This window comes from Drosophila suzukii, chromosome 2R (genome assembly GCF_043229965.1).
Source record: "Drosophila suzukii chromosome 2R, CBGP_Dsuzu_IsoJpt1.0, whole genome shotgun sequence".
Classification (NCBI taxonomy): domain Eukaryota; kingdom Metazoa; phylum Arthropoda; class Insecta; order Diptera; family Drosophilidae; genus Drosophila; species Drosophila suzukii.
The window spans coordinates 547599-619687 of NC_092081.1; the positions used below are offsets into that span (position 1 = coordinate 547599).

The 72089-nt window shown below is 42.1% G+C and overlaps 3 protein-coding genes and 1 long non-coding RNA gene across 4 annotated transcripts; all 4 read right to left on the reverse strand.

Moving 5' to 3' along the window:
- Window positions 1-7677: 7677 nt before the first annotated feature.
- Window positions 7678-8456, reverse strand: LOC139352587 (uncharacterized). Its single transcript, XM_070995256.1, has 2 exons — window positions 8208-8456; window positions 7678-8052 (listed from the first exon to the last, which is right to left on the reverse strand). The coding sequence occupies exons 1-2, from the start codon at window positions 8454-8456 to the stop codon at window positions 7678-7680; spliced, it is 624 nt and encodes a 207-aa protein (XP_070851357.1).
- Window positions 8457-13881: 5425 nt separating this feature from the next.
- Window positions 13882-16083, reverse strand: LOC139352588 (histone-lysine N-methyltransferase SETMAR-like). Its single transcript, XM_070995257.1, has 3 exons — window positions 15957-16083; window positions 14352-14834; window positions 13882-14285 (listed from the first exon to the last, which is right to left on the reverse strand). The coding sequence occupies exons 1-3, from the start codon at window positions 16081-16083 to the stop codon at window positions 13882-13884; spliced, it is 1014 nt and encodes a 337-aa protein (XP_070851358.1).
- Window positions 16084-16306: 223 nt separating this feature from the next.
- LOC139352505 (uncharacterized) lies at window positions 16307-19693 on the reverse strand. Its single transcript, XR_011603716.1, has 5 exons — window positions 17380-19693; window positions 17203-17298; window positions 16937-17149; window positions 16514-16854; window positions 16307-16458 (listed from the first exon to the last, which is right to left on the reverse strand). It is a non-coding gene; the product is annotated as an uncharacterized lncRNA (long non-coding RNA).
- A 2864-nt stretch (window positions 19694-22557) lies between these two features.
- LOC139352589 (S-antigen protein-like) lies at window positions 22558-44885 on the reverse strand. Its single transcript, XM_070995261.1, has 9 exons — window positions 44874-44885; window positions 44300-44455; window positions 43892-44023; window positions 40822-40977; window positions 40414-40545; window positions 33511-33666; window positions 29425-29580; window positions 25518-25673; window positions 22558-22680 (listed from the first exon to the last, which is right to left on the reverse strand). Exons 1-9 carry the CDS (start codon window positions 44883-44885, stop codon window positions 22558-22560), a joined length of 1179 nt encoding a protein of 392 aa, XP_070851362.1.
- Between the last annotated feature and the right edge of the window lie 27204 nt (window positions 44886-72089).

Here is a 72089-nt window from a genome sequence, read left to right on the forward strand (position 1 = left end):
TGGATCATTATTCTGGGTGTAGTGATCCTGATCAAGAATTTATATACTTTATGGGGTCGAAAACACTTCCTTCCACCTGTTACATACTTTCTGCTGAATCTAGTATACCCTTTTACTCTACGAATAACGGGTATAACAAAAGAAATCATGTTAATAAAATAAATTGCACTTTCAACTTGAGTTATTTAAAGAGAGGCAGGCTTTTTATATTGTGCGCAGCAAAACACATTTATTTTGTTAATAAAAGTGATATTTTTAGAATATAAAAAATTCAAGTTAGTGATATAAACCTAATACTTTACTTTCTTACTTAAGTTTCTCACTAGTGAATTAATTAAAAAAAATTATTTTCATTTTTAATAATTACTCATTCACTATTACAAAATAGGTCGAACTTATTTTATTCACTGCTCTTTTACTTTTACTCGATTTATTCAACTGCTCGATTTGGATCTCAAAAACGGACTGCCTGCTCTCTAGTTCAATGATCAATTATTAAACCTCGGCTGAAGAGACTTATCCCCAAAAATTGATAAAGAGAATGACCCAAGAGAGTGGGAAAATAGGATGATGCCTAAGGCCTTGCTTTGGTGATATTTTTTTACGTTAGCGGACTCGTGAAACTTATCTGGGTGGGAATGATTTGGAGGCGTAGTTGACAGAAATAGCTGACCACGGATTTTTCTCGGGTCTGTCAGAGTTATTTGGAAATTAGCTCTCGGCACAAAGTTGTTTATAATTTGGGTAAGAGCCCCTAAATAATGTGTAATATAACTTGCACATTAACTGCATTACGCTCCCGCATACTCTCTCTCTAAATTTGGTTTCTGTGATTTCTATTGTTTTATTTTGGGCGTTGTCCGTCGTAGCTACAATGCTGCTTGGCGTTGTTGTTTTTGCATGCGCATCAACTGCAATACGTTCCCGCTCTCTCGCACTCCCTCTTAACTTCTTTTCTGATTCCTTTAATCAAAATTTAAAGCTTACAGAGTTTGGGCTCTTGCCGCACTTTTAAGTTTTTGCTTAAAATGTTCGAACCTTATACGAGTATTCCTCTGGTACAGTGGTCCGAATAACACAAACTATGGATACTTTGCTTTATTAAAAAATGCCATCAATTAATCAGAGCTGACTAGTCAAAACTGACGTGTTTCCAAGTTCCAAGTGTGCCGAGTAAACCGGTCGAACTAGTGATGACCTGGCTAACGGTCATAACTTATTATATTGTTGTGACCATTGTCTAGAGTTGCGCACGAGATGAGATCCTTTATGCGTCAAACTAAAGATGGCTTAAAGAGTGTAATTAATAGCTTCGGCTTAGTTAGAACTAGATTTCGCCAAGCAGATGAGTAACTCTCAGCGCTGGAATCACAATTTAATGGCCTCAAGCTAACGGATGGGACTTCAAAGCGTAAAAAGCCACTGGTGGTAGGCAGCCTAGGGACGGCCAATTAACTCACCACTTCCTCCTTCACTCAATATCACGACACCGTCAGTTAATACTGACCCTATTCTACCGGCACAAGTTGGCTCTGCAGAAACACAATCTGCCGCACCAAAACCACTATCAGTGGTTCTGTCAAAAAACAAATATTTGTTTCTCGGCTTTCCCCTGACCAAACGGCCTCCGAGGTGTTGGACTATATACAACCTAAAACAAAGGCTAAAAATATTACCGTGGAAAAATTTAACTTTACTTATGCCAGGGACACCTCGTCTGTTCCAAACGAGCTCTTTTCAACCATATGTTCTGCAGATTTCTGACCTGAAACTAGAAATAGAATTCAAGTAAAAGAAAAAGACCTGTAGAAACAAGATTCCCCAGTAGTGTCGCACCTTCTAGCACCTTCAAATAAAAACTAGCTTAACTCTTTCCTATCAGAATACCAGAGGCTTGCCTATTAAGCTAACTAAATTGTTTTCGGATAGTCTTTCTTTCGCATCTCACATTATTGTCTTCAGTGAGATTTTTCCTGGTAAGAACACCATTTATAGGCTTGATCGACCGTCCAGGCGGGGTGGTTGAGTCATAATTTCCGAGCACTCCACCCTCAAGTCGGAAGCGATGCGTGTTGAGGAATTCAATAATACTGAATTCGTATGTGTAAAGCTGTCGATCCCTGGTAGTTTTATATAAATCACTTGCTCGTACGTTTCGCCTGCATCTGAGTTCCTGGAGTATTTAAATTATCTTATTGCTGAACAGGCAGTCTTAAATAAGCTGTCCAATAGAGATCTTGTAGTTCTGGGAGACTTTAATATACCTGGAATTATGTGGTCCACAGATGAAAGAACGAATGTCTAACTTCCTGGTGGTGAATAGATCACGCTAAAAGGTTTGTAAGACAACTTTCGAATTGGGATGAGCAATAATACAAAACTATTCCTCAATAAGATTTCCTTTTAATTCATGTCGACTGCTCGTGGTCAGGAGGAAAAGAGAGAGAGCTAGAAATTCGTGAGACCAGACTATCTCAAGAAGAAATATCTTACATGCTATTGAATGTATACCAAATTACTATAATATGTTATGAGGTTCCTCAACAGTGGTTACATAAAAAAAGGTTAGAAGAAAACCCACAGAAACAAATATAATGAAGTAAAAGAAAAGAATGAAGAGAAAATTGTAAGAGAAATTAAATGGACATAACCTTGAAGGACGAATTCGTGTGAAGTAAAAATTAAATATAAGAATAAAAATTCGAGTAAACTACAATGAAAATGATGTCGTGAGTGTATTAACAAATTAAATAATATATTAAATTAATGAAAAAATTAAAAACTAGCCAGTCAACAAAAGTTCAAAGAACAATTGATTTATCTATTTTTCCAGCAGATCGCCGCCAAAAATCTATCGCTGCCGAATCGCCTGTAAGATTTATATTAAACAAATGTATTTTCCCTAATTGTGTACCCCTAAATACTTACGACATGCGCCTTCCAAGGCCAGCATAAGTGATACATACATACGTATGCTTATCTCTTCTTTTCTATCCCTTTGCCTTATATTTTTGGCTGAGCTTACTTTCCAGTGGCATATCGATGAAATCGCAAACAGCGATCAGAAACACACAGAAAAAATATGGCTTCCCAACATAAAAATTGAAATGCGATATAATAATACGCCCACAACGACATCTTAAATAAGTTTTTTATACTCTTCCTTGCCTATATTATTTAATACGCATATTTACACCAAGAAAGAATACCTATATAATCTTACACCGTTTCGCTTCAGCTGCATTTAATTTCTCCCTGCCTTAAATTGAATATATACTAAAAACGAAATTAATATACAATTTTCTTTATTTTACCAATACCTAATATAACAAATACAGAAAAAAGACAAGGAAGAACGCTAAAGTCGAGTACCTCGACTATCAGATACCCGTTACTCAGCAAGCAGCAAAGCGAGAATAAAATGCGCTAAAACACTGGGATTAGGCATGCAGATTCCTGATATTCCTGCGCAGCGCAAGTTTGTTTCAGCATTGTGCCACGCCCACTCTAACGCCACCAAACCGCCCAAAACTGTGGCTCATACAGTTTTAATGCTGGAATAAAATTTTAACTGAAATGTATTGGTTTTATCAATACCTATCGATTGACCCAGAAAAAAGTTTGCCACGCCCACTTTAACGTTTGTGGGCCGCCCACAAACTTCAAAAAATCGTAAGTATGAACGCGGATTTCTCGGGAACTATGAAGGATAGAGAAATGGTATCTCAGATTTAAATTCCGCAGCGCAAATTTGTTACGCGAATATGCCACGCCCATTCTAACGCCCACAAACCGCCCAAAACTGTGGCTCATACAGTTTTGATGCTGGAATAAAATTTTAACTGAAATGTATTGTTCTCATCAATACCTATCGATTGACCTAAAAAAAAGTTTGCCACGCCCACTTTAACGTTTTTGGGCCGCCCACAAACTTAAAAAATCGTAAGTATGAACGCGGATCAAAGATAGAGAAATGGGATCTCAGATTTCAATTCCGCAGCGCAAATTTGTTACGCGAATATGCCACGCCCACTCTAACGCCCACAAACCGCCCAAACCTGTGGCGCCCACAATTTTAACTGAAATGTATTAGTCTCGTCAATACCTATCGATTGATCCAAAAAAAAGTCTGCCCACTCTTACGCCCATAACGCTTAAATCTGTCTACCGCCCACATAACCATATATTGAGATCACGGGTAGGTGGCGCATTTTAATCTCGCTTGCATATCTCTATTTCCCTTTGGTCCCTTTAGCTGAGTAACGGGTATCTGATAGTCGAGGTACTCGACTATAGCGTTCTTCCTTGTTTATTCTAGCATTATAACGGTTGGAGCCTCATTTTTGTGCGGTTTGTGGGCGTTAGATTCGACAAACTTGCGCTGCGCAAGAAGCTCAGGAATCTACATACCAAATCCCAACTTTCTAGCTTTTGTAGTTTCCGAGATTTCAGCGTTCATCCGGACGGACAGACAGAAGGACAGACGGACATGGCAAGAATATATATACTTTATGGGGAAACGCTTCCTTCTACCAGTTACATACTTTCCGACGAATCTAGTAAACTCTTTTACTCTACGAGTAATGGGTATAATAAGGTTAACACGATTGGAAAGCACGACATGCAAAAAATTTATTACGTAAATAATCTGAATTTTTCTTGTTAAATTAATTCCTAACTATATACTTTTACTTTCAGACATAATTATGGAACAACAGCAAAAGAAATTAAATAAATGGAATGCGTCAGTTCAGGAAAAAAAATTTGTTTTAAATACGAAAATTATATATGAATACTAACAAATAAGTCTCCTTATCCGATGATTATGAAAGTTTGAGTGTCAGGGTAGGGCAGTAGTCACTCCCAGGGATCCTTAGAACGAGGACGAGGAAAGAGATCATGGTAGGTGGACACTTCTCAATTATTTTTGCTTGGTAAATGTAGGGAGGTAGGCAAATGTATGCCTCTTTTTAGTGTTGTTCATTTTATCTCTTTGCTTTTCTTTTCGCGAAATTCAAAGTATTGCGAATTTTAACTACTTTCGGAAAGCATTGGAGCAATTTTAACGTAGTGGTTCCCCATTTTTATGGACCCACCCCAAGCCCAAGATAGACGGAAAGACGAGGACATCGCATGCTCCGCTTACGCGTTATATTTCCACCAGCTCTCTTTTCCAAAAGGTCGGTATACGCTACAGAGGATTAAGTTAATCACGCGCCAGCGGCAAGCAATTACAATTCTCTGAAGACCCGATTGCTCGATAAGCTTTCAGAGTCAGCCGATTCTAAGCTATGCCGTCAACTTCAAGGGGGAGGAACTTTTCATCTGAAACTTTCACTAATTCTGGTTCATATGCGTCCTCTAACTCATGAGTCAAGCAGTGAGGCTATAATCCGCACACTATTCCTAGCCGAGATACCCCAAAACCTTTGCCATATTTTAAGTATATGGGAGGACAACGATCTCGAGAAACTAGCAAAAGTATCAGACAAAATGCTAGAAACCATGGGCTCTTTTAGCACCTTTGCCATCGACTCAATCAACGTAGCTGCTGGCACTACGGTGAATGGGGTGACTACGCCGGACTCGTTCAAGAGCATTACAGAATCTACGACAGCTCGCCAAAAGGTCGATTCGGGCATTGTGGTCTCAGTCATGCTACGCTTACTAGCTACGCAAAACATCAAACAAAGAGATCTCACATTGTATGCGGTAAATGGAACGGTCATGCACAATTTCGGTAGCGCGGTGGTTAACCTAAACCTTGGACCTCGCCGTTGGTGGACATGATCTCAAAATTACAAATTATGGTCAACACTTTACATTTTGCAATTCAGAAATGACGTCGGAAACGTGCGCCTGCCTTTTCTATGCAAATCGCCGGAATAAAGCCAGAAAATTAATTTCAATATATAATAAAACATGTTCGCAATACCAAAATAATTGAATAAATGTATTATTATGCTACAAAATACACTTCTGACTTTTTATTTCGAGTTAAAATTACAGGTACGGAGAATGGAAAATACTTCCTTGAGGGAGATATGTCGGCTACTTGCAAGTTGTTGCGCGGTCGTGATTTCAACCCCTATTATGGGACGTATTAGAGCTAGCAGTCAGCCGTGGGGTCGTCGACGTGAGGCCCATGTTCTTGTCATTGAGCGTGCGCCTTTAGGCTTGTGCATGTATCCCTTTTATTGCGATCAGGTAATGGACAGGTGCGCATGGTGCGCATATTCGTGTAGCTCTGGCTTGAATCCCTTTTATGATATGTTTATGACCCATTTGTGGAAAGGAGAGAATCTTAGACAATTTACTAGTTAAACGTTCTGGGGCGGACACAAAAATGTGTGTTTGAAAATATTCCACATCTGAGAATCATTAACTTGTGAGATTTGTTTTATTGGGGTCTTTTGATTTCTAAATTGTCCAACAAGATCTGACATGTTCCTCTAAGATAACCATCTTTGAATACTTTGGGTGTGCGACCTTTCTCACGTGCACAGCAACACCTGTGATAATGAGGCAACAGAGAACGTGATCATACCTTTCCCCAACATGATCGGATATGTTCCTCTAAGATAACAACCTTTGGATACTATGGTTGCGCGACCTTTCTCACGTGCACCTTTCTCACGTGACTATTAATTGCACATAATGAGGGGAAGGATACGTGATCAATATTGTCACATGGGGATATAACATATATACTCATTATGGACATGACATAATGACATTTGTATGACTTTAAACCCCTTAAAATCAGTTAATTTATTGGATTATGCTAATTGTCCTAGAACCCGCATATGTTATGTAAGTGCAAAAAAAATGTCGTAAAATTTTTTTTTAAAAAAATAACAATGTGGATAAAATGCTTGTTTCTAAACCTTTTTAAAAAATCATAAAAAATATTAGCAAATTGATTTTTGAAAAATTCTTTTTGTAGTTACTATTATTTTTGTTTGGAAAAGCATCATCATACATCAAAAAATTTAAGTTTTCATGACAAGGAAAAAAGTTTAAAAAGTAGATTATTACACAAATTCGTCCTTTTCAATAAGTACTGAATAGGTTTAAAAATGTATTATATCATTCAAACGGAATTTAAATTACCTCTTCATTGATGCCAAAGTTTACAAGAAGTAAGTTCAAATTATGAGTATATTTAACTTTTGTTTCGTCGAAACACTTATGCCGACCAGTGCATATACTTTATTGGAAACGCTTCCTTTTACGTGTTACATACTTTCCGACAAATCTAGTATACACTTTTGTCTACGAGAAACGGGTATAATTAGTGGACTGCATTTTTTATAATTCGATATATTTATTTTATTTGCTTTTAAATTATTTCTTAGACACCTTGCAACGGTCCGGCGAAAGCAATGGCTTGCAATTGTTGGCTTATAGAACATTTTCTTATGGCATATATTGCCATTATTATAACAATTATTAATCCGATTCTCAAAGAAACATGTCCTGAAATATGATGAAAATACAAGTCTTTTAATTTAAGATGATTTTCCTTTAAAAATTGTATGTCTTTATTCAGGCGTGCAATCTCAATAGTGAGAAGGGTAGCTTTTCGAGTGGTGTAGGTTTTATTTAGGATAGTTGTGTTGGATATAAGGTTACATATAGAAATTATAACTATAAGTGTTCTGCACACGTTCTGCTCTAGAGTCTATCTGACTTGTAGTGTCTCTGCTTTCGTTGTGCGTTAGGGATATCTTCTACAAGATATCTGTCGTTCGGCAGGACCTTTTTGATTATAAAAGGTCCTTTGTAGCGCGTCTCCAATTTGCGTGATGTGCCCGTGCTGAATGGCTCATTCCCGACCAGCACAAGGTCTCCAAGGCTGTAAAAAGTTTGCTTCGCATGTTTGGCATCGTAGCGTTTCTTGGCAGCAGCTCGGTGATCGTTGACAGTTCTCGCAGCATCTGCTCTAAGTTGATCTAATTCCACATCGGTTAGCATGTTTTGGTCTTGGCTTTGAATGATATTGGTTATCGCGTTCTTCAGGATATCTCGAGGTTCATACCCATACAGGAGCTGAAAGTAGTACTATTTACCATGGTATTAATGCTCCGCTGGATTGATCGGACATTGTCATCCCAACGCTTATCGATGTCATTGGAAGGCAACAACATTGACAAAATGATGCGATTTGTGCGCTTTGCGTGACCATTGGCTCTGGGTGTCCTTACAGCATTTAAAATGTGCTTTACATTGTTTGACTTGCAGTACTTCTCGAAATCTTTTGATGTAAATGCTGTACCACGATCGGTTACAATTCGATCTGGCATTCCCAGGTAGCTGGTTACATCTTGCAGGACATCCAGGACGTGTTTAGTTGCTGTACTTTTCACCGCTCGTACAATGGTGAATTTGGTGAATGCATCCAAAATATGCTCGTTTCTCTTGGAACTCTTTGGAAATGGCACCAGGTGGTCCATGTGTATCGTGGAAAAGGGAATCGGGAATCATCGTAGTGGTACTGACCTTCCTGACGTCCACCTGGTGTTTTATAAAACGCACAGCCCACACAGGATTTGATGTAGCTTTTGACATAGTTTCGCATTCGGGGAAACCAAAATAAGTTTAGAATTCGTGCCATAGTCTTATCCGTGCTCATATGTCCGGCCTAATCGTGACATTCATCTAAAATGTGGAATCTTAACTGCTTCGGCACAACCCATAACAAATTGTTAGCATGTTTTCGAAACAAGCGATCTTGCTCGATCACATACTCGTCGGTCTCAGATTTCTTTTCCAATTTCATGTCTGCGAAAATTTTCTGTATTTTCTTGTCCTGCAGCTGTATAGAAAATAGCCAGTCTTCTTCGTCGAATATGGTTTTTGCTATTTTCAGACTTGCGGTATCCATCTCTCGAGCATCTTCGAACGGCGCTCGACTGAGTGCGTCTACGTGGTTCATCTGTGTTCCTGCTCGATGAACGATGTCTATGTCGAATTCTTGAATGCGTAACCACCATCTTGCAATCAGTTCACGTTTCTCCATCGACGTCTTTAGGGCATTGCAGTCGGTGATAACCTTTGTCTTTTTGCCATAAATGTAGTATTTGTAGTATCGCTCCAACGATTCCACGACGGCTAGAGCTTCAAGTTCGTAGCTGTGGTAATTTTTCTCCGGCTTAGAAGTAGCTCGGCTATAATCAGCGATTGGTTTCAGCTGGTCCTCCTCACGTTGTAGCAAAACTCCGGCTAAACCAACGGCGCTGGCATCGGTATGTAGTTCATGCTCTGCGTCTAGACGATAGCTGGTGACAACTGGATTTGATATTAGACATTTTTTTAATTCGTCGAAGGCTTCTTCTTGTGGCGCTTTCCAAGAAAACGGCTGATCTTTGCGCAATAGGATTCTCAATGGCGCTGAGATTATGGCATATCCAGCAACGAATTTTCGGAAATAACAAGGAGACCCAAAAACTTTCTCACATCGGTAACATTGGCTGGTTTCGGGAACATTCTGATGGCGTTCGTCTTAATTTCTCCAGGACTGATTCCTTCTGCGTGTATCTGGTGACCAAGGAATGTTATTGACTGCTTATATAACTCACATTTGTCCAGGTTTAACGTTTATCCTTACTCCTTTAAAACTTTCAGGATCCTCTCAAGTTTCTCGAACATCTCATCAAATGTTTGACTGCCAATAAAGATGTCGTCCATGTAGTGTATCATGTCCCCTTTCTGTACTCTCTTTTGTAACTCTGCCATGAGTCGATTGAAAACCGCAGGTGCGTTCTTCAATCCGAACGGAAGTCGCTTGAATTTGTATAATACATCTGTGGTGATGAATGCAGTAAACTTTCGGCTCTCTGGGGCTATCTCTATCTGATAGTATCCACTGTTGAGGTCGAGGGATGAGAAAAACTTAAATCTTTTCGCCTGCTGAAGACGTTCTTCGATGTTAGGCACTGGAAAATTCTCCTTCTTGATCAGCTTGTTTAGGCGGCGGTAATCGACACACATTCGATCGCTACCATTCGGCTTCTTGATGAGCACCACCGGGCTGGCGTACTCTGATGATGACAACGTGATGATGTCCTGCTTTAGCAGCTCGTCGACCATTCTGCTTACGATTTCTTTCTTTGGCTCGGATACTCGGTATGGGGCTTGTGCTACTACCTCATTGCTTTCGACGGTGATATCTGCTTTGACCACGCTTGTCTTTCCTATGCCGTCCAATCCTGTCGAGAAAACATCAGCGAAGTTCTCCAGTAAGCTGCGCATTTGCTTACATTCTTTGTCGTTCTGAAAATTTTCTAGCAGCTTCGTGATATTGGTGCTTACAGGGGTTGTCGGCTGATGGACTGCTCGCTTGATTTTAGAATCGCCTGACTCAAAGTTGAGCTCGAGATGAGCGGAGATGATGATGTCCTGTCCCAACAGAAAGTCCTCCTGCAATAGATCGTTGTCTGCTATATACACTTTCGCTGTAATCGTCTTCCCATCGATATCCATATCCACAGTCATCGCTTCTGTGAGGATACATGAACCTCCGCAAATGCCTCTAATCTTCATAGAGCATTTGTGGCGCTTGGCGTTAATTTGCTCGGCAACTGATTGTCGGATGAGACTGGCCTGACTACCTGTGTCGATGAAGGCGCTATAATCGTGCGAGTGTACGCAGATTTTCCTCGTGAAAAGTTTGTCCTGATTTGCGGCTCCTAAACGCATGACATTGGTGGCTTGGCAACTTCCATTTGGCTCGTAAAACTTGTTGCATTTGGTACAGCGTGACTTTTTCTTCTCCTTCGGACACGAATTAGCAAAGTGTCCCCTTTCTCCGCAGTTGTAACATATTACGGATTCCTTTGACCTTGGTGGTTTAACATCGCTCTCTGGCTTCTGCTCGAAGTTGCTGGCTTTCGGTAAATACTCTTTCTTGCTCGTACTTGACCGACCTCAATTAACGAAATACGATTCGGCTGCATCACGAAGCTGTTTCATTGTGGCAAAATGAATTGCTGCAATACTGTTTTGCAATTCACGATGCTGTAGACCTGCGCGAACATATCTGATGATCGCTGCCTCGCTGAGCTTGTAACGCACCCCAAGGGCTGACATCCTGAAACAGTACACCTTTACCGTCTCCTTTGGTCGCAGGGTTGCATTGGCCATGTTGAAATGCACTTCTGCTTCTTCTGGATTTGCTCCGAACTCATCCTGTATAGCTTCGGCGAAGTTTTTCCACGTTGTGTGTAGAATGGGTGATGAATCTAGCCACATCTTGGCTGGACCTTTTAGCTTTGTATAAATGGCGAGTAACAGGAACTTTCCGTCCCACTGGTAGGCATCAACCACTTTGTTGACACGATCGATGAACTGGTTGACTGAAATAGCGTTGTCGTCGCTGGGATCAAATTCTGGCAAGGTGTTGGCAATTTCCTTGACTGAAGCTTGAACAGGAATGCTCTCGTTGTTGATCTCGTTGATATCCAAATCGATTATTTGGTGCTGTTGCTGATTTCCTGCATGTACTGGTGCTGCGTTTCCCATTTGAACGGTAACTAATTGAGCTAACATGTCCTTTAGTTCCTTCATCTCGTTTTGCTATTGTGAAATTGCCGCTGACTGCGCTGACATCGTTTCTTCTTGTTGCATGTTGATACCCACTGCTGCTGGCAGTTCTACGTCCTCCGATTGTTCAAACTCTACTAGTCTTTGAACCAATTCGGCTCTGGTGCCCGAAACTGAAACGTTTCTAGATCTCAGCAAGAATCTTAACACGTCGCCTTTAAGATCTGCTATCTTCGGCATTTTAATGCTGTTTTAGCGACTAGGTTGGCAGTCCTCTTTGCGAGCGAGACAACTATATGTACCTCACAAGGTTCTGCATCTGCTTTCTCCCTTTGACCAATACACACAAACTCCTTGTATGCGTGTATGTGCTCCGGCTTCTAGAGAATTCTGACTTGCATCGACTTGCGAAATTCACCAATACCCACAACCGCTTTGTGTGTATGTGCTTTGGCTTCTCTTGAGAGTTCTGCTGCTCTTGAGACTTCTGCGGCCAAAGGCTCACTAAGAATCCTGATGTAACTGATATGCTTGACTCCACGGGTTCACTAAGATTCCCGATCTGCTTTGCTTGAATCCGCCTGCCACGTAGAACTGGAACACATCCGTAATTTGCAATTTTAGCTGTCACATAGAACACATCCCATTGCAAACCTTCCACGCCGACGATTCTTGCTGTTTTTTCTTAGAGTTCTTGGCACAACTTCTCCGCTTCACACATATCCAACCACACTGATCCCACTTCTGAACTGAGAAGGGTAGCTTTTCGAGTGGTGTAGGTTTTATTTAGGATAGTTGTGTTGGATATAAGGTTACATATAGAAATTATAACTATAAGTGTTCTGCACACGTTCTGCTCTGGGGTCTATCTCTGTCCCGACTACTTTACATTTTCAGAGTCTGGTAACAGTATAAAAAGGGACTTATTCTACACTAATATCGAAGGTTTGGTATATACTATATTAGGCGCTGTTCACAATAGTATGATTTATAGAATCCCACTTTAATGGATCCCAAAAAACTTTTTGTGATTTGACTAACATATCCTACTTACGATGATGATAATACTTCTTCACCTTTATATTGAATATTATGATGGGCAATCAAAATCTTATCATCCGTTCTAGTATTACAATCTGGCGCAATATTTAGAATTCCTTGCGTTGGCAAATCAAGTAACTGAATTTGTTCATTTGTACTAGACTTCTGCATATATTTACTCATTTGTAGCATAACAGATAACAGTGTAGCGTTCTTAAAAATACTGCACTTATTCTGTACTGTGTTTGTGGCTATTTAGTGCCATAGCCCCAGGCAAAAACTGTGGTTGTCAAATATATGTACAAGTATGTATGTGAATAATAATGAATAATTATTATAATTAGTTTAGAGTAAATGGATATACTAGATTCGACGAAAAGTATGTAACAGGCTGAAGTAAATCGATACCTATCGATTGACCCAAAAAAAATTGCCACGCCCACTTTAGCGCCCGTAAACCGCCCACAAACTTCAAAAATCGTAATTATGAAGGCGGATATCTCGGAAACTATAAAAGGTAGAGAATTGGGATTTCAGATTTAGATTCCGAAGCCATGCACTTTAACGCCCACAAACCCCCCAAGTCTGTGGCGCCCACAATTTTCATGCTAGAAAATAAATAGTGAAAATGATAGATACAAAAAATTTAACTTAAATGTAATAGTCTCGTCAATACCTATCAATTGATCTAAAAAAATGTTTGCCACGCTCACTCTAACGCCCACAAATGGCCTAAGCCTGTGCCCCCACAATTTTCATGCTAGAAAAATATGTTAACTGAAATGTATTAGTCTCGTCAATACCTATCGATTGACTCCAAAAAAAGTTTGCCACGCCCACTCTAACGCCCACAACGCCTAAATCTGTCTACCGCCCACATAACCATATACTAAGATCGCGGGTAGGTGGCGCATTTAAATCTTGCTTTACTGCTTGCATATCTCCATTTCTTCGGTCCCTTTATCTGAGTAACGGGTATCTGATAGTCGAGGTACTCGACTATAGCGTTCTCCCTTGCTTTAGAAATTTCAGTTGTATAGTTTTGTGTATCCCCATTTTCAAAGACATGTTAATACTTACTAATACGAACGCAATCCCCCTTACGGAATTTACTTGCAACAAATATTTTCAGGTGTTTATAAGATGTTTGTAATATTTGTTTTTCACTGGAAGTATGGACACTACTTGGACTCATTTGTATACCCGTTACTCGTAGAGTAAAATGGTATACTATCACACCGCTCAATAAGTTCCCGGCCTAACAAAGAAAAACACTTTTTTTTTGAAAATTTTGTTTTATTCATCAATACAGTTTCCATCTACGGCTATACACTCAGTCCAGCGCTTCTCCAACCTTTCTATGCCATTTTTGTAGAAAGATGAACTTTTACCCTCAAAATAGGTCTCAGTATCGACAATCACCTCTTCATTTGATCGATATCTCTTGCCTTGGAGGTGCTTTTTGAGATATGAAAAAAGCCAGTAGTCACTGGGGGCCATATCTGGAGAATAAGGTGGGTGCGGCAGAAGTTCGAACCTCAATTCACTCAATTTCACCATTGTTGCCATAGACTTGTGGCATGGTGCATTATCCTGGTGAAACAGTGGTTTCTTCTTGGCCATATGTGGACGTTTTTCCTTGATAACGCGATCCAATCGATCCAGCAGTTTTATATAATTTTCGCTGTTTATTGTTTTACCTTATTCCAGGTAGTCTATAAATAAAATCCCATGTGCATCCCAAAATACAGAAGCCATAACCTTACCCGCCGATATTTGTGTTTTGGGACGCTTCGGACGGCTTTCACCGGCTACCACCCACTCAGAAGACTGACGACTGGATTCTGGAGTATAGTGGTGTATCCAGGTTTCATCCATGGTTACGTAACGGCGAAAAAAATCGGTCCTATTGCGCTTCAACATGCTTAAACACGTCTCGGAAGCATCGATGCGTTGATGCTTTTGGTCCGGTGTTAGCAATCGCGGCACCCACTTCGAGCAGAGCTTTCTCATGTCCAAATGTTCATGTAATATCGTAAACACACTGCCTTCCGATATCTTTGAGGCATCAGCTATCTCCTTTAATTTTAATTTGCGATCGGCCAATACCATTTTTCGGATTTTTGCCACATTTTCTGGCGTAACTGCTGTTCTTGGGCGACCACTGCGTTCAGCGTCTTTGGTGTCCACACGACCACGTTTAAATTCATTGTACCAATCTTTGATGGTTGATTTTCCCGGAGAAGAATCTGGGTAATGTTTATCAAGCCAAGTTTTTGCTTCTACTGTATTTTTTCCTATCAAAAAACAGTGCTTAATCAGGACACGAAACTCCTTTTTTTCCATATTGTAGAAAAACCCAAAGGTTGTATTACTTAAAAATTTGTAACTTAAAAGCACGTGGTCACAGAGTTGTATAATTTTTACACAGAGCTTATGATAAGAATAAGAATGAACGGTATAATCAATTCGGACGTAAACTCTTTATTTTTTTTTTTAAACAACTCTCCACTAGCAAAGTTACTTATGGTTTTGCTTTAAGTACATTTCGGTATTTTTCAAAGTTGTGTTTAAAAGTTCAGGGATTTCAAATATTGATTTAAAAAAAAACTTAAGTGGCATTATGCAAATAGTTGCCGACTTGGAAGATAATGTAGGATTACCCTGAATGACCTTTTCAGCAATTGTTGTTAGAATAGTCTTGTCGGTTGGTTCCTCGTACAAATGGAGTTCTTTTAACATTTTGAATAATAAATGGATTTTTGCAAAAATTTAGAATACAATTTAAATCTTCATTATTTTCATTATTGTTTAATGTTTTTTCAATTGCAGTGGATGCTGATAAAAATAAACTAGAAATCATTTTTTGAACTTTAAGAACTTGATTCCTGGGCATGAAACTTTCTTGGTACAGGTTTAGAGATAAATGTAACGCTTGCTTTTTTAAATGTTGGATAGTATTTGGAATATTGATGCTTTTTAAATCAAGATCTGGCAAGGTATTTTGATTTATGTGGGCTGATGTATGTTGTTCCAACATAAATGTTTGAAATGAACAACCGGCCATTTCATCAGATTTTAAAGTAACGCTTTTACATTTGTGCGTTTTTTCAAGGTGCACTCTAAAGTAAAGTTGTAAAGTTTTGATTACATCTTTCTAGCTTACACTCTAACTTTAAAAAAGTAGTGGGTAATACATGGTCATCTTTTAAATGGCGTATTAATAAAGTAGGAGATACAAAGTCTTTATGACACTTAAAACAAAAATACATTTTGCTAGTTACTTCTGAATGTCGTTGAAAGTATTAACAAGGCTGATTAGACTGACAGATTTTTTATATATATATCTAGACACTCAATAAAAGACCCACATTTTAGCAGGACCTTGTTAAAGCTGATGTAGAGTCCACGGATTTCATCTGGAGATAGTCCTTCGACGATAATGAATGGTTGCAGACTTTGACCAGCGTTATAATATTTGTTGATCACTGCCTCCATTTGCCTCTGGTAGTCGTTTAGAGTTGGCAAACATAAAACCAGACTCTCTTGAGCGTCGAGTATGGTTGCTTTCCTCGTCCTTTTTCCAGATTCGGATGGAAACCTAGTAGTCGAAGGCAATATGGCTACTAAAAGAATGGCGTAAATGTAGTCCTGAGCATTTGTAACGTTAATTTTTAATATACCTAAAGGAAATATTAAAAGGCAATTTACAAACCTATATTTTCAGTTGACGAGCCAGAAAGGAAAAGATTTTTGCAGTAAGCATTCGTAATTTTTTTTATAATGAGCTTCGATATGCTTCTTGAAAAATGACCACTTTGCGAAAAGTAGGTTTCCCTTCGAAGGGTAGGGAATATCAAAATCAATTTTGATCTGCAATTATAATATATAAACATAAAAATGCAATTATAGGACAATCTAAAATTACCAGTTCGTCAGCTTTCGGATGAGCAAATTTTGACCATTCTGTTAAAAACTCCAAGCTGCCCTTTGTCTTCAAATCCTTCTGACGGGAGTGATAAGTCTTTCGCCATTTATCAATGACTCCAGCCCAATCGTCTCCGTCTCGAATAAGAGCGGCCTTGTAAGCAATACAAATTATTGGATCTACTTCAATAAGTGAGTTCAAATTAGGAAAGCACGGCGTTGAAGGCCTCGACGGAGACGAAGAAGCTTGGAGCTTACGTTTTTTGTAGATTTGCTTTTGTACCGGGAAAACAACCGCCCCGCAGCATTATTTCTGTTCTTCCTTGGAATGTAATAAAAATCCTGTGATGTAAAAAGTAAAAATATTTTAAAGTCGCCTTTATACTAGTTTGCAGCTATTGCTATAAATAATGTTTAGAATTACTTTCAGTTGACTTTCGCATGGAAATGATTCACAAATTTCTTGAAATAATTGGTTAAACTGCCAATCCTTAAGCACTGTCTGAGAGAAAATGACTTCTTCTATAATAATGTCAATCAAGCCATATCTATGAAAATCCGTTAATTTCTTATTTTTCCTATAGTGCTCAATAATTGAATTCCCTTTTGATGTTTCTTGTAATAATAAGACCAAGTCCTGAAACAACTTAAAATTAAATATATAGTCTGTATAGATAATTAGTATTTTACCTTATTAAGAACTTTTGATTTCGAAATGTTCACAAATGTTGTTTGTAGGGACGTACTTGGAGTAGAACTATGCTCTGTCTCTGCTTGAGCTCCAAACTAATGGAATTTTCAAACAAAACAACGAAAGTGTGTCGTTTGCAGACAGCTTTTTGGGCGTGTTATTTTATGTGTACGTACCTCCTTTTTCCATTCAGAAAGCCGTGCTCTGAAAAGAGCCCTAAGACCTATCGGCCCGATAGCTGACTTGATGTCGTCCTCGGTAAGGTGCTGGAGACTTGCAAAGGTCACTTGCGATTCTGAGAAAAAAACATACATGTATTAAAATAAGTATGTACTCACACTTTTTTAAGGTGGCTGAATAGCTTTGCTATGGAAGACTCTAACATACGATTTTATATATTTCTTTCAACATCTACTCACCTTTTAAATATGTAAATGCTGCAAGAATCTCTCGTTGTTCTAAGAACTCCAGCAGCTTAGAGTCGTCGTCCGTCAACACTGTGTGGGCTTCGCTTTCTTGTTAAATTAAACTATATCTAAAGTGATTCATTTAAATTGAACCTTTATTTACTACTTACCGTCGTACTCGCACGTAAAAACGTTCACACTTAAATTTGTATCCATCTTGGCCACTTTGCACAATAAACAAACTCAACAATGTGGCGAAAAATTATCGATTGCGATAGACTTTAACGCGTCTATCGCAGCTTTTTCGTGAACGGCGTTCGATATCTGAGAACATTTTTCGCAATTTGGAACCAAGTTGTTCGTCGGTAGAAATTTTTACCAACACCGTTCGATTTTCGTGAACAAACGTTCGAAATGTGAGAACTAAAAATGGAGAACGGATTGTTCGCATTTCATGAAAAATGTTCTTGATTTTTTTCGTTCTTTTTTTTCTGGGTGTAGGTAACGCATTTCAATCTCGCTTTGCTGCTTGCATATATCCATTTCCCTTTGGTCCCTTTAGCTGAGTAACGGGTATCTGATAGTCGAGGTACTCGACTATAGCGTTCTTCCTTGTTAATATTTAAATATTCTCTCCATGGCTTGAGAAACATCATTTGCATTTTTCGACCTTAATGCCTCACCCCAAGCAAATTTCGAAAATGTGTCTAAGCCAGTCAACACGTATTGGTACCCATCATTAGATTTTGAAAAGGTTCCTATTTCAACCAAATCTGCTTGCCACAGATCGTTTATACCCCTTGTAAACACTCGTCTTCATTGAAAGTTTTTTCGATTACGTATTTAAATATATAGTCCTCAATGCTTTTAATCTTTTCCACAGTTTTGGAAAAACTTTGGTCAGCGGTGTCTGCCCTCGTATTATACAATTCAATTTTATTTTCTTAGCTTGAAATTTTCGAGAGTCGACGATTAATATTTTGAGTTATAATTTTTCTTAAAGCTTCTCCCAACCCTCCGATGTTCCTATCAGTATATGTATTGTTTCGTTGCTAGATCATCGTTGTCTAAAAGTTTAGTTCCGTTTTTAATACGTTTATTTTGAGCATTTGATTACCGTGCTCATCGATGAATAATCCCTCAGTATACTTAACACGTATTTTCAAATTTTATGATCGTTCCTTATCAACAGAAAAATGTCCAAGCTTGTCGACAGACATGATCTTTACAAGTGTAAAACATATTTGCACTTCTCATTTATACACATTAAAATATAATGCTTTCCTCACACAATTCCTCTAATACCCCTCTCATATATTTGATAGTGGTCTTTTGGGAAATTAGTTTTTTCGTTTCTTAATTCCTTTCTCCTTACTATAGGGCTTGAGAAGAATCCATAACCCTTTCTATAGGGTTTGAGATATAATCCTTCTCCTACAGAAACACTTTCAATTTTCCTGTTGTGACGTTTCTTCTTCTTAGAACCTGTTGATTGATTAGATGATTTATGTGCAACTTTAATTGCACTCATATTGTCGAACGGCTTTTGTTTTTTAATGTCTTAGTAGCAACATTAACAACAGTCGAAAGGTTTGTCTTCTTCATTTTATTCTTCATTATCTTTTTTCCCCCTTTCTTTTCTGTTTTATTCAATCCCATCACAAATTTGTTCTTGGTTTTCATTATATTTGTAACAAAGTATGCTGCTGCTTTTTCACCAAGACTGATATCTGGTGCCTTGACAATTAGTATGGTGTATTCCCTATGACGTTCACTCAATGCCTTGTTTTGAGAAGCAAGCTTCATCCAATGGGATTATTCCTTAAACACCGCTTTCCAAGCGTTTCTGTAACATATGCCCGGTCCTCAAAAATGATATCCCGGCATATGGGCTTCAAACGGTAATGTTTTCATTAGCTTATCGACAAGACAACCACCGTGTTTACAAATTAAAAAAAGAATGAAACTTTTCCCTTTTTTTTGATAGTTAACATTAACACTGAACATTAAAGTACATTAAGTACATTAAATTAAAAGATGCGTTTAATAAGCCAAGAACAAAAAATCGTAGCTAGAAATAACAACAATGAAAACGAGAAAAATCTACCGCCACGACATAGTGCTCTCTTACCGTACACAATAAAGGCTCTAATTGTCTCGAATTTTGTCCCAATGGATTGAAATTCGAAAATGTTTATATATTTTCAAAAGGTTTATATCAACCTAAATGTGACTACTTAGTCAGTCGATTAAAGGAATTGGATATCATACATTCTTCCATAATGACGGTGTACTAGACCCCAGTGAAGCCAACAACAATTCCATTATGATATTCGATGACGTAGCATGTGAAAAACTAGATAAATTAAGATCTTATTTTTGTATGGGTCGACATAAAAATATTGACTCTTTTTAATTATGTCAAACATATAGTCATATACCGAAACATCTGATTCGTGACAATGCCAACTTTATTATAATGTTTAAGCAAGATTATTTTGAATATGCGGCATATATATCAGGACCATATTAACACTGATATGAATTATAAAACATTTGTGAAAATTTGTAAAAAATGTTGGGAGGACAAGCACAAACTCCTATTAATAAGCAATGATAACGAAATGGATAACGGAAGATACAAAAAACAATTTGATCAATTTTTTATGATTTAAGGAGCAATTTCAATATAAAGCTTGGTTAGATACTTACAAACCCACAGTTTATCAAGAGATTTCAATATGCCTAGATCACTTGCATTATCCTTGAATGGAAATAGTTCCTGTTCGTAACCAAGGTTACTCGGCTCGGTCTAACCAAGGTTGCGCAGCATGGGTCAAACGCACACGACACCCAACACGACGGAGTTGTAAGTTATCAACGAGCGGACATATAATCAACGCATCTTATACGGAACACCGACCAGGCAATACAATATAGTGCAGACGCTGCAAGTTTGTGACGTTCGTTCAAGACTCAGCGTACCAGACCCGGAAAACCAACGGTGCTCCGTTCGGTCAGGACTCAGCGCAACAGCCCAACGTGCGGTATATTGCTGATATTGCAGCCTGGATGACCGGTCAACAGTCAGCGAACTACAACCAGGTCAACCCAAGTAGAGGAGCAGCCACAACACAGATGCACTACATAGCAGATATTTTATACACCCAAATTCCGGGTCAGAATAGTATTCAAGCTCTGATCAACAGCTCAATAAAGTTAGTTACATATCTAATTTCCACTCGACTCATTACTTCTATTATCGGCTTAGCCTCGTTAACCCACCTCAGCAGAGTTCATATATCGCCTGTGGTCCGGGACCGTACTAACCATAGTTACCCGTGTCACGACGCAATCGTTCTGTCATACCTAGCGTCCCCATGCCCACGACAAGCTACTGAGTGCTTGTCCCGCAGAGTGATCTACAACATTGTCTACTCCGGTTAGACACGAACATTCGATAACCCACCCCAGCATAGTTCATATGTCGCCTGTGGTTCGGCACCGTGTCGCGAAGCGATCGTCCTGTCATACCAAGCGTCCCCGTGCCAGCGGCAAGCGCTCAATACAGCCCATGTCCCGCGGAGTGACCCAAAAAATTGTCCACTCCGGTTAGACACGAACATTGGTGACCCCGACGTGATCCTTTACCAACAAGGGATCACACTTCAGCAACCGCCTTCCACTTAGGCAACGCACAGGTCGGTTTGAACAGGTAAGAAGTCCTTACACAGTTGCCTGTCAATCCTATCTTAAGAACCGCAGTCAGCTAAGTGCCACAGAGGTAATACCTTACAACAACTTGCACTATGTCAACCTCCTTCAAAGAGAAAACAGACCAAAGCAGAATCGACTTACTCAATCGTCTGTTAGGCCAAAACGACCTGCGAAGGCAAATCCAACAGCTCATTAAGAACTATGCCGAACGAAGCCACCGATAAGTCTATTATATTATATTAGAACAATTGAGGGAACTCTGGCCACAATATTGTGATCTAGCTGAAGAGGTCCAGCAAGCGGCATTACCGACTGGAAATGATAACGTTTCACGACTAGTAGCACTTAAGGAGCTGGTCGAAAAATATTAGAAAACCTTTCTGGACAACATTCCGACTGGAAGCGGGCTTTCGAAGGCCCCCAGGCAAACTTCGGCCAACATCAAGATTACAACAGGAAATCAAGTCAAGAGAGACTCTGCGATTAACACGGTCATCCGACAGTTGCAGAGAATATGCAGCGAATTGGAATCATCATTAACATTAGCCTCTAACGCCTCAACGGACACCCCAGCCCTACAAACGCACCTGGACCTCCATTGTGCGCTACTGAGCCAAGCCCACGACGAACTGGATAGCACATCTGTGGCCGCAGCTCTTGCAGAAGCAGAGTTAACCCAATTCCACACATTATACGAGGAATACGGAATGAACCTGCTTCGAGAAAACGACGCTCCAATGAGCCATGCACTAATGGCACTTCCATCAATTAGCACTCCGGAGTTCGACGGCGAGTATCTAGACTGGCCTCGATTCCATGATCTCTTTGTGGAGTTGGTACAAAATTAACCATATTCGGCCAGTCAAAAAATACATATTCTACACCAGAAAAATTGAGAACTGATTCACGAGGGACGTGAGGGGAAGGCGTAAAAAATATGAGAGTGAGAAGAGAGAGAGCAAACTCCTCTCTTGAAATAACCGCAAAGTTATCGAAATAAGCTTCGCTGCAAATTCACTTCTTTGTATATGTTAAAACTGTGCGGTTTAATGAGTGTCAACGACCAAAAATTGAAGGACCTGCTCCAGGAAATCGACTTAATAAAAACCCTTCCATATTTACAGCGTAAGTAAAATGATTTTTTTACAATTTGTGTTAGTTTATCTTTGATTTTTATTTGAGCTCGTTTTTCTTAACAAAACGAAATTGGTAATGTGTTGTAATGACCCTTCAGTTCTGCAGTAGGGACGCGGTGAAATGGCTCAAGGCAAAAAGCATTTTTTTTTTGCGCCTAAAACGCTGTGCCGCTGTTGAGTTCAGCAGAGAAGTCGACGCATCGTAGAAGACTCCCGACTAAAACGGTCGTGCAACAAAAAGAGGCAGATATTCGGAGGATCCCTCTCTTTCTTTGTCTTATAATCTGCCTGTACTCGGCGCTCTCAGAGACAAATTTCGGCCGGTACGTTATTATACCCGTTACTCGTAGAGTAAAAGGGTAAACTAGATTCGTCGGAAAGTATGTAACAGGCAGAAGGAAGCGTTTCCGACCCCATAAAGTATATATATTCTTGATCAGGAACACTAGCCGAGTCGATCTAGCCATGTCCGTCTGTCCGTCTGTCCGTCTGTCCGGATGAACGCTGAGATCTCGGAAACTATGGGAGCTAGGCTATTGAGATTTGGCGTGCAGATTCCTGAGCTTCCTACGCAGCGCAAGTTTGTTTCAGTAGACTGCCACGCACACTCTAACGCCCACAAACCGCCCAAAACGGTGGCTCCTACAGTTTTGATGCTAGATAGAAAATTTTAACTGAAATGTAATGTTCTCATCAATACCTATCGACTGACCCAAAAAAAAGTTTGCCACGCCCACTCTAACACCCATAACGCTTAAATCTGTCTACCGCCGGTAGGTGGCGCATTTTAATCTCGCTTTGCTGCTTGCATATCTCCATTTAGCTGAGTAACGGGTATCTGATAGTCAAGGTACTCGACTATAGCGTTCTCCCTTGTTTTTCTCTCTCTCCGTTATGTTCGGCTAGCGACTAATATTTCGGCGAAAAATTTTCGTGGGGCTGCGACATGTGAATGCCCTAATATTTTAGGAACATTATTGTATATCGAAAAAAAAAACTAATATTGTTTTATAAAAGTAAATTATTTGATTATAGTAAAATTAGGTAACTTGAATTTACTTATAATGTTGTGCTTAATATATATAATTTTTTAGTTAGGTTATAGAAATTTAGTCCGTTAAAATTGATTTGAATATTTAAAACATTTAATATTACCATTTTTAAAAAACTTTTATTGTATTTTTTACTTAAGAAGTAAAAATTATACAGTCAGATATTTTTCGCTTTAGAAAGGGTATAGGTGCAGTGGCACGCGCCAACGGCGAAGAGAAAGCAAAAGAAATCAAGTCAAGGGGTGAGAGGTGCATTCTGTTTGAGTAATTGAAAGCTTCCCTTTCAATGAACTTAATTTGTGCGCATTAGTTAACAAGTTTCATTAAGTTAATATACTAAAGTCAGGTAAGTGTTACATTTAGTTTAAGATGTTGTGCGTTGATCTTAGTTTAAAGTACGTAAATTTTGAAGGTATTCAATGGGTTCCGTTAGCCGAAAGTGGATGATGAAATGTTTTGTGCCAATAAAAATCCTCCAAGGGGTTAATAACAGCTCTAAAAGGTAAATAATAAAAAAAAACGAAATTTTTAAACATACATTTTTTCAGGAGCGCTGGCCAAGGATTCGGAGGACCCGGAAAGTAGACTTACTAACAATAATTGTCCTTTAAAAGATATCCTAAATAACACAATTTTATTAAAATGAATTTAAAAGTAAATAAAAATGTATGCATTTTAAATTCTATATATTCATAGGTAAAAACTCATTCGAAATATTCTGAATTTCACAAGTGATTTCACCTGGGACGTGTCACTTGCTAGTAACTTGATTTCATAAGTGAAAACTCGTTAAAAATATTCTTAATTTCACAAGTGATTTCACGTGGGACGTTTAACATGCACGTGACAGGCCATACGATAAATGCGAATAAGGAACAAGTGAAGTCCCGTGGGACTTCGATAAATTTTCATTTGAATTTTCACTTGTGTCACTTGCTCTTCACTTGTGCAAGAGGACATGTCCCACGTGATTCACAAGTGAAGCTTTTTTTTGGAAGTGAAGGGGACTGCTTTGCACACAGACATATACACACAAACATAAACGTAACGTAACGTTTACTAATAATTATTAGCTTATAAGCTAAAGTGTGAAATAATTAAGTAAATTGGATGCTATTAACAAACACAGATTTCTATGAACATATGTATGTGTTCGTACCCAAAGGTACTCAACATGACCACACCCAACAAATCAAGCAGTAGCCAAGTTGGGAACAGTACCAGGCGCTCAATAGCACCCACTGCATATGAGAATTGCTGATCAGCATATTATATGTCTCACTAACTCACCGTCTCACCGACTCAACGGCACACTGACCCCCCAATGCAGTCAGCACATTTTTTGCAAACTGCTACCATAATCATAATTCCCTAACCTACTTTAGAATATAGCCTACTTCACTAATCATTACACTAAACTTCCGTGGTCCAAGTAGTATATAAACATGTACCAAATGAAGAATAAATCAGTTATCAACGCATCTCATAACCTCTCCACTAGCAGCTGACCCACGTTAGCTCACCCTCAGCGCAGTTCAGCATCGCCTGTGGTCCGGCATCGCAATAACCATCGTTACCATTGCCGCGACGCGATCGTCCTGCCATCAAAGCGTCCCCGTGCCAGCGACAAGTGCTCATTACCCCCTTGTCCCGCGGTGTGACCCGGAAGTGTCTACTTCGGTTAGGCACAAACATTGGTGACCCCGACGTGATCCTTTAACAACAAAGGATCACACTCAAGCAACCCCCTTCACACTAAAGAACTCAAAGCTTTATCCAGCTTCACAGGATACGCTTCTTCTTCCAGCGTCACAGGAACTTCAGCTTCATCCAGCTTCACAGGATACGCTTCTTCTTCCAGCGTCACAGGAACTTCAGCTTCATCCAGCTTCACAGGATACGCTTCTTCTTTCAGCGTCACAGGAACTTCAGCTTCATCCAGCTTTACAGGATACGCTTCTTCTTCCAGTGTCACAGGAACTTCAGCTTCATCCAGCTTCACAGGATTCGCTTCTTCTTCCAGCGTCACAGGAACTTCAGCTTCATCCAGCTTCACAGGATTCGCTTCTTCCTCCAGCGTCACAAGAACTTCAGCTTCATCCAGGTTCACAGGATTCGCTTCTTCTTCCAGCGTCACAAGAACTTCAGCTTCATCCAGCTTTACAGGATACGCTTCTTCTTCCAGTGTCACAGGAACTTCAGCTTCATCCAGCTTCACAGGATTCGCTTCTTCTTCCAGCGTCACAGGAACTTCAGCTTCATCCAGCTTCACAGGATACTCAGCTTCATCCAGCTTCACAGGATACTCAGTTTCATCCAGCTTCACAGGATACTCAGCTTTATCCAGCTACATAAGATTCATTGTTTCCAAGACACACAATATGTCTACTTCATTCATTGAGGAAACAAGTCACACAAGAATCGATTTACACAATCGATTACTAGACGCACAAAACGAGCTGCAAGGGAAATCCAACAGCTCATTAAGAATTATGGCAAGGATTCTGCCGACCGACGCCACCGAGACGGCTATTATTCCGGTAAGCTAAATTAGTTAAACGATCTCTGGCGGCAGTTTTGCGACCTAGATGAAGAAGTCCAGCAAGCGGCACTGCCCACTGGAAGTGAGTACTCTTCACGACTAGTAGCACTTAAAGAGCTGGTCGAAAAATATCAGAATATCTTTCTGGACAACATGCCAACTTCGGCCAACATCAAGCTCACAACAAGAGATCAAGTCAAAGGAGATTCCGCAATTGACACGGTGATCCGACAGTTGCAGAGAAGATGCAACGAATTGGAGTCATTATTAACATTAGCCTCGAACGCCCCAACTGTCACCCCAGCCTTACAAAGGCACCTGGATCTCCATTGGGCGTTACTGAGGCAAGCCCACGACGAATTGGATAGCACACCTGGGGCCGCAGCTCTGGCAGAAGCAGAGCTAGCCCAATTCCACACATTATACGAGGAATACGAAATGAACCTGCTACGAGAAAACGACGCGCCAATGAGCCTAAATTTGGCACTTCCGCCAATTAGCAATCCGGAGTTCAACGGCGAGTATCTAGACTGGCCACGGTTCCATGATCTCTTTGTGGAATTGGTACATAACAAACCATATTCGGCCAGTCAAAAACTACATATTCTACAGAGTTCGCTTCGTGGTGAAGCGAGGAACGTCTTGACAGACACAGCCTTCTCACAGGGTGGCTATGACGACACCTGGTTGCGGTTGAAGGCCAGGTACCAGAACGACAAAATACTAGTATTCGCCGCCACTGCAAAAATTATTGACCATAGGCTTATAGACGGCTCATCGCGCCAACTAAGGGCCTTACATGACTCTATCAAAAACTCATTGAGTACTCTCCAAAACCTCGATGTCACCACAAAATCCTGGGATCCAATCCTGTGTTTTATTATCAGAAGAAAACTAGACCAGCAGTCTCTAGCTGCTCTGGAGAATTCAGCGGATGCACCAACGGAAATTCCAATGTTATGGAGTGTACTGACGTTTATTGAGAGGCGCGCTTGCATGCTGGAGACGATAAGCGCTCAACCTACAGCAACACTCCGCCATCAGTCAGTTCACAACGAAGAGAGCTGTAAGATTTGTCACCTAGGACAACATAATCTTAGAGCATGTAGCCGTATCCAGCAAATGGACCCCAAAGCACGGCGTCAAGCCATTATTCAAGTAGGAGCATGCACAAATTGTTTGTCTACAGCTCATAAGGTTGAAAACTGCGGATCACCGACCACTTGTCGAGTCTGCCAGCAACGGCATCATTCACTGTTACACCAAGGACCGACTATCAATCCAGTGGCCGGCGCAGTAACCATTGCAGGCTACGACAACGTAGGAGGATATACTCTGCTCGCCACCGCCAAGGTCTCATTACAAGGGCCAAACGGTCAATTACAAACATGTCGCGCTGTAATAGATGGTGGATCACAGGTGAATCTTATCTCAAGGAGAATGGCAGATCTGCTATTTCTTAAGGAAAGGTCACCGATTGAAAAATCTGGAATCGGAGGAAAGATATCAACAGCAATTAGATCAACACTAAAGCTCTCATCATGTACATCAGAGTTTGAAAAACTATTAGAGGTATTTATTATGCCCACAGTCATTACAGACCAACCGTCAGTACCGATTACAACCGATCTTAATATTCCCGAGGGACTGCCGTTAGCAGATCCTGACTTTCGGCAACCTGGACCCATTGACCTAACCTTAGGGGTTGATGTGTATTCTCGTGTAATAACCGGTGAACTTCTTGAACTAGGACCTAATAAACCTTTGGCACAAGGCACTAGGCTTGGTTATGTAATCACAGGTTATCTCAATGAAGAAACCTCATCTGATACGGAAATCAACCCTATTCGGGTAGAAGGCAGAGGTGATTTTGCAGGACCGAACGCTGCTTATGAGCCAACAAAAGATAAAAATCCGATGAATATAGAACCGTCTTCTCATCAATTTAAAACCTACAAAAAGGCTGACTTTGGTGCAACATTTCTAAACCTAACCAAGAAATATCTTAGTTTTGTTGCAGAATGTCCACATACCATAGACGTGCCAAATGATCAAGTTCTACGAGGGCACAATTTCAGTCCCCACGGTAATGTCAATTTTATCGCAAAGGGGAGTGTTAAGCAGCATCAAGAAGATGTGAAGGACCTGAATCATAAACGTGAACCGCAGTTGAAGGAAAGATCCACCTTGGTCAATGATTTGTTAGGTGCTTCCTATACAATTCGGTCAAGGGCTGACCGACATCACGACTTAATTGAGGGTACCCCCCAATGGGGGGAGAATGTTCGTACCCAAAGGTACTCAACATGACCACACCCAAAAAATCAAGCAGTACCCAAGTTGGGAACAGTACCAGGCGCTCAGTAGCACCCACTGCATATGAGAATTGCTGATCAGCATATTATATGTCTCACTAACTCACCGTCTCACCGACTCAACGGTACACTGACCCCCCAATGCAGTCAGCACATTTTGCAGTGACAGCCAACTACGCAAAGTCAACTACGCAAACTGCTACCATAATCATAATTCCCTAACCTACTTTAGAATATAGCCTACTTCACTAATCATTACACTAAACTTCCGTGGTCCAAGTAGTATATAAACATGTACCAAATGAAGAATAAATCAGTTATCAACGCATCTCATAACTCCGCGGTTCTACTTCCTACCTCTGGGAATAGGGCTCGTAATACACTATCTCCACTAGCAGCTGACCCACGTTAGCTCACCCTCAGCGCAGTTCAGCATCGCCTGTGGTCCGGCATCGCAGTAACCATCGTTACCATTGCCGCGACGCGATCGTCCTGCCATCAAAGCGTCCCCGTGCCAGCGACAAGTGCTCATTACCCCCTTGTCCCGCGGTGTGACCCGGAAGTGTCTACTTCGGTTAGGCACAAACATTGGTGACCCCGACGTGATCCTTTAACAACAAAGGATCAAGCAACCCCCTTCCCACTAAAGGACTCAAAGCTTTATCCAGCTTCACAGGATACGCTTCTTCTTCCAGCGTCACAGGAACTTCAGCTTCATCCAGCTTCACAGGATACGCTTCTTCTTCCAGCGTCACAGGAACTTCAGCATCATCCAGCTTCACAGGATACGCTTCTTCTTCCAGCGTCACAGGAACTTCAGCTTCATCCAGCTTTACAGGATACGCTTCTTCTTCCAGTGTCACAGGAACTTCAGCTTCATCCAGCTTCACAGGATTCGCTTCTTCTTCCAGCGTCACAGGAACTTCAGCTTCATCCAGCTTCACAGGATTCGCTTCTTCCTCCAGCGTCACAAGAACTTCAGCTTCATCCAGCTTCACAGGATTCGCTTCTTCTTCCAGCGTCACAGGAAATTCAGCTTAATCCAGCTTCACAGGATTCGCTTCTTCTTCCAGCGTCACAGGAACTTCAGCTTCATCCAGCTTCACAGGATTCGCTTCTTCCTCCAGCGTCACAAGAACTTCAGCTTCATCCAGCTTCACAGGATACTCAGCTTCATCCAGCTTCACAGGATACTCAGCTTCATTCAGCTTCACAGGATACTCAGCTTCATCCAGCTTCACAGGATACTCAGCTTCATCCAGCTACATAAGATTCTTTGTTTCCAAGACACACAATATGTCTACTTCATTCATTGAGGAAACAAGTCACACAAGAATCGATTTACACAATCGATTACTAGACGCACAAAACGAGCTGCAAGGGAAATCCAACAGCTCATTAAGAATTATGGCAAGGATTCTGCCGACCGACGCCACCGAGACGGCTATTATTCCGGTAAGCTAAATTAGTTAAACGATCTCTGGCGGCAGTTTTGCGACCTAGATGAAGAAGTCCAGCAAGCGGCACTGCCCACTGGAAGTGAGTACTCTTCACGACTAGTAGCACTTAAAGAGCTGGTCGAAAAATAAAAAATAATCAACGGGCACCCCAGCCCTACAAACGCACCTGGACCTCCATTGTGCGCTACTGAGCCAAGCCCACGACGAACTGGATAGCACACCTGTGGCCGCAGCTCTTGCAGAAGCAGAGTTAACCCAATTCCACACATTATACGAGGAATACGGAATGAACCTGCTTCGAGAAAACGACGCTCCAATGAGCCATGCACTAATGGCACTTCCACCAATTAGCACTCCGGAGTTCGACGGCGAGTATCTACACTGGCCTCGATTTTATGATCTCTTTGTGGAGTTGGTACAAAATTAACCATATTCGGCCAGTCAAAAAATACATATTCTACACCAGAAAAATTGAGAACTGATTCACGAGGGACGTGAGGGGAAGGCGTAAAAAATATGAGAGTGAGAAGAGAGAGACCAAACTCCTCTCTTGAAATAACCGCAAAGTTATCGAAATAAGCTTCGCTGCAAATTCACTTCTTTGTATATGTTACAACTGTGCGGTTTAATGAGTGACAACGACCAAAAATTGAAGGACCTGCTCCAGGAAATCGACTTAATAAAAACCCTTCCATATTTACAGCGTAAGTAAAATGATTTTTTTACAATTTGTGTTAGTTTATCTTTGATTTTTATTCGAGCTCGTTTTTCTTAACAAAACGAAATTGGTAATGTGTTGTAATGACCCTTCAGTTCTGCAGTAGGGACGCGGTGAAATGGCTCAAGGCAAAAAGCATTTTTTTTTTGCGCCTAAAACGCTGTGCCGCTGTTGAGTTCAGCAGAGAAGTCGACGCATCGTAGAAGACTCCCGACTAAAACGGTCGTGCAACAAAAAGAGGCAGATATTCGGAGGATCCCTCTCTTTCTTTGTCTTATAATCTGCCTGTACTCGGCGCTCTCAGAGACAAATTTCGGCCGGTACGTTATTATACCCGTTACTCGTAGAGTAAAAGGGTAAACTAGATTCGTCGGAAAGTATGTAACAGGCAGAAGGAAGCGTTTCCGACCCCATAAAGTATATATATTCTTGATCAGGATCACTAGCCGAGTCGATCTAGCCATGTCCGTCTGTCCGTCTGTCCGGACACTGCCACGCACACTCTAACGCCCACAAACCGCCCAAAACGGTGGCTCCTACAGTTTTGATGCTAGATAGAAAATTTTAACTGAAATGTAATGTTCTCATCAATACCTATCGACTGACCCAAAAAAAAGTTTGCCACGCCCACTCTAACACCCATAACGCTTAAATCTGTCTACCGCCGGTAGGTGGCGCATTTTAATCTCGCTTTGCTGCTTGCATATCTCCATTTAGCTGAGTAACGGGTATCTGATAGTCGAGGTACTCGACTATAGCGTTCTCCCTTGTTTTTCTCTCTCTCCGTTATGTTCGGCTAGCGACTAATATTTCGGCGAAAAATTTTCGTGGGGCTGCGACATGTGAATGCCCTAATATTTTAGGAACATTATTGTATATCGAAAAAAAAAACTAATATTGTTTTATAAAAGTAAATTATTTGATTATAGTAAAATTAGGTAACTTGAATTTACTTATAATGTTGTGCTTAATATATATAATTTTTTAGTTAGGTTATAGAAATTTAGTCCGTTAAAATTGATTTGAATATTTAAAACATTTAATATTACCATTTTTAAAAAACTTTTATTGTATTTTTTACTTAAGAAGTAAAAATTATACAGTCAGATATTTTTCGCTTTAGAAAGGGTATAGGTGCAGTGGCACGCGCCAACGGCGAAGAGAAAGCAAAAGAAATCAAGTCAAGGGGTGAGAGGTGCATTCTGTTTGAGTAATTGAAAGCTTCCCTTTCAATGAACTTAATTTGTGCGCATTAGTTAACAAGTTTCATTAAGTTAATATACTAAAGTCAGGTAAGTGTTACATTTAGTTTAAGATGTTGTGCGTTGATCTTAGTTTAAAGTACGTAAATTTTGAAGGTATTCAATGGGTTCCGTTAGCCGAAAGTGGATGATGAAATGTTTTGTGCCAATAAAAATCCTCCAAGGGGTTAATAACAGCTCTAAAAGGTAAATAATAAAAAAAAAACGAAATTTTTAAACATACATTTTTTCAGGAGCGCTGGCCAAGGATTCGGAGGACCCGGAAAGTTGACTTACTAACAATAATTGTCCTTTAAAAGATATCCTAAATAACACAATTTTATTAAAATGAATTTAAAAGTAAATAAAAATGTATGCATTTTAAATTCTATATATTCATAGGTAAAAACTCATTCGAAATATTCTGAATTTCACAAGTGATTTCACCTGGGACGTGTCACTTGCTAGTAACTTGATTTCATAAGTGAAAACTCGTTAAAAATATTCTTAATTTCACAAGTGATTTCACGTGGGACGTTTAACATGCACGTGACAGGCCATACGATAAATGCGAATAAGGAACAAGTGAAGTCCCGTGGGACTTCGATAAATTTTCATTTGAATTTTCACTTGTGTCACTTGCTCTTCACTTGTGCAAGAGGACATGTCCCACGTGATTCACAAGGTGATTCACAAGTGAAGCTTTTTTTTGGAAGTGAAGGGGACTGCTTTGCACACAGACATATACACACAAACATAAACGTAACGTAACGTTTACTAATAATTATTAGCTTATAAGCTAAAGTGTGAAATAATTAAGTAAATTGGATGCTATTAACAAACACAGATTTCTATGAACATATGTATGTGTTCGTACCCAAAGGTACTCAACATGACCACACCCAACAAATCAAGCAGTAGCCAAGTTGGGAACAGTACCAGGCGCTCAATAGCACCCACTGCATATGAGAATTGCTATCAGCATATTATATGTCTCACTAACTCACCGTCTCACCGACTCAACGGCACACTGACCCCCCAATGCAGTCAGCACATTTTTTGCAAACTGCTACCATAATCATAATTCCCTAACCTACTTTAGAATATAGCCTACTTCACTAATCATTACACTAAACTTCCGTGGTCCAAGTAGTATATAAACATGTACCAAATGAAGAATAAATCAGTTATCAACGCATCTCATAACCTCTCCACTAGCAGCTGACCCACGTTAGCTCACCCTCAGCGCAGTTCAGCATCGCCTGTGGTCCGGCATCGCAATAACCATCGTTACCATTGCCGCGACGCGATCGTCCTGCCATCAAAGCGTCCCCGTGCCAGCGACAAGTGCTCATTACCCCCTTGTCCCGCGGTGTGACCCGGAAGTGTCTACTTCGGTTAGGCACAAACATTGGTGACCCCGACGTGATCCTTTAACAACAAAGGATCACACTCAAGCAACCCCCTTCACACTAAAGAACTCAAAGCTTTATTCAGCTTCACAGGATACGCTTCTTCTTCCAGCGTCACAGGAACTTCAGCTTCATCCAGCTTCACAGGATACGCTTCTTCTTCCAGCGTCACAGGAACTTCAGCTTCATCCAGCTTCACAGGATACGCTTCTTCTTTCAGCGTCACAGGAACTTCAGCTTCATCCAGCTTTACAGGATACGCTTCTTCTTCCAGTGTCACAGGAACTTCAGCTTCATCCAGCTTCACAGGATTCGCTTCTTCTTCCAGCGTCACAGGAACTTCAGCTTCATCCAGCTTCACAGGATTCGCTTCTTCCTCCAGCGTCACAAGAACTTCAGCTTCATCCAGGTTCACAGGATTCGCTTCTTCTTCCAGCGTCACAAGAACTTCAGCTTCATCCAGCTTTACAGGATACGCTTCTTCTTCCAGTGCCACAGGAACTTCAGCTTCATCCAGCTTCACAGGATTCGCTTCTTCTTCCAGCGTCACAGGAACTTCAGCTTCATCCAGCTTCACAGGATACTCAGCTTCATCCAGCTTCACAGGATACTCAGCTTCATCCAGCTTCACAGGATACTCAGTTTCATCCAGCTTCACAGGATACTCAGCTTCATCCAGCTACATAAGATTCATTGTTTCCAAGACACACAATATGTCTACTTCATTCATTGAGGAAACAAGTCACACAAGAATCGATTTACACAATCGATTACTAGACGCACAAAACGAGCTGCAAGGGAAATCCAACAGCTCATTAAGAATTATGGCAAGGATTCTGCCGACCGACGCCACCGAGACGGCTATTATTCCGGTAAGCTAAATTAGTTAAACGATCTCTGGCGGCAGTTTTGCGACCTAGATGAAGAAGTCCAGCAAGCGGCACTGCCCACTGGAAGTGAGTACTCTTCACGACTAGTAGCACTTAAAGAGCTGGTCGAAAAATATCAGAATATCTTTCTGGACAACATGCCAACTTCGGCCAACATCAAGCTCACAACAAGAGATCAAGTCAAAGGAGATTCCGCAATTGACACGGTGATCCGACAGTTGCAGAGAAGATGCAACGAATTGGAGTCATCATTAACATTAGCCTCGAACGCCCCAACTGTCACCCCAGCCTTACAAAGGCACCTGGATCTCCATTGGGCGTTACTGAGGCAAGCCCACGACGAATTGGATAGCACACCTGGGGCCGCAGCTCTGGCAGAAGCAGAGCTAGCCCAATTCCACACATTATACGAGGAATACGAAATGAACCTGCTACGAGAAAACGACGCGCCAATGAGCCTAAATTTGGCACTTCCGCCAATTAGCAATCCGGAGTTCAACGGCGAGTATCTAGACTGGCCACGGTTCCATGATCTCTTTGTGGAATTGGTACATAACAAACCATATTCGGCCAGTCAAAAACTACATATTCTACAGAGTTCGCTTCGTGGTGAAGCGAGGAACGTCTTGACAGACACAGCCTTCTCACAGGGTGGCTATGACGACACCTGGTTGCGGTTGAAGGCCAGGTACCAGAACGACAAAATACTAGTATTCGCCGCCACTGCAAAAATTATTGACCATAGGCTTATAGACGGCTCATCGCGCCAACTAAGGGCCTTACATGACTCTATCAAAAACTCAATGAGTACTCTCCAAAACCTCGATGTCACCACAAAATCCTGGGATCCAATCCTGTGTTTTATTATCAGAAGAAAACTAGACCAGCAGTCTCTAGCTGCTCTGGAGAATTCAGCGGATGCACCAACGGAAATTCCAATGTTATGGAGTGTACTGACGTTTATTGAGAGGCGCGCTTGCATGCTGGAGACGATAAGCGCTCAACCTACAGCAACACTCCGCCATCAGTCAGTTCACAACGAAGAGAGCTGTAAGATTTGTCACCTAGGACAACATAATCTTAGAGCATGTAGCCGTATCCAGCAAATGGACCCCAAAGCACGGCGTCAAGCCATTATTCAAGTAGGAGCATGCACAAATTGTTTGTCTACAGCTCATAAGGTTGAAAGCTGCGGATCACCGACCACTTGTCGAGTCTGCCAGCAACGGCATCATTCACTGTTACACCAAGGACCGACTATCAATCCAGTGGCCGGCGCAGTAACCATTGCAGGCTACGACAACGTAGGAGGATATACTCTGCTCGCCACCGCCAAGGTCTCATTACAAGGGCCAAACGGTCAATTACAAACATGTCGCGCTGTAATAGATGGTGGATCACAGGTGAATCTTATCTCAAGGAGAATGGCAGATCTGCTATTTCTTAAGGAAAGGTCACCGATTGAAAAATCTGGAATCGGAGGAAAGATATCAACAGCAATTAGATCAACACTAAAGCTCTCATCATGTACATCAGAGTTTGAAAAACTATTAGAGGTATTTATTATGCCCACAGTCATTACAGACCAACCGTCAGTACCGATTACAACCGATCTTAATATTCCCGAGGGACTGCCGTTAGCAGATCCTGACTTTCGGCAACCTGGACCCATTGACCTAACCTTAGGGGTTGATGTGTATTCTCGTGTAATAACCGGTGAACTTCTTGAACTAGGACCTAATAAACCTTTGGCACAAGGCACTAGGCTTGGTTATGTAATCACAGGTTATCTCAATGAAGAAACCTCATCTGATACGGAAATCAACCCTATTCGGGTAGAAGGCAGAGGTGATTTTGCAGGACCGAACGCTGCTTATGAGCCAACAAAAGATAAAAATCCGATGAATATAGAACCGTCTTCTCATCAATTTAAAACCTACAAGAAGGCTGACTTTGGTGCAACATTTCTAAACCTAACCAAGAAATATCTTAGTTTTGTTGCAGAATGTCCACATACCATAGACGTGCCAAATGATCAAGTTCTACGAGGGCACAATTTCAGTCCCCACGGTAATGTCAATTTTATCGCAAAGGGGAGTGTTAAGCAGCATCAAGAAGATGTGAAGGACCTGAATCATAAACGTGAACCGCAGTTGAAGGAAAGATCCACCTTGGTCAATGATTTGTTAGGTGCTTCCTATACAATTCGGTCAAGGGCTGACCGACATCACGACTTAATTGAGGGTACCCCCCAATGGGGGGAGAATGTTCGTACCCAAAGGTACTCAACATGACCACACCCAAAAAATCAAGCAGTACCCAAGTTGGGAACAGTACCAGGCGCTCAGTAGCACCCACTGCATATGAGAATTGCTGATCAGCATATTATATGTCTCACTAACTCACCGTCTCACCGACTCAACGGTACACTGACCCCCCAATGCAGTCAGCACATTTTGCAGTGACAGCCAACTACGCAAAGTCAACTACGCAAACTGCTACCATAATCATAATTCCCTAACCTACTTTAGAATATAGCCTACTTCACTAATCATTACACTAAACTTCCGTGGTCCAAGTAGTATATAAACATGTACCAAATGAAGAATAAATCAGTTATCAACGCATCTCATAACTCCGCGGTTCTACTTCCTACCTCTGGGAATAGGGCTCGTAATACACTATCTCCACTAGCAGCTGACCCACGTTAGCTCACCCTCAGCGCAGTTCAGCATCGCCTGTGGTCCGGCATCGCAGTAACCATCGTTACCATTGCCGCGACGCGATCGTCCTACCATCAAAGCGTCCCCGTGCCAGCGACAAGTGCTCATTACCCCCTTGTCCCGCGGTGTGACCCGGAAGTGTCTACTTCGATTAGGCACAAACATTGGTGACCCCGACGTGATCCTTTAACAACAAAAGATCACACTCAAGCAACCCCCTTCCCACTAAAGGACTCAAAGCTTTATCCAGCTTCACAGGATACGCTTCTTCTTCCAGCGTCACAGGAACTTCAGCTTCATCCAGCTTCACAGGATACGCTTCTTCTTGCAGCGTCACAGGAACTTCATTTTCATCCAGCTTCACAGGATACGCTTCTTCTTCCAGCGACACAGGAACTTCAGCTTCATCCAGCTTTACAGGATACGCTTCTTCTTCCAGTGTCACAGGAACTTCAGCTTCATCCAGCTTCACAGGATTCGCTTCTTCTTCCAGCGTCACAGGAACTTCAGCTTCATCCAGCTTCACAGGATTCGCTTCTTCCTCCAGCGTCACAAGAACTTCAGCTTCATCCAGCTTCACAGGATTCGCTTCTTCTTCCAGCGTCACAGGCAATTCAGCTTAATCCAGCTTCACACGATTCGCTTCTTCTTCCAGCGTCACAGGAACTTCAGCTTCATCCAGCTTCACAGGATACTCAGCTTCATCCAGCTTCACAGGATACTCAGCTTTATCCAGCTACATAAGATTCTTTGTTTCCAAGACACACAATATGTCTACTTCATTCATTGAGGAAACAAGTCACACAAGAATCGATTTACACAATCGATTACTAGACGCACAAAACGAGCTGCAAGGGAAATCCAACAGCTCATTAAGAATTATGGCAAGGATTCTGCCGACCGACGCCACCCGAGACGGCTATTATTCCGGTAAGCTAAATTAGTTAAACGATCTCTGGCGGCAGTTTTGCGACCTAGATGAAGAAGTCCAGCAAGCGGCACTGCCCACTGGAAGTGAGTACTCTTCACGACTAGTAGCACTTAAAGAGCTGGTCGAAAAATATCAGAATATCTTTCTGGACAACATGCCGACTGGAAGCGGGTTTCCGAAGGCCCCCAGACGAACTTCGGCCAACATCAAGCTCACAACAAGAGATCAAGTCAAAGGAGATTCCGCAATTGACACGGTGATCCGACAGTTGCAGAGAAGATGCAACGAATTGGAGTCATCATTAACATTAGCCTCGAACGCCCCAACTGTCACCCCAGCCTTACAAAGGCACCTGGATCTCCATTGGGCGTTACTGAGGCAAGCCCACGACGAATTGGATAGCACACCTGGGGCCGCAGCTCTGGCAGAAGCAGAGCTAGCCCAATTCCACACATTATACGAGGAATACGAAATGAACCTGCTACGAGAAAACGACGCGCCAATGAGCCTAAATTTGGCACTTCCGCCAATTAGCAATCCGGAGTTCAACGGCGAGTATCTAGACTGGCCACGGTTCCATGATCTCTTTGTGGAATTGGTACATAATAAACCATATTCGGCCAGTCAAAAACTACATATTCTACAGAGTTCGCTTCGTGGTGAAGCGAGAAACGTCTTGACGGACACAGCCTTCTCACAGGGTGGCTATGACGACACCTGGTTGCGTTTAAAGGCCAGGTACCAGAACGGAAAAATACTAGTATTCGCCGCCATTGCAAAAATTATTGACCATACGCCTATAGACGGTTCCTCGCGCCAACTAAAGGCCTTACATGACACTTTAAAAAACTCAATGAGTACTCTTCAAAACCTCGATATCAGCACAAAATCCTGGGATCCAATCCTGTGTTTTCTTATCAGAAGAAAACTAGACCAGCAGTCTCTAACTGCTCTAGAAAATTCAGCAGATGCACCAACGGAAATTCCAACGTTATGAAGTGTACTGACGTTTATTGAGCGGCGCGCTTGCATGCTGGAGACGATAAGCGCTCAACCTACAGCAACACTCCGCCATCAGTCAGTTCACAACGAAGAGAGCTGTAAGATTTGTCACCTAGGACAACATAATCTTAGAGCATGTAGCCGTATCCAGCAAATGGACCCCAAAGCACGGCGTCAAGCCATTATTCAAGTAGGAGCATGCACAAATTGTTTGTCTACAGCTCATAAGGTTGAAAACTGCGGATCACCGACCACTTGTCGAGTCTGCCAGCAACGGCATCATTCACTGTTACACCAAGGACCGACTATCAATCCAGTGGCCGGCGCAGTAACCATTGCAGGCTACGACAACGTAGGAGGATATACTCTGCTCGCCACCGCCAAGGTCTCATTACAAGGGCCAAACGGTCAATTACAAACATGTCGCGCTGTAATAGATGGTGGATCACAGGTGAATCTTATCTCAAGGAGAATGGCAGATCTGCTATTTCTTAAGGAAAGGTCACCGATTAAAATATAAAGAATAAATATATAGAAACCTCATCTGATACGGAAATCAACCCTATTCGGGTAGAAGGCAGAAGTGATTTTGCAGGACCGAACGCTGCTTATGAGCCAACAAAAGATAAAAATCCGATGAATATAGAACCGTCTTCTCATCAATTTAAAACCTACAAGAAGGCTGACTTTGGTGCAACATTTCTAAACCTAACCAAGAAATATCTTAGTTTTGTTGCAGAATGTCCACATACCATAGACGTGCCAAATGATCAAGTTCTACGAGGGCACAATTTCAGTCCCCACGGTAATGTCAATTTTATCGCAAAGGGGAGTGTTAAGCAGCATCAAGAAGATGTGAAGGACCTGAATCATAAACGTGAACCGCAGTTGAAGGAAAGATCCACCTTGGTCAATGATTTGTTAGGTGCTTCCTATACAATTCGGTCAAGGGCTGACCGACATCACGACTTAATTGAGGGTACCCCCCAATGGGGGGAGAATGTTCGTACCCAAAGGTACTCAACATGACCACACCCAAAAAATCAAGCAGTACCCAAGTTGGGAACAGTACCAGGCGCTCAGTAGCACCCACTGCATATGAGAATTGCTAATCAGCATATTATATGTCTCACTAACTCACCGTCTCACCGACTCAACGGTACACTGACCCCCCAATGCAGTCAGCACATTTTGCAGTGACAGCCAACTACGCAAAGTCAACTACGCAAACTGCTTCCATAATCATAATTCCCTAACCTACTTAAGAATATAGCCTACTTCACTAATCATTACACTAAACTTCCGTGGTCCAAGTAGTATATAAACATGTACCAAATGAAGAATAAATCAGTTATCAACGCATCTCATAACTCCGCGGTTCTACTTCCTACCTCTGGGAATAGGGCTCGTAATACACTATCTCCACTAGCAGCTGACCCACGTTAGCTCATCCTCAGCGCAGTTCAGCATCGCCTGTGGTCCGGCATCGCAGTAACCATCGTTACCATCCATTTGCCATCAAAGCGTCCCCGTGCCAGCGACAAGTGCTCATTACCCCCTTGTCCCGCGGTGTGACCCGGAAGTGTCTACTTCGGTTAGGCACAAACATTGGTGACCCCGACGTGATCCTTTAACAACAAAGGATCAAGCAACCCCCTTCCCACTAAAGGACTCAAAGCTTTATCCAGCTTCACAGGATACGCTTCTTCTTCCAGCGTCACCGGAACTTGAGCTTCATCCAGCTTCACAGGATACGCTTCTTCTTCCAGCGTCACAGGAACTTCAGCTTCATCCAGCTTCACAGGATACGCTTCTTCTTCCAGCGTCACAGGAACTTCAGCTTCATCCAGCTTTACAGGATACGCTTCTTCTTCCAGTGTCACAGGAACTTCAGCTTCATCCAGCTTCACAGGATTCGCTTCTTCTTCCAGCGTCACAGGAACTTCAGCTTCATCCAGCTTCACAGGATTCGCTTCTTCCTCCAGCGTCACAAGAACTTCAGCTTCATCCAGCTTCACAGGATTCGCTTCTTCTTCCAGCGTCACAGGAAATTCAGCTTAATCCAGCTTCACAGGATTCGCTTCTTCTTCCAGCGTCACAGGAACTTCAGCTTCATCCAGCTTCACAGGATTCGCTTCTTCCTCCAGCGTCACAAGAACTTCAGCTTCATCCAGCTTCACAGGATACTCAGCTTCATCCAGCTTCACAGGATACTCAGCTTCATTCAGCTTCACAGGATACTCAGCTTCATCCAGCTTCACAGGATACTCAGCTTCATCCAGCTACATAAGATTCTTTGTTTCCAAGACACACAATATGTCTACTTCATTCATTGAGGAAACAAGTCACACAAGAATCGATTTACACAATCGATTACTAGACGCACAAAACGAGCTGCAAGGGAAATCCAACAGCTCATTAAGAATTATGGCAAGGATTCTGCCGACCGACGCCACCGAGACGGCTATTATTCCGGTAAGCTAAATTAGTTAAACGATCTCTGGCGGCAGTTTTGCGACCTAGATGAAGAAGTCCAGCAAGCGGCACTGCCCACTGGAAGTGAGTACTCTTCACGACTAGTAGCACTTAAAGAGCTGGTCGAAAAATATCAGAATATCTTTCTGGACAACATGCCGACTGGAAGCGGGTTTCCGAAGGCCCCCAGACGAACTTCGGCCAACATCAAGCTCACAACAAGAGATCAAGTCAAAGGAGATTCCGCAATTGACACGGTGATCCGACAGTTGCAGAGAAGATGCAACGAATTGGAGTCATCATTAACATTAGCCTCGAACGCCCCAACTGTCACCCCAGCCTTACAAAGGCACCTGGATCTCCATTGGGCGTTACTGAGGCAAGCCCACGACGAATTGGATAGCACACCTGGGGCCGCAGCTCTGGCAGAAGCAGAGCTAGCCCAATTCCACACATTATACGAGGAATACGAAATGAACCTGCTACGAGAAAACGACGCGCCAATGAGCCTAAATTTGGCACTTCCGCCAATTAGCAATCCGGAGTTCAACGGCGAGTATCTAGACTGGCCACGGTTCCATGATCTCTTTGTGGAATTGGTACATAATAAACCATATTCGGCCAGTCAAAAACTACATATTCTACAGAGTTCGCTTCGTGGTGAAGCGAGAAACGTCTTGACGGACACAGCCTTCTCACAGGGTGGCTATGACGACACCTGGTTGCGTTTAAAGGCCAGGTACCAGAACGGAAAAATACTAGTATTCGCCGCCATTGCAAAAATTATTGACCATACGCCTATAGACGGTTCCTCGCGCCAACTAAAGGCCTTACATGACACTTTAAAAAACTCAATGAGTACTCTTCAAAACCTCGATATCAGCACAAAATCCTGGGATCCAATCCTGTGTTTTCTTATCAGAAGAAAACTAGACCAGCAGTCTCTAACTGCTCTAGAAAATTCAGCAGATGCACCAACGGAAATTCCAACGTTATGAAGTGTACTGACGTTTATTGAGCGGCGCGCTTGCATGCTGGAGACGATAAGCGCTCAACCTACAGCAACACTCCGCCATCAGTCAGTTCACAACGAAGAGAGCTGTAAGATTTGTCACCTAGGACAACATAATCTTAGAGCATGTAGCCGTATCCAGCAAATGGACCCCAAAGCACGGCGTCAAGCCATTATTCAAGTAGGAGCATGCACAAATTGTTTGTCTACAGCTCATAAGGTTGAAAACTGCGGATCACCGACCACTTGTCGAGTCTGCCAGCAACGGCATCATTCACTGTTACACCAAGGACCGACTATCAATCCAGTGGCCGGCGCAGTAACCATTGCAGGCTACGACAACGTAGGAGGATATACTCTGCTCGCCACCGCCAAGGTCTCATTACAAGGGCCAAACGGTCAATTACAAACATGTCGCGCTGTAATAGATGGTGGATCACAGGTGAATCTTATCTCAAGGAGAATGGCAGATCTGCTATTTCTTAAGGAAAGGTCACCGATTAAAATATAAAGAATAAATATATAGAAACCTCATCTGATACGGAAATCAACCCTATTCGGGTAGAAGGCAGAAGTGATTTTGCAGGACCGAACGCTGCTTATGAGCCAACAAAAGATAAAAATCCGATGAATATAGACCCGACTTCTCATCAATTTAAAACCTACAAGAAGGCTGACTTTGGTGCAACATTTCTAAACCTAACCAAGAAATATCTTAGTTTTGTTGCAGAATGTCCACATACCATAGACGTGCCAAATGATCAAGTTCTACGAGGGCACAATTTCAGTCCCCACGGTAATGTCAATTTTATCGCAAAGGGGAGTGTTAAGCAGCATCAAGAAGATGTGAAGGACCTGAATCATAAACGTGAACCGCAGTTGAAGGAAAGATCCACCTTGGTCAATGATTTGTTAGGTGCTTCCTATACAATTCGGTCAAGGGCTGACCGACATCACGACTTAATTGAGGGTACCCCCCAATGGGGGGAGAATGTTCGTACCCAAAGGTACTCAACATGACCACACCCAAAAAATCAAGCAGTACCCAAGTTGGGAACAGTACCAGGCGCTCAGTAGCACCCACTGCATATGAGAATTGCTAATCAGCATATTATATGTCTCACTAACTCACCGTCTCACCGACTCAACGGTACACTGACCCCCCAATGCAGTCAGCACATTTTGCAGTGACAGCCAACTACGCAGAGTCAACTACGCAAACTGCTTCCATAATCATAATTCCCTAACCTACTTAAGAATATAGCCTACTTCACTAATCATTACACTAAACTTCCGTGGTCCAAGTAGTATATAAACATGTACCAAATGAAGAATAAATCAGTTATCAACGCATCTCATAACTCCGCGGTTCTACTTCCTACCTCTGGGAATAGGGCTCGTAATACACTATCTCCACTAGCAGCTGACCCACGTTAGCTCATCCTCAGCGCAGTTCAGCATCGCCTGTGGTCCGGCATCGCAGTAACCATCGTTACCATCCATTTGCCATCAAAGCGTCCCCGTGCCAGCGACAAGTGCTCATTACCCCCTTGTCCCGCGGTGTGACCCGGAAGTGTCTACTTCGGTTAGGCACAAACATTGGTGACCCCGACGTGATCCTTTAACAACAAAGGATCAAGCAACCCCCTTCCCACTAAAGGACTCAAAGCTTTATCCAGCTTCACAGGATACGCTTCTTCTTCCAGCGTCACCGGAACTTGAGCTTCATCCAGCTTCACAGGATACGCTTCTTCTTCCAGCGTCACAGGAACTTCAGCTTCATCCAGCTTCACAGGATACGCTTCTTCTTCCAGCGTCACAGGAACTTCAGCTTCATCCAGCTTTACAGGATACGCTTCTTCTTCCAGTGTCACAGGAACTTCAGCTTCATCCAGCTTCACAGGATTCGCTTCTTCTTCCAGCGTCACAGGAACTTCAGCTTCATCCAGCTTCACAGGATTCGCTTCTTCCTCCAGCGTCACAAGAACTTCAGCTTCATCCAGCTTCACAGGATTCGCTTCTTCTTCCAGCGTCACAGGAAATTCAGCTTAATCCAGCTTCACAGGATTCGCTTCTTCTTCCAGCGTCACAGGAACTTCAGCTTCATCCAGCTTCACAGGATTCGCTTCTTCCTCCAGCGTCACAAGAACTTCAGCTTCATCCAGCTTCACAGGATACTCAGCTTCATCCAGCTTCACAGGATACTCAGCTTCATTCAGCTTCACAGGATACTCAGCTTCATCCAGCTTCACAGGATACTCAGCTTCATCCAGCTACATAAGATTCTTTGTTTCCAAGACACACAATATGTCTACTTCATTCATTGAGGAAACAAGTCACACAAGAATCGATTTACACAATCGATTACTAGACGCACAAAACGAGCTGCAAGGGAAATCCAACAGCTCATTAAGAATTATGGCAAGGATTCTGCCGACCGACGCCACCGAGACGGCTATTATTCCGGTAAGCTAAATTAGTTAAACGATCTCTGGCGGCAGTTTTGCGACCTAGATGAAGAAGTCCAGCAAGCGGCACTGCCCACTGGAAGTGAGTACTCTTCACGACTAGTAGCACTTAAAGAGCTGGTCGAAAAATAAAAAATAATCAACGGGCACCCCAGCCCTACAAACGCACCTGGACCTCCATTGTGCGCTACTGAGCCAAGCCCACGACGAACTGGATAGCACACCTGTGGCCGCAGCTCTTGCAGAAGCAGAGTTAACCCAATTCCACACATTATACGAGGAATACGGAATGAACCTGCTTCGAGAAAACGACGCTCCAATGAGCCATGCACTAATGGCACTTCCACCAATTAGCACTCCGGAGTTCGACGGCGAGTATCTACACTGGCCTCGATTTTATGATCTCTTTGTGGAGTTGGTACAAAATTAACCATATTCGGCCAGTCAAAAAATACATATTCTACACCAGAAAAATTGAGAACTGATTCACGAGGGACGTGAGGGGAAGGCGTAAAAAATATGAGAGTGAGAAGAGAGAGACCAAACTCCTCTCTTGAAATAACCGCAAAGTTATCGAAATAAGCTTCGCTGCAAATTCACTTCTTTGTATATGTTACAACTGTGCGGTTTAATGAGTGACAACGACCAAAAATTGAAGGACCTGCTCCAGGAAATCGACTTAATAAAAACCCTTCCATATTTACAGCGTAAGTAAAATGATTTTTTTACAATTTGTGTTAGTTTATCTTTGATTTTTATTCGAGCTCGTTTTTCTTAACAAAACGAAATTGGTAATGTGTTGTAATGACCCTTCAGTTCTGCAGTAGGGACGCGGTGAAATGGCTCAAGGCAAAAAGCATTTTTTTTTTGCGCCTAAAACGCTGTGCCGCTGTTGAGTTCAGCAGAGAAGTCGACGCATCGTAGAAGACTCCCGACTAAAACGGTCGTGCAACAAAAAGAGGCAGATATTCGGAGGATCCCTCTCTTTCTTTGTCTTAAAATCTGCCTGTACTCGGCGCTCTCAGAGACAAATTTCGGCCGGTCCGTTATTTTTCTCTCTCTCCGTTATGTTCGGCTAGCGACTAATGTTTCGGCGAAAAATTTTCGTGGCGCTGCGACATGTGAATGCCCTAATATTTTAGGAACATTATTGTATATCGAAAAAAAAACTAATATTGTTTTATAAAAGTAAATTATTTGATTATAGTAAAATTAAGTAACTTGAATTTACTTATAATGTTATGCATAATATATATAATTTTTTAGTTAGGTTATAGAAATTTAGTCCGTTAAAATTGATTTGAATATTTAAAACATTTAATATTACCATTTTTAAAAAACTTTTATTGTATTTTTTACTTAAGAAGTAAAAATTATACAGTCAGATATTTTTCGCTTTAGAAAGGGTATAGGTGCAGTGGCACGCGCCAACGGCGAAGAGAAAGCAAAAGAAATCAAGTCAAGGGGTGAGAGGTGCATTCTGTTTGAGTAATTGAAAGCTTCCCTTTCAATGAACTTAATTTGTGCGCATTAGTTAACAAGTTTCATTAAGTTAATATACTAAAGTCAGGTAAGTGTTACATTTAGTTTAAGATGTTGTGCGTTGATCTTAGTTTAAAGTACGTAAATTTTGAAGGTATTCAATGGGTTCCGTTAGCCGAAAGTGGATGATGAAATGTTTTGTGCCAATAAAAATTCTGCAACAAGCAACGTGGATATCTCGGAAACTATCAAAGATAGAGAATTGGGATTTTAGATTTAGATTCCGTAGCCTTATACGCAGCGCAAGTTTGTTACGCGAATATGCTACGCCCACTCTAACGCCCACAAACCGCGAAAACCTGTGACGCCCACAATTTTTATGCTATATAAAAAATTTTAACTGAAATGTATTGGTCTCGTCAATACCTATCGATTGGTCCAAAAAAATTTGCCACGCCCACTCTAACGCCCATAACGCTTAAATCTGTATACCGCCGGTATGGTGCGCATTTTAATCTCGCTTTGCTACTTGCATATCTCTATTTAGCTGAGTAACGGGTATCTGATAGTCGAGGTACTCGACTATAGCGTTCTTCCTTGTTTTACTTTGAAACTTTTCAAAGTCTACTTTTGCTGAAGTATAACTTTCTAATAGAATGCTGAGATGAGGTAGCAGGGACAATCCAGCTTCACTCAAGAAACTCTCAGGTAAGATCAAGTCCGATCCATCGTTTACATGCATGTGATGTAGTATTCTTCCCTTGAAATTTTTTTGACTCTTCCGTCAAGGGGTTGAACTGCATTTCGCTTATGCAACTCCGAACGGACATGATTTGCCCACTTATTCTTTAGCAGGATTGACAAAACTGATTTTGGTTATTCATTTTATTTTATTCTTTTTGTTTAAATTATTTTTTCACGATCACTTTTTCACTTTTACTTAAGTTGTGTTTGACGTAGCAGAGTATCCCACCTCAAGACTATTTTTGGAAGACTAACTATTGTCCTCGATCATTTATAGAGTTTGAAGTGGGCGTGAACGATAATATTGAAGATGAGAGATGCATACTTAAGATTTTTTTATACCCGTTACTCGTAGAGTAAAAGGGTATACTAGATTCGTCGGAAAGTATGTAACAGGCAGAAGGAAGCGTTTCCGACCCCATAAAGTATATATATTCTTGATCAGGATCACTAGCCGAGTCGATCTAGCCATGTCCGTCTGTCCGTCTGTACGTCTGTCTGTCCGTCCGGATGAACGCTGAGATCTCGGAAACTATGGGAGCTAGGCTATTGAGATTTGGCGTGCAGACTCCTGAGCTTCTTACGCAGCGCAAGTTTGTTTCAGCAGTGTGCCACGCCCACTCTTACGCCCACAAACCGCCCAAAACTGAGGCTCCTACAGTTTTGATGCTAGAATAAAAATTTTAACATAAGTGTATTCTTCTCATCAATACCTATCGAGTGACTCGAAAAAAAATTGCCACGCCCACTCTAACGCCCACAAACCGCCCAAACCTGTGACGGCCACAGTTTTCATGCTAGATATAAAATTTTAACTGAAATGTATTAATCTCGTCAATACCTATCGATTGATCCAAAAAAATTGTGCCACGCTTACTCTAACGCCCATAACGCTTAAATCTGTCTACCGCCGGTAGGTGGCGTATTTAAATCTCGATTGGCTGCTTGCATATTTCCTTTTCGCTTTGGTCCCTTTAGCTGAGTAACGGGTATCTGATAGTCGAGGTACTCGACTATAGCGTTCTTCCTTGTTAAATTCAAAAACGTAGGTAATTCTAGTAGATTACATCGACTATTCATTGGTTAGAAGAGATGAGAAGTATTGATTTTGAAAAATATTTGATATAAGTGTAACCAATAGGACACCATCAAATCGATAAAGGAGACACAAAATCATAGAATAAAGGAGAGTGTTGGTTAGAAGAGGTCGCACATACTTTGCTGCCGGTGGGAAAGGAAAGGTCATTTTTTATACACACCATCATACTCAGGTAGCCAATAGGGGACAATTTGGAAAAAATCAGTTCGAGTTTGGGAAAAAACAAAGATTTTCATTTGATGAATTTCGAGAATGCACATTTTTGGGTAAAAGAAGAGGAAAAATCAAAGATTTTCATTTGTTGAATTTCGAGAGTGCATATTTTTGGGTAAAAGAAGAAGATGAAAACCTGTATAAAATTTCCTTATAAATTGTGTAAGCATATTTAAAAGGGTAAGACGAGATTGTTGACTTAGATAGACAACATGCATTCAATTAAAATAAAAAACTTTCTGAATGTATTTGACGAAATTCTGTTCAATGCACACTATGTACGGCTCCAGTTCATACAATCAAAACTCTTTGAATGTGAACGAGGTAATATGAAAACATCTATTCACGGAAATCATATGGACACCTGCGTGTGGAGCAATGATGCAGCCACTGAGGGAGTTGATACTTCTGTATGCCATCGAATTTCAGATTACAAAAAGGAAGCACTCAACATTATGAATAAATACTATAATCTAGAAAAAAGAATGAAAATGATTAAATAACATAATAAAACATGTTCGCAATACCAAAATAAATGAATAAATGTATTATTATGCTACAAAATAAACTTCAGACTTTTTATTTCGAGTTAAAATTACAAGTACGATGAATGGAAAATATTTCCTTGACTGAGATATGTCGGCTACTTGCGAGTTGTTGCGCGGTCGTGATTTCAACCCCTATTATGGGAACGTATTAGAGCTAGCAGTCAGCCGTTAGGTTGTTGGCGTGAGGCCCATGTCAATGTCAATGTCAATGAGCTAGCGCCTTCATGGTTGTGCATGTGTCCCTTTTATTGAGGTCAGGTAATTGACAGATGCGCATGTTCGGGTAGGTCTTGCTTGAATCCCTTTTATGACATGTTTATGACCCATTTGTGGAAAGGAGAGTATCGTAGACAATTTACCAGTTAAACGTTCTGGGGTGGAAACAAAAATGTGTATTTGAAAATATTCCACATCTGAGAATAATTAACTTGTGAGATTTATTTTATTGGGGTTCCTTTGATTTCTAAATTAGTTTTACAATCATAGGAAACATTATTCCCCAACATGATCGGACATGTTCCTCTAAGAGAACCATCTTCGAATACTTTTGTCACGATCCAGTTCCGATGGAGAAGTATTGAACAGCAACTGTGTGGCAACTCCGAGGCCAATTGGCGAGTAATTGTGGAACGAAATCGACACGAGCAACGTCAGCTCCGCGAGAACGACACATCGCAACGTACAAATTTCATAAGCCGATATATCTATTCATATTTTGTAATCCATTTGTTTATCATTAAACTACTATAACTAATCACACGAGTTAGTGTAATTATTCACCGCAAGTCGCGCTATCTATTCTCCTTATTCCTGACAAACCAACAGCAACTCACACATTCCCCTATACAACGCCTAAGTATTGGGATGTATGTGACATTCTCAGAAGTGGGATAGTGCGCAATAAGTGAAACCGAGCAAAATTTAATTTAAGAAAGCCCTACAACATAAGTGCAGAGAAGCGGGACTCTCGACATCGGGAAACCGCGAAGACATGCTAAAAAGATTAAACTCCCAAAACAGCGACGATGAATACATAAGTGCAGAAAACCAATCACTTAGAAGGTTGTGGAGCTAGAGAAAACGGTCCGAGAGCTTCAGGAGAGACCTTTTCACCCCTCCGTAATATCATCACCAATCGAAAAATCTGCAACAGTAAACGAAGTTCAGCCAGCAACGGTAGCTATTCCACGAGTCAGATGCATGATGAAAAACTGCAACAACAAGAAATCGACCTACGATCGGGCGAGATGCATGTGCAAAAATTAACGAATGTCCCAAACGTAAACTTGGCAACGTCTCAATCACAGCAGAACGATAACTACCCAACTCAACCAACATGCTCTTTGCTACGTCACAGCTAAATGTTATCCACCCGACTCAGCCAAACACCGTGCACTTTTCTACGTCACAGAAATTTGCAGACTGTGCTACATCACAGCCAAACGTAAACATCCCGGTAACTTACTCAAACTTTGGAAATTTTGTAACTTCGGGAAACGATTTTAATCAATACAGTACTTTCCCAATACATCAACCGATGTATAACGAGTATCCGTGTGCTCGTGCTGGCTACTTGGATAACAGGTTCCCTACTGGCAATGAAAACCATAATCCCTCCTATGGAAACATCAGTGATATTGTCGCGCTGCTTCCGGAATTCAATCCATCGTCTGGTAAATCCTTGAACTAACATCAATGTGTAAAGCGTGTTAACTCCCTTCGTAACGCTTATCGTTGGGATGATCGTAAGGTAATTTTTGCAGTCCAACAAAAGATGCTGGGTACTGCTCGTGATTGGGTAGACTCTACGGATCAAATATTTCAAACATGGCCCCAGTTTACTGCAAGATTTTTAAATGACTTTCCATGTTTTAGCAATCCGGCAGACGTTCACCTTAAGATGTCAAAAACGCATAGAGATTCCACCGAGTCACCGTCAGATTATTTCTACAAGATGCTAGCCTTAGGTAAAAAGGGTGAGCTACCAGATTCAGCAATTTGCACACACACTATCAACGGGATTAACGACTACGATTTAAAGAGAAAGGTATCCAACAGTTATGTTTCGTGTAACGAACTTCTACGCGATATTCTTGCATACTCAGCGCATAATATCATAAAGCATAACGCCAGTCAAATGTCAAACAAACGGGATCTTAACGTCAGCCTTCATTAGCCGAATTCATCCTTGGTTACAAAACGTCCTTTTAACGATAAAGTCGAAGTATCGGTTAAATGCTACAATTGTCAGAAGGTTGGACATTATTCGTCGAAATGTCCTGAGCCCCAGCGCAAGCCTCGTTGCACGCACTGCAATCGCACAACACACGATTCTGCCAGCTGCCCCGATAACACAAAAACAGGTCAAAAATTAATAAAATTGACTCTGATTCTGATTCGGAAATCTCCAAATTGATCTCGGTAAACGGCAATGAAACCGTCGCATTCGTAGATCCAGGCAGTACGCGAACGCTAATTCGTAATGCATTCGCCGAAAACGTAGGTGTTCTACAACGATGTGCTGTTAGGTTAGGTTAGGTAGGAGTGGTTGGAGACTAGATATTAGTCCCCTCACTTAGGCCACAATGGGCCCCTTGTGATACCACATGATCTTTGAAAGATCCGTTTCCCTAGCTCATGGGTTATCTGCTTTCGCGAAGTATTCTGTTCTTCTCAAGAAACATAATAGTTTTTGAATGCTTACGTCCTGAATGGACGCAAGGTTCGGAAGAGTGTAGCTACCTAGGGTTTGAAAGCGCTTTAGGTTATGCGCCGGGCAGAAGCATAGGAGGTGCTCGATGCTCTCCTCTTCGCCTATCTGTTTGCAGCTTTGGCAGAAGTCGTGGTTTCTTAGACCCAGCCTTATCGCGTGAGTCCCTATAAGACAGTGGCCCGTGAGGGCATTTAGGAGAGTGGAGATGTCCTCCCTGCTACATTGTAGGAGAGTTTTTGTTCTTTTCGTGTTGTAGTTTGGCCATGTGAGTCTAGAATTGAGATTGAGTTCCAACGGTTGTTGGAAAGTGTATACAATCTCTGCCTGAGATGGAGCTTGCAGGTAGCCATGGGCATACCTACCGTGTCCTTGTCACGAAGGATATCGGCGGTTGTCCCCTGTTTTGCTAGCTCGTCTGCTATGCAGTTGCCCTCAATGTTGCGGTGTCCAGGCACCCAGATGAGGTTGATTCTCAGATGAGTGGCCATCTCGTTAAGAGATTTGCGGCGTTCAGAGATTGTTTTTGAGTTCGTTGTGTAGGAGTCGAGGGCCCTGAGGGCTGCTTGACTGTCCGAGAAGATGAAGATATCTATGTCATGATGTTCAGACGTGTTCAGGTGGGTAGTGGCTTCCTGAATTGCCATCACTTCCGCTTGGAAATCACTACAGTGGTCTGGTAGGCGGAATGAGACTTTTAAGTCTAGTTCGGGGGAAAAGACTTCCCCACCTGTTTGGGAGTTAAGCTTGGAGCCGTCAGTGTATATGTTGACGGCGTTTACGAATTGATGTGGGAGGTTGTCCCAGTCTGAACGGGTGGGTATATAAATTTTGTATCTTCTTTCGAAGTCGACTATGGGTGGGACGTAGTCTGTATAACGTGGTAGGGGTGAATGCTTTGATAGGATATTGGAGTGACCCGTGGAGCCTGTTGTCCATGCCGCTGCTTCACGGAGCCTCAGCGCTGTGGCAGATGCCCAGCTTTTGGCAAGCAGGTCCAGGGGTTGGAGATCGAGAATTGTATTTAGTGCCTCAGTGGCGGTAGTGCGAAGCGCCCCACTGATGCAGAGCTCTGCGCTTCATTGGATCTTGTGAAGGATCCGGAGGTTACAGTTTTTATCTAGAGAAGGCCACCAAACGATGTTTCCGTAGAGTAGAATGGGCCTGACTATTGCAGTATATAGCCAGTGAACTATCATGGGGGAGAAACCCCACTTCCTCCCTATGGCTTTTTTACAAACGAAGAGGGCAATAGCCGCTTTGCGTGTGCGATCTAGGATGTTATCAGTCCAGAGGAGCTTTTTGTCAAGAATGACACCTAGGTACTTTGCTTGGTTGCTAAAGGTTAGGCGCGTTTGGTGTAGTTTTGGGGGAACTAGAATTGGTACCTTGTACTTCCTTGTAAAGAGAACTAGTTCGGTTTTTTCCGGGCTAACTCCCAGTCCACAGCCAGCTGTCCACCGGGAGAGGGTGGATAGGGCTGTCTCCATTAGATTGCAAAGGGTTTGCGGGAATTTACCCTGCATTAGGATAACCACGTCATCCGCGTAGGCTACCACTTTTGTGCCCGCCTCTTCTAGGAGTGAAAGCAGTTTGTTAACCACTAAAACCCATAGAAGAGGTGAGAGTACGCCCCCTTGTGGGGTTCCTCTACTGACGTTCCTGGTCGAGTGGGCCGGTCCCATAGTGGAGTGCACTACCCTGCTGGTTAGCATGGTGTGTATGAGTCCCACTATGGGACGCTCAATGCCCAGTTCAGTCAGAGCACAAGTAATCGCCGATGGGGTGACGTTGTTAAAGGCGCCTTCTATGTCTAGAAACGCTGCAAGAGAGTATTCCTTATTGCGGAAGCCTCGTTCTATACTGTACACTAGAGAGTGGAGGGCGGTATCGGTTGACCTACCCTTACGGTACGCATGCTGTGCGTCAGAGAGTAGGCTATGGTCGATGGTTAGTCTGATATGGGTGTCGATTAGCCTTTCCAGGGTCTTCAACAAGAAGGAAGAGTGACTGATCGGGCGGAAGTCCTTTGGGTTGGTGTGGGAGGGCTTGCCGGCTTTCGGTATAAAAATTACCTTAACGTCCAGCCACCTTGTTGGAATATGGTTTAGAGCAAGGCAGCCGTGGAAGATGGCTGTCAGCCAGGGAAGGGACATATCTAGTGTCCGTTGTAACTGGGCCGGGAAGAACCCATCTGGGCCAGGTGATTTGAAGGGCTTGAAAGAGTTGACAACCCACTGAATGCGGCCAGGGTTTGAAATGCCGTCAATACTCTGGTCGTCTAAATTCTCCTCTATGTGGAGGTCCTCCACTACATGGGTGTTCTTAGGGAAGTGGGTGTCTAACAGTAGTTCAAGGGTTTCCTGACTGTTTTCCGTCCAGCTGTCAGCATTGGTTTTAAGATAGCCAATGGTCGCTGGAGCTTTAGCTAGAATTTTTCTGAGTCTGGATGCCTCCGCAGTATATTCTATACTACTGCAGAAGTTAGCCCAGGCTCTTCGTTTTGATATTCTAATTTCCTTTTTGTATAGGCTTAGTTTTGTATGATATAAATTCCAGGAGGATTCGCTATTGTTGTATTTAGCTTTATTGAAGTAAGTTCTACACTCTCGTTTAAGGTTCGCTAGGGTTGGGTTCCACCATGGGGGTTTGCGCTTTGTTTTGACTGTTCTACTTGGGCAAGCCCTTTTTGAGGCCTCACCGCAGATATCAGTAAAAGTGTTAACAAGGCTATCTAATTCTTGACGGTTGCGTATGTGTGTCGGAGGAGCGAGTAGGTTCCTGTTAAGGAGATTTTTATAGTATCCCCAGTTGGTTAATCTTAGATTAGTTATGTTCTCGGCGGGAGGATAGTCTAGACTTATTGTAAATTCTATGTATCGGTGGTCCGAGAATGAGTGTTCGATCCCCACCTTCCACGCGTATAGCTGGTTAAGTAAGGGATCAGATATTAGAGTAATGTCTAGTACTTCCCTCCTATTTCTAGTGATGAAAGTTGGGTCATTACCTTTGTTGCAGATGAATAGATTTGATTGAAGGAGATAGTCGTAGAGTAACTCACCCCTTTCGTTGGTGTTTGTACTTCCCAATTGTGCGTGGTGTAAGTTAGCGTCCCCACCCAGGATGAGTTCCTTAGATGAGTGAGTGCGTATGAGTTCTTGTGTAGTGGTGTTTGGTAGTGGCCCTTCGTAGTCGTGAGCCAGATAGAATGATGCTATGGTGTGATGGGTGTGTTCGTTTAGCTCCAGTCTGACCGTGGTAAGGTCGCCTTCGCTAAACTGTGGAATAAGAAATGTATTAAAGTGTGACTTTGTAAGAATGCAGGTTCTGGTTTTACTCTTGTCCTTGGTGTAAAAAAGCTTGTATAGGGGGGTTGATAAGCCACAGATGTTGTTACCAACAATCCATGGCTCTTGAATGAGGATTACGTCTATGTTGCCTGTTGCCAGGCGGGTGAGGAGGGCAGCGGATGCTGCCTTGCTGTGATGCAGATTAATTTGCAGAAACTGCACCATCTTTGGGACGGTTCGGGCTGGGTACCCTCCGCTTCCTCCGCTATGTCCTGGAGAACAGAGCGCCCTGGTCGGGTTGTGTCCTGGGTGCACAGCTGCTTCAGGCTCTCTGTCAGCTCCGAGTCGGTTGACACGTAGCCGGTGAGGGTGGCCTCTTCGTGATCTGGTTCGTCGTCGCTCGGGTGTTCGTACGACGCGCAGGCAGCCAGGTTGTCTGCCGCCAACTTATCGGTGTCGTATATGCGTAGCTGCACCTTATCGAACCCGTAGTTCACTCTGTGTTGTTGGGCTGCGAGGGGTTCCAAGCTGGCCTGGTTCAGGAGGATAACCACGCTCATGGTGACTCGCTCGGTTTTCTCCACCTTGACCACCTTCCAACCGTCTGTTGGAAGTTTTGGGTTGAACCTGGTCAGCAGGCTGAGTATATCCTCTGGTTTCGATGGTTCCGACGGCAGCCACACCCTCGCTCTCGGTCGAGACGGGATGTCTGCAGCCTCACAAACTGCCAGCTTGGCCCCGGGGTAGACCTCGCCGACTTTGGTAAGTGCTGCCGATCTCTCGTCTTCGCAGGCGATCAACTTTACATTGCCCTGGTACCACCCTGCATCTGTGCAATTGGGTGGCGGGCCTGTGTTTTCGTCCAGCACTTTCAAGGTCATTGATGCAAGGGCCCGTCTAACCAGACCCCATTGGTTTCTTGGGATCCTACCGCCTTCAACGCTCTGGTCGATGACACCAATGATCTTCCGATCCTTTACCACTTCCGCAAAGGATCTCAACCATGTGCCGCGGTTGGTTACCTTAGCCTTCTTGCTCGCTGGTTGAGCTGACTCCATCGACCTCTCTCGCTTGTTGCTGTGGCTGGTGGTCATAGCGATGTCGAAGTCTGGGATAATTGCCTTTGCCCAGGCTATGTCCTCTTGGATTTTCAGGTAATCCAATTTCGATGTCTGATCCTCCCGCATCGGATTGGTGGCCAGCCGTTTGAGGATCCTAGAAGCCTTCCTTCTTTCAAGAGGTCCTGCCTGGTTAGGTGGTACCCTCTTAAACTCCTTTGCCCTGGTACTCACCACGAGACCGGCCTTAGCGCTACCCTCAGGTTGAAGTGGCTGGTTAGCCACACCTACGCTGGTGGGAGGCTTGGGCTTGTCGCTATGGCGAGTTGGGCTTAGCCGGCTGCGTTGTTCGCTGGCCCTGGCAGGGGTAGACGTCACGTGGACTGGGGTAGTCAGAGCCGTGATCTTGCTCTTTCTTTCGTCGTTGGTTAGGACTTCCGACTTTATAAGAGTGTCGGGCTCTTGTCTTGTGCAGTCTTTTAGTTTTGTATTTGTTAAATTCTCCATGTTAATTCCCACGAGCTGCGGAGAAAGGACAGGTCCACCCGGGCAGAGATCCGCCGTACCCGGGTAAGGCTGAATTAGAACAGGCGGTCGCCACTTGCCTGAGCTCACCGTTTGAGACTGAGTTATTTGATGACTCGGGCTCCCAGCCAGATTGACTCTCGGCACGATACGAGTGACACCTTTGTCCAGCCCGGGGTGAGATGAGTTGTGTGGGTAGGGAAGAGGTAGGTGCAGAGCGTGTGGGTAGGGGTGTGTGTGAGCTATTTGTCGGAGGCGGCAGCACAAGCGCGACGTCGGTACTGCTACGGCGCAGATACCCGCTGACTGTCCGGGGCTACTTATTTGCGCTTCGTGTTGGGGGCTTGGCGGTAGCCGGGCCGTGTCCAACTTCCACGCTTATTCGTAGCTACCCTGGAGAACCAGGGCGCTCGCTATTCGCAACCTGCGACCCGTTCGGTAGACTTCAGCTCGGCGCCCTCAGAGCCATCCCACTAGCTCTTTGGCCGAACTGCCTGTTACATACTTTCCGACGAATCTAGTATGCCCACAAAATAACACTGGTGATTATAAATAATAAACAAGGAAGAACGCCCAGATACCCGTTACTCAGCTAATGGGACCAGCAAAGCGAGATTGAAATGCGCCACCTACCGGCGGTAGACAGATTTAAGCGTTATGGGCGTTAGAGTGGGCGTGGCAATTTTTTTTTATCAATCGATAGGTATTGACGAGATCAATACGTTTCAGTTAAAATTTTGTATCTAGCATGAAAATTGTCGGCGCAACAGGCTTGGGCGGTTTGTGGGCGTTAGAGTGGGCTTGGCAAACTTTTTTTTGGATCAATCGATAGGTATTGACGAGACCAATACATTTCAGCTAAAATTTTGTATCTAGCATGAAAACTGTGGGCGCCACAGGCTTGGGCGGTTTGTGGGCGTTAGAGTGGGCGTGGCAAAATTTTTTTTGGTCAATCGATAGGTATTGACGAGAATACATTTCAGTTAAAATTTGTATTCTACCATCAAAACTGTAGGAGCCACAGTTTTGGGCGGTTTGTGGGCGTTAGAGTGGGCGTGGCACTCTGCTGAAACAAACTTGCACTGCGCAGGAATCTCAAGAATCTGCATGCCTAATCCCAGTATTGTAGCTCTTATAGTTTCCGAGATCTCAGCGTTCATACGGACAGACGGACAGACGGACGGACGGACGGACGGACGGACGGACGGACGGACGGACAGACGGACATGGCTAGATCGACTCGGCTAGTGATCCTGATCAAGAATATATATAATTTATGGGGTCGGAAAGGCTTTCTTCTGCCTGTTACATACTTTCCGCCGAATCTAGTATACCCTTTTACTCTACGAGTAACGGGTATAAACACAATTTAAACAAATAGATAGATAGATAGAAACAAATAAATAGAAAACCAAATAGCACGAAACCTGAAGCTAACAAAACAACAATAAATTACAACACAAAAACAAAATTTAAAAAAAAATAAAAAAATCATCTATAAATAAAGAGAAAAAAAGACCAGCAACCCCGACAAGGACGACTTTAAGCATCATCAACATCATCGACTTCAAGCAGCAAGCATCAATTATACAGTATCACCAACGACATCGACATCAAGCATCGCCGACATCTACAAGCTTCCAAATTCAGATAAGTTAGAAACACAAATTATTCCTCGTTCGCTTAACGTACATAAATAAATAAAAATATATATAAATTAAGAAAATGTTGTCCGACAATACCATTGAGCTCTTGCAGAGCAGTCCGATTTAACTCATCATATCCGAGTTTTAGAGGCAAAGTGCTTTTAACTCAACAGGAGTTTCAAAATTCTGTGGACCTACAAAAGGTGTTTTATTTATAACCACAGTATTTTGCTAAAGATCGGTGTCGTTGAGCACGAATATTTAACATCAAAACATTGTGATGCGATGATGATGATATTTGCTAAACTAAAGATACAGTATTAAAAGGCAGAAATATGCGAAATTAAAACCACTTCGAGGGCTGCTAAGTTTAAGAATGATTTTGAAAACAATGTGGAGCATTTAAGGAAGTATCTCGAGAAAACCTTTAATAATTTAAATTGCGAAATTTTTTCCCTTTAATTTGGAAAAAATTAAATACAGTTTTGGAAAATTAAAACTTTTGGCTTAAAAGATGTCCAAATCATTTTAGATGTTATAGATAAAAGACTTAACAACGATAGTAATCAGGTTAAGGAAACTATAGCTGTAAAGGCAAAGGAATTACGTAAACTGCCAAAAATTCAGATACCCACTTTCTTTCGTGACTCCAAGGAATGGATCTATTTAATGAGAGAGGAGAGGACCGAGGCACCATATCTCAAGTCATCGTTAAATGGAGAAGCCAATAACGTGGTTTCCCATTTGCTGCTAGGCACTGGAGATAAATATGAAGCTGCTTGGGAGTTGCTAACCAAGTGATATGAGAACAGAAGAAAAATTTTGTCTGATCACTTAAATAGGCTTTTGGATTTACCCAATTTAAATTTGGAAAGCAATAAGCAAACTAAAATAGTTATTGACAACATTAATGAGTCAATTTATATAACTAAATCCGAATCCGAAAATGTGGATGCAGTTTTTGCCCACATTATACTTCGGAAATTTAACAAAGATTCTCTTAATTTATATGAGAGTCATGTAAAAAAGACAAAGGAAATAGAGGCACTTTCTGATGTCATGGAGTTCTTAGAGCAAAGACTCAGCTCCATTTCCTCTAATCAACAGGAAAATAAACCTTCGAGAAATGAATTTCAAAAGAAAAGCAACAAGGAAAATTGATCTCGTTGTAATTTACCAGACCATAATGTAACACAGTATATTATAAATTTAAGGGAATGGAACCAGCAGAAAGAAATGACTGGGCAAAAAAAAGACACATTTGTTTAAAGTGTCTGAGGCTTTCAAGCAATAAAAAGTGCACAAATGAAATTCTTTGCTTGGATTGCAAAAAACCGCACCACACGCTTCTTCACATTAATAATAATAAACAATAACATTAAACCGTTAAAAGAAAGGAAAAATGAGTTGGTAGTAGAGGCAGTTGCCTCCCAAAATTAATGAAAGCGTTACCAATGTGCTCATTAAATATTGATAAAACGAGATGGCAAAACTACCCGTTAGCCGATCCCGAGTTTTACAAGACAGGTCGAGTAGACTTATTTATAGGAGCCGACTTATATGATAAACTTTTTCAGAAAGGAGTAATAAAGATAGACTTTGGTTGGAGAGTGTCTGGAGGCACCAAATCAAAAGGAAGCAACACGGTTGTTGCGACCACGGTAGAGAAGAGAAGAAGAATTTGGAAAGATTTTGGGAATTGGAAGAAAAAAGTAAGGAAGATTTGGAGTCCGATATTTGTGAAAAAAATTTCACGAAAACAACACACATAGACTCTTCGGGACGATATGTTGTAAAGATGCCTTTTAAGGAAGACCAAACCTTAGGCAAATTTAAAGGCCAAGCCATAGCATGATTTTTAAATTTGGAGAATAAATGAATTTAAAAACCAAGCCTAAAAGAACAGTACTGCAAGTTCATGACAGAATGCAAGTCTTTAGGGCATATGGTTGAGGGAAACGCAGAAGGTAAGTATTATTTACCACATCAAGCCGTAATTAAAGATACGAGCTTAACCACAAAATTATTATTGTTGAACGTTGATCCACTAAGAGCAGTAAAAACAAGTGGCCCAACCGACACCAAGCACGTGCTTGTTACGAGCGGGCCCATTTTTATTTCGGGCAAATACGGTTCGCGAGGAGGTACATAGAACAAATAAAGACAGAACAAAACATAAATCATTAAGACTAAAGCTAATGAGCTAAGATTTTAGTTTTTAATACAGGGATACAAGTTGAGAAACAAATTAAATAATATAGGTTGTTATAATTATTAGAAAGAACTCGAAAGGTCTCGTGCTGACTAAAATTAGCTGAACATCGTGGTTGGGTTGATAGGGTAGTAGTTTCGCAATAGTCTACTGAGTATATTCGGACCAGGGACATGTTCTGAAGATCGTTGGCGTACCCCTATTAAAAGTCATAACGTTGCATTTAAGATAGTTTAAATTCAAAAGGTTGTACTGACACCATTCCTAGAACCTATTAATGTCTGACTGCAAGCAGAAACCAGACTCAATATTATTATATGAAAAAGAAAGCTTAACATTATAAGCATAAATTAGTACACGAGATTGAGTTACGATAAAGGGAAGATCATTTATAAACAGAGTAAACAGCAAAGGGCCTAAATGACTGCCCTGAGGCATTCCAGATATCACGTTGATTATTTTAAAAACAGCGTTTTTGAATAAAACCCTATGAGATCTACCATTCAAATAACTTGAAATCCAAGTTAACAGATTATTCGGAAACACGAGCGGATCTAATTTGAATAAAAGAAGAGAGTGGTTTACAGAGTCAAAAGCTTTACTAAAATCTGTATATATAACGTCTGTGTGCAAATTTTTGTTAATGGTGGTCGATCTTCGCTTAACAAAACCATGTTGACACGGAGATATTAAAGAGGGGAGTAGTAGGGCAATACGGGTTCTGGGACAATTAGCATATTAATGGCCCCCGGCCCCCTCCCCCCTCATTAACATATGCGGGTTCTAGGACAATTAGCATAATTCTATAAATTAACTGATTTTAAAGGACTTTGAAGTCAATAAAACGTCACGATCATGACCATAAAGAGTAAAATTAATTGCCCCCATCGCCCCCACATCCCCATGTGACAATATTGATCATCTATCCTTCCCCTCACTATGTGCAATTAATAGTCAGGTGAAAAACGTGTACGTAAGAAAGGTCGCATAACCATAGTATCCAAAGGTTGTTATCTAAGAGGAACATTACCGATCTTCTTGGGGAAAGGTGTGATCACGTACCCTTTTGCCCCATTATCACAGGTGTTGCTGTGCACGTGTGAAAGGTCGCACACCCAAAGTGTCACATACATCCCAATACTTAGGCGTTGTATAGGGGAATGTGTGAGTTGCTGTTGGTTTGTCAGGAATAAGGCGAATAGATAGCGCGACTTACGGTGAATAATTACACTAACTCGTGTGATTAGTTATAGTATTTTAATGATAAACAAATGGATTAAAAAATATGAATAGATATATCGGCTTAAGAAATTTGTACGTTGCGATGTGTCGTTCTCGCGGAGCTGACGTTGCTCGTGTCGATCTCGTTCCACAATTAATCGCCAACTGGCTTCGGAGTTGCCACACAGTTGGTGTTCAATACTTCTCCATCGGAACTGGATCGTGACAGCTCGGCCAATCCTGCATTCGGATCGTCCTCGATTCGATCATCGTCATCGTCGGGAACATCCAGCTCAGGGATGTTGGAGCACCACGGCTTGATTTTGTCGGAGGAATAGACAGAACTGTATTTACGTCCTGTAACCTGAATACCTGGGATGTCTTCGATTACATAACGATCATTTCCAAGGACCTTGACGACGATATAGGGTCCTCGGTAACGTGGTTCGAGCCTTCACGACTCGCCTGTAGCAGCTGGTTCGTTTTCAACGACTACAAGATTACCTGTGGAGTAGATAGAAGGGTTAGCGTGTTTCGTGTCAAACCGTTGTTTCCATTTAGCTCGCTCGCTTGCAATATTGACGAGCGGTTGGTTTCTGTTGTCGACGAAAGATTCCTTCTCGTCTTTTTCCAAATCGGCGTGTATAGCTGCTGTGAGATGATTCTGGACGACGTCAATAGGATTAAAGTTAAACACCAAATCAATTGGGTTGAATCCTGATGTTTCCTTCTTTTGGGAGTTTACACTCCACTGAAGATTGTGTAAAGTAAGATCCCAATCCTTCGAGTTGTCGTTCATGGCGCGTACATAGTTGAGAATATTTTGGTTTGCTCGCTCGACTTGTCCATTTGCACGAGGTGTTCGCACAGCGTTCTTAATGTGTTGAATCTGGTTGTGCTTACAGTACTCTTCAAATTGTTTCGAGGTAAACGCTGTTCCACGATCGGATATTATTATCGTTGGCAGACCGAAGTAGCTAGAAACTTAATTTAAAATGTTCAGCACTGGAAAGGTTTTTGTGTTTTTAACTGCCTTTACAATCAGATATTTACTGAAAGGATCGGATATGGCTAGTATATGGGTATTTCCGCGTTTGCTTCGAACAAACGGTCCCAAATGATCAATGTGTAGCCTGCGAAATGGTACTGGATCGGTGTCATTATAATGCATGCACCCTTCGGGCTTGCCTCCTTTGGATTTGTAGTAGCAGCATTGAATGCATGTTGAGATATATTCTTTCACGTATTTCCGCATTCTTGGGAACCAGAATTTTTGTTGAATTCGTCTGATTGTTTTGTCCGAAATGTCCAAAATCATCATGACACATCTTAACAATGCGCCACCTCACGTTCTTTGGTACAACGAAAGCTATTCCTTTTTCGGCCTTGCGATATAGACGGTGATTTTTGATTACGTAATCAGCTTGAAGTTGCTTTAGCTGATTTCCGGTACGATGTCCTTTCAATACAGCAAATATTTGAACATAGGCCTCATCCTGAAGCTGCATAGTTAACAACCAGTCATCGACGTCCGTAATTATGGTGCGCACTACTTCTTGTAAGGGTTTTCCAGGAGGCCAATCGGGAGCGCGGCTCACGGCATACACATGGGCCATTTTACTGCCATCACGATGAACAAATTCGCAGTCGTAGTCCAGTATTTTAATCCACCAACGAGCGACTTGCGGGATTAATTCTTTATTGAGTTTTACCTTAGCGATTGCGGAACAATCAGTAACGAGTCGGAAGGGTTTTCCTAGAATGTATACCCTAAACCTTTGTAGTGTTTCTACGACGGCCAACGTCTCGAGTTCATAGCTATGGTATCAACTTTCCGCGTCAGTACAGTGCCTACTAAAATAGTAGGCAGGTCGCCAATTCATTTTGTCTTCAGATTGCAAAAGGACTCCTGCTAGTCCGATCGCACAAGCATCTGTGTGTACCTCATGATGTGCTGCCAAGTCATACAGAACCAGAACAGGAACACAGCACAATTTGTCGATTAGCTCGTTAAAAGCCCGTTGCTGGTCATTTCTCCAATCAAAACTGTTTTGGTCTGATTTACGCAAACATCGTGTAAGGGGTCTTGTTATTAAGGAGTAGTTTTTAACAAACTTTCGAAAGAATCCTGTTAGACCCAAAAATCGTCTGACATCCTTTACGTTATTGGGAACTTTGAAGTTTTTGATAGCGCTCACCTTGTTTTCGCCAGGAGTGATACCATCTTTGTTGACAATATGGCCTAAGAAAGTTATTTCTGATTGAAGAAACTTGCATTTGTCATAGCAAAGTGTGAGGCCGCTCTCTTTAAGAATTCGAAAGAATTTTTCGAGTCGTCATCAAACGTTTTGCTGGGAACTATGACGTCATCTAAATATGCGAGTACCTCACCTGGCTCCATGCGTTTGACTACTTTGTTCATGACCGCTTGAAAAACTGCTGGGGCATTGACGAGACCGCACGGCATCGTGTTATATTCGAAGTGGCCGTCTGAAGTTACAAATGCTGTGAATTGTTTGGATGACTCGCAAGCCTCGACTTGATGATATCCCATACGCAAGTCCAGCTGAGAAAAATAGGCATTCCCGGCTAATTGGGCAAATTGTTCCTCCAGATTTGGCATTGGAAACGGTATTTTGACGGTTATACTGTTGAGACGTCGGTAGTCGACGCAAAGACGATGCTCACCATTCTGTTTTTTAACGACGACAATTCCAGATGCATAAGGAGAGTCCAAAGGACGAATGACATCACTATCGAGTAACTCGGAGATAATATTACCGACGACAGGTCTAAGTGCAAAAGGCGTCCGGTAGAGCTTCGTGTAGCACGGAACGTTTGATGATAAAGTTATTTCCATTTTGGTTAGAGAACATTTACCGAGCTCATTAGCTTTCTCCGCAAAGCAAGAGGCGTTTTCCAATATCAATCCGTTTATGAGTTCATTCTCAACTGAGGAACGCTCTTGGCTCGTTTTAATTTCTCGAATGTTCTCTACGTAACACTCGTTACCGAGGATGATCAATTTGTTTCCATCGCGACAAAGAATATCCTTACCCAAAAGTACATTTTCGGTTATTAGTTTATCTTCTACGACCAAAACTTCGACTTCGTAATCAGAATCGTCAATCACAATTTTCACAAAAAGTTTCTGTGTGCAAAGGAATTTCCCACCAACAAATCCGTTCAGAGTAACAGCACATCGTACATAGAATTTACAATAAGTCTAGACTGTCCTCCCGCCGAGAACATCACTAATCTAAGATTAACCAACTGGGATTACTACAAAAATCTCCTCAACAGGAACTTACACGCTCCTCCGACACACATACGCAACCGTCAAGAACTAGATAACCTAGTTAACACTTTTACTGATATCTGCGGTGAGGCCATAAAAAGGGATTGCCCAAGCAGAACAGTCAAAACAAAGCACAAACCCCCTTGGTGGAACGCAACCCTGGCGAACCTTAAAAGAGAGTGTAGAACTTACTTCAATAGATCTAAATACAACAATAGCGAATCCTCCTGGAATTTATATCATACAAAACTAAGCCTATACAAAAAGGAAATTAGAATATCAAAACGAAGAGCTTGGGCTAACTTCTGCAGTAGAATAGAATCTACTGCGGAGGCATCCAGACTCAGAAGAATTCTAGCTAAAGCTCCAGCAACCATTGGCTATCTTAAAACCAATGCTGACAGCTGGACGGAAAACAGTTGAAACAGTTGAACTACTGTTAGACACCCACTTCCCTAAGAACAACCATGTAGTGGAGGACCTCCACATAGAGGAGAATTTAGACGACCAGAGTATTGACAACATTTCAAATCCTGGCCGCATTCAGTGGGCTGTTAACTCTTTTAAGCCCTTCAAATCACCTGGCCCAGATGGGTTCTTCCCGGCCCAACTACAACGGACACTAGATTTGTCCCTTCCCTGGCTGACAGCCATCTTCGACGACTGCCTTGCTCTAAACCATATTCCAACAAGGTGGCTGGACGTTAAGGTAATTTTTATACCGAAAACCGGCAAGCCCTCCCACACCAACCCAAAGGACTTCCGCCCGATTAGTCTCTCTTCCTTCTTGCTGAAGACCATGGAAAGACTAATTGACACCCATATCAGACTAACCATCGACCATAGCCTACTCTCTGACGCACAGCATGCGTACCGTAAGGGTAGATCAACCGATACCGCCCTCCACTCTCTAGTGTACAGTATAGAGAGAGGCTTCCGCAATAAGGAATACTCTCTTGCAGCGTTTCTAGACATAGAAGGCGCCTTTAACAACGTCACCCCAACGGCGATTACTGGTGCTCTGACTGAACTGGGCATTGAGAGGCCCATAGTGGGACTCATACACACCATGCTAACCAGCAGAGTAGTAAACTCCACTATGGGATCGGCCCACTCGACCAGGAACGTCAGTAGAGGAACCCCACAAGGGGGCGTACTCTCACCTCTTCTATGGGTTGTAGTGGTCAACCAACTGCTATCATTTCTAGAAGAGGCGGGCACAAAAGTGGTAGCCTACGCGGATGACGTAGTTATCCTACTGCAGGGCAAATTCCCACAAACCCTTTGCAATCTAATGGAGACAGCCCTATCCACCCTCTCCCGGTGGACGGCTGGCATCCTAGATCGCACACGCAAAGCGGCCATAGCCCTCTTCGCTTGTAAAAAAGCCATAGGGAGGAAGTGGGGTTTCTCCCCCATGATAGTTCACTGGCTATATACTGCAATAGTCAGGCCCATTCTCCTCTACGGAAACATCGTTTGGTGGCCTTTTCTAGATAAGAACTGCAACCTCCGGATCCTTCACAAGATCCAAAGAAGCGCAGAGCTCTGCACCAGTGGGGAGCTTCGCACTACCGCCACTGAGGCACTAAACACAATTCTCGATCTCCAACCCCTGGACCTACTTGCCAAAAGCTGAGCATCTGCAACAGCGCTGAGGCTCCGTGAAGCAGCGGCATGGACAACTGGCCCCACGGGTCACTCCAATATCCTATCAAAACATTCACCCCTACCACGTAATACAGACTACGTTCCACCCATAGTCAACTTCGAAAGAAGATACAAGATCTATATTCCCACCCGTACAGACTGGGACAACCTCCCACATCAATTCGTAAACGCCGTCAACATATACACTGACGGCTCCAAGCTTAACTCCCAAACAGGTGTGGAAGTCTTTTCCCCGAACTAGGCATAAAAGTCTCATTCCGCCTACCAGACCACTGTAGTTATTTCCAAGCGGAAGTGATGGCAATTCAGGAAGCCACTACCCACCTGAACACGTCTGAACATCATGACATAGATATCTTCATCTTCTCGGACAGTCAAGCAGCCCTCAGGGCCCTCGACTCCTACACAACGAACTCAAAAACAATCTCTGAATGCCGCAAATCTATTAACGAGATGGCCACTCATCTGAGAATCAACCTCATCTGGGTGCCTGGACACCGCAACATTGAGGGCAACTGCATAGCAGACGAGCTAGCAAAACAGGGGACAACCGCCGATATCCTTCGTGACAAGGACACGGTAGGTATGCCCATGGCTACCTGCAAGCTCCATCTCAGGCAGAGATTGTATACAATTTCCAACAACCGTTGGAACTCCAACACGAAAAGAACAAAAACTCTCCAACAATGTAGCAGGGAGGACATCTCCACTCTCCTAAATGCCCTCACGGGCCACTGTCTTATAGGGACTCACGCGAAAAGGCTGGGTCTAAGAAACCACGACTTCTGCCGAAGCTGCAAACAGATAGGCGAAGAGGAGAGCATCGAGCACCTCCTATGCTTCTGCCCGGCGCATAACCTAAAGCGCTTTCAAACCCTAGGTAGCTACACTCTTCCGAACCTTGCGTCCATTCAGGACGTAAGCATTCAAAAACTATTATGTTTCTTGAGAAGAACAGAATACTTCGCGAAAGCAGATAACCCATGAGCTAGGGAAACGGATCTTTCAAAGATCATGTGGTATCACAAGGGGCCCATTGTGGCCTAAGTGAGGGGACTAATATCTAGTCTCCAACCACTCCTACCTAACCTAACCTAACAGCACATCGTTGTAGAACACCTACGTTTTCGGCGAATGCATTACGAATTAGCGTTCGCGTACTGCCTGGATCTACGAATGCGACGGTTTCATTGCCGTTTACCGAGATCAATTTGGAGATTTCCGAATCAGAATCAGAGTCAATTTTATTAATTTTTGAACTGTTTTTGTGTTATCGGGGCAGCTGGCAGAATCGTGTGTTGTGCGATTGCAGTGCGTGCAACGAGGCTTGCGCTGGGGCTCAGGACATTTCGACGAATAATGTCCAACCTTCTGACAATTGTAGCATTTAACCGATACTTCGACTTTATCGTTAAAAGGACGTTTTGTAACCAAGGATGAATTCGGCTAATGAAGGCTGACGTTAAGATCCCGTTTGTTTGACATTTGACTGGCGTTATGCTTTATGATATTATGCGCTGAGTATGCAAGAATATCGCGTAGAAGTTCGTTACACGAAACATAACTGTTGGATACCTTTCTCTTTAAATCGTAGTCGTTAATCCCGTTGATAGTGTGTGTGCAAATTGCTGAATCTGGTAGCTCACCCTTTTTACCTAAGGCTAGCATCTTGTAGAAATAATCTGACGGTGACTCGGTGGAATCTCTATGCGTTTTTGACATCTTAAGGTGAACGTCAGCCGGATTGCTAAAACATGGAAAGTCATTTAAAAATCTTGCAGTAAACTGGGGCCATGTTTGAAATACTTGATCCGTAGAGTCTACCCAATAACGAGCAGTACCCAGCATCTTTTGTTGGACTGCAAAAATTACCTTACGATCATCCCAACGATAAGCGTTACGAAGGAAGTTAACACGCTTTACAAATTGATGTGAGTTCAAGGATTTACCAGACGATGGATAGAATTCCGGAAGCAGCGCGACAATATCACTGATGTTTCCATAGGAGGGATTATGGTTTTCATTGCCAGTAGGGATCCTGTTATCCAAGTAGCCAGCACGAGCACACGGATACTCGTTATACATCGGTTGATGTATTGGGAAAGTACTGTATTGATTAAAATCGTTTCCCGAAGTTACAAAGTTTCCAAAGTTTGAGTAAGTTACCGGGATGTTTACGTTTGGCTGTGATGTAGCACAGTCTGCAAATTTCTGTGACGTAGAAAAGTGCACGGTGTTTGGCTGAGTCGGGTGGATAACATTTAGCTGTGACGTAGCAAAGAGCATGTTGGTTGAGTTGGGTAGTTATCGTTCTGCTGTGATTGAGACGTTGCCAAGTTTACGTTTGGGACATTCGTTAATTTTTGCACATGCATCTCGCTGGATCGTAGGTCGATTTCTTGTTGTTGCAGTTTTTCATCATGCCTCTGACTCGTTGAATAGCTACCGTTGCTGGCTGAACTTCGTTTACTGTTGCAGATTTTTCGATTGGTGATGATATTACGGAGGGGTGAAAAGGTCTCTCCTGAAGCTCTCGGACCGTTTTCTCTAGCTCCACAACCTTCTAAGTGATTGGCTTTCTGCACTTATGTATTCATCGTCGCTGTTTTGGGAGTTTAATCTTTTTAGCATGTCTTTGCGGTTTCCCGATGTCGAGAGTCCCGCTTCTCTGCACTTATGTTGTAGGGCTTTCTTAGTCAAATAGTTCTTTCCTGGCATAGTGTATTAATTTCGCTTTACGTTGTGTCCATTAAATTTTGCTCGGTTTCACTTATTGCGCACTATCCCACTTCTGAGAATGTCACATACATCCCAATACTTAGGCGTTGTATAGGGGAATGTGTGAGTTGCTGTTGGTTTGTCAGGAATAAGGCGAATAGATAGCGCGACTTACGGTGAATAATTACACTAACTCGTGTGATTAGTTATAGTATTTTAATGATAAACAAATGGATTACAAAATATGAATAGATATATCGGCTTATGAAATTTGTACGTTGCGATGTGTCGTTCTCGCGGAGCTGACGTTGCTCGTGTCGATTTCGTTCCACAATTACTCGCCAATTGGCCTCGGAGTTGCCACACAGTTGCTGTTCAATACTTCTCCATCAGAACTGGATCGTGACAAAAGTATTCGAAGATGGTTCTCTTAGAGGAACATGTCCGATCATGTTGGGGAATAATGTTTCCTATGATTGTAAAACTAATTTAGAAATCAAAGGAACCCCAATAAAATAAATCTCACAAGTTAATTATTCTCAGATGTGGAATATTTTCAAATACAGATTTTTGTTTCCACCCCAGAACGTTTAACTGGTAAATTGTCTACGATACTCTCCTTTCCACAAATGGGTCATAAACATGTCATAAACGGGATTCAAGCAAGAGCTACCCGAACATGCGCACCTGTCAATTACCTGACTTCAATAAAAGGGACACATGCACAACCAAGAAGGCGCTAGCTCATTGACATTGACATTGACATGGGCCTCACGCCAACAACCTAACGGCTGACTGCTAGCTCTAATACGTTCCCATAATAGGGGTTGAAATCACGACTGCGCAACAACTCGCAAGTAGCCGACATATCTCAGTCAAGGAAATATTTTCCATTCTCCGTACCTGTAATTTTAACTCGAAATAAAAAGTCTGAAGTTTATTTTGTAGCATAATAATACATTTATTCATTTATTTTGGTATTGCGAACATGTTTTATTATGTTATTTAATCATTTTCATTCTTTTTTCTAGATTATAGTATTTATTCATAATGTTGAGTGCTTCCTTTTTGTAATCTGAAATTCGATGGCATACAGAAGTATCAACTCCCTCAGTGGCTGCATCATTGCTCCACACGCAGGTGTCCATATGATTTCCGTGAATATATGTTTTCATATTACCTCGTTCACATTCAAAGAGTTTTGATTGTATGAACTGGAGCCGTACATAGTGTGCATTGAACAGAATTTCGTCAAATACATTCAGAAAGTTTTTTATTTTAATTGAATGCATGTTGTCTATCTAAGTCAACAATCTCGTCTTACCCTTTTAAATATGCTTACACAATTTATAAGGAAATTTTATACAGGTTTTCATCTTCTTTTACCCAAAAATATGCACTCTCGAAATTCAACAAATGAAAATCTTTGATTTTTCCTCTTCCCCAAAAATATGCACTCTCGAAATTCAACAAATGAAAATCTTTGATTTTTCCTCTGCATTCTCGAAATTCATCAAATGAAAATCTTTGTTTTTTCCCAAACTCGAAATGATTTTTTCCAAACTGTCCCCTATTGGCTACCTGAGTATGATGGTGTGTATAAAAAATGACCTTTCCTTTCCCACCTGCAGCAAAGTATGTGCGACCTCTTCTAACCAACACTCTCCTTTATTCTATGATTTTGTGTCTCCTTTATCGATTTGATGGTGTCCTATTGGTTACACTTATATCAAATATTTTTCAAAATCAATACTTCTCAACTCTTCTAACCAATGAATAGTCTATGTAATCTACTAGAATTACCTACGTTTTTGAATTTAAAAAAATCTTAAGTATGCATCTCTCATCTTCAACATTATCGTTCACGCCCACTTCAAACTCTATAAATGATCGAGGACAATAGTTAGTCTTCCAAAAATAGTCTTGAGGTGGGATACTCTGCTACGTCAAACACAGCTTAAGTAAAAGTGAAAAAGTGATCGTGAAAAAAGAATTTATTTATTTATTTATTTCGCCAACAGTTGGTACCTTAACTGGCTACTTGTATATTACTAAACTAAATACTAAGGGACGAAAGGTAATTGTAAAGGGTTTTCTTAATTAATTCCCTAGGAGAGCATGGGTCCAGCCGCATGTGAGATGGAAGTTTGTTCCAGTAGAACAAGGCTCTACACAGAGGCTCATTAAAAGCATAGTTAGCTCTATATGCCGGAATAAAAAAGGGTTCAAATGACCTTAAAGACCTACCAGGTACGGAAAAGCCTATGCTACTCAGCAATGCAGGGCAGTCTATTTTGGAGGACAGCAGGTCACAAATAAAAACTAGTGCGCTAGTTGTTCTACGATCTTGTAGGGAAGAAAGGTGCACAAGACGACATTTCGCAGAGTAAGAGGGAACCGGGTCATTAAAGTTTAGAGAAAGAAGGGCAAAAGATAGGAATTTTTTTTGAACACGCTCAATACGATTGATGTGTGTAGTTCCAGTCGGACTCCAGACAAACGAAGCATATTCCAATCTGGACCTAATGAACGAAGAAAATAGGCTTAGTTTCGTGTACGGATCTTTAAATTGCGTGGAATTTCGTTTTACAAAACCATACATAGCGTATGCCTTTGGAATTATGTAGTTTATGTGATCCATGAAAGTAAATTTGGTATCAAACATAACTCCTAGGTCCAGTGATTCATTTCTTAAGGAAAGAACATGGGAACTAATGGAATAAGAGCTAAGGACATTAATTAATCGTTTGCTGTACCTAACGTAGAAACATTTTGACACGTTCAGAGGCAACTTATTACGAGAACACCAATTTCCCACTTTTACTAGGTCATTTTGAAGAAGTTCACTATCGGAGATTGAATTCACAGACCTAAATATTTTAAGATCGTCCGCAAACAACAGGAATTCAGAATTTGTTATGCAATAGCTTAAATCATTAATGAAGATGAT

Coding starts and splice junctions, on each gene's coding strand:
- LOC139352587 (XM_070995256.1), bottom strand. CDS start 8,456: ATGGACCACCTGGTGCCATTTCCAAAGAGTTCCAAGAGAAACGAGCAT. Junction 8,053..8,207: donor TAAAGCACATTTTAAATGCT/GTAAGGACACCC, acceptor TACTACTTTCAG/CTCCTGTATGGGTATGAACC.
- LOC139352588 (XM_070995257.1), bottom strand. CDS start 16,083: ATGGAGGCAGTGATCAACAAATATTATAACGCTGGTCAAAGTCTGCAA. Junction 14,835..15,956: donor TAACAAGGTCCTGCTAAAAT/GTGGGTCTTTTA, acceptor AACATTACCCAG/ATTCTTCTCCGGGAAAATCA. Junction 14,286..14,351: donor CAAAACACAAATATCGGCGG/GTAAGGTTATGG, acceptor ACCTGGAATAAG/GTAAAACAATAAACAGCGAA.
- LOC139352589 (XM_070995261.1), bottom strand. Junction 29,581..33,510: donor TGGAAGAAGAAGCGAATCCT/GTGAAGCTGGAT, acceptor TATCCTGTGAAG/CTGAATGAAGCTGAGTATCC. Junction 25,674..29,424: donor TGGAAGAAGAAGCGAATCCT/GTGAAGCTGGAT, acceptor TATCCTGTAAAG/CTGGATGAAGCTGAAGTTCT.